This window comes from Haliotis rubra, unplaced genomic scaffold, assembly GCF_003918875.1.
Source record: "Haliotis rubra isolate DU_JTF1 unplaced genomic scaffold, ASM391887v1 Scf852, whole genome shotgun sequence".
Taxonomy (NCBI): Eukaryota; Metazoa; Mollusca; class Gastropoda; order Lepetellida; family Haliotidae; genus Haliotis; species Haliotis rubra.
The window spans coordinates 112,937-176,273 of NW_025767582.1; the positions used below are offsets into that span (position 1 = coordinate 112,937).

The 63,337-nt window shown below is 40.8% G+C and overlaps 1 protein-coding gene and 1 long non-coding RNA gene across 2 annotated transcripts; one reads left to right on the top strand and one right to left on the bottom strand.

The window, feature by feature from the left end:
• Positions 1-13,642: 13,642 nt before the first annotated feature.
• On the bottom strand, positions 13,643-60,617 carry LOC124262751. The gene is made up of 18 exons (XM_046697299.1): positions 60,521-60,617; positions 48,012-48,713; positions 46,416-46,686; positions 43,773-43,932; positions 42,615-42,970; positions 41,454-41,826; positions 39,657-39,897; positions 38,596-38,848; positions 34,443-34,583; positions 33,071-33,117; positions 30,365-30,863; positions 27,883-28,073; positions 26,430-26,890; positions 22,028-22,744; positions 21,502-21,742; positions 18,821-19,073; positions 17,467-17,607; positions 13,643-14,071 (listed from the first exon to the last, which is right to left on the bottom strand). Exons 1-18 carry the CDS (start codon positions 60,615-60,617, stop codon positions 13,918-13,920), a joined length of 5,298 nt encoding a protein of 1,765 aa, XP_046553255.1. The 3' UTR covers positions 13,643-13,917.
• On the top strand, positions 14,905-15,468 carry LOC124262749. The gene is made up of 3 exons (XR_006894679.1): positions 14,905-14,937; positions 15,266-15,268; positions 15,370-15,468. It is a non-coding gene; the product is annotated as an uncharacterized LOC124262749 (long non-coding RNA).
• Positions 60,618-63,337: the final 2,720 nt, after the last annotated feature.

Genomic DNA, 63,337 nt, shown 5'->3' on the forward strand with positions numbered 1-63,337 from the left:
TTGTAACATGGTCGTTTGACCCCTGTCCCGCTTGTGGACTTGTGACGTCATTGTGATTGACTTTTCAATTGAAATTCTCCCGACTTGTTATGGTCTCATGATCCCTCCATTAAAGTTTATATGTACCTTTGACATTGTTATCGTACTTAGTTTGACAATGCACAGTTTCTTTATGTGGCTAGTATATATAAAAGGAAAGGGATGTAACGACGGAACCACCCCCTCCTCAATCAAAGTTAGATTTCACCACGTAAACTATTTTTAAGGCCCCGTCGAGGCCTACGGATCGAACGCGAAATGATTTCCCTACAAAATGAGCTATGAATGGTGACAATCGGATCATTATTTCAAAAGTTATACGCCACGACTCTCCGAAAACAGCTACCTCCGCAATTCCAAGCCAAAATCATGGATCAGTCAAGACCGCGAAAACTCACCTTTTAAATTCGTTTATTAATTCCAGTCAAGTTGTCAGCACCTATGTAGGGCTAGATTCGATCGGTAGCGGCATTCCACGGGTCTGAAAACTTATTGCAACACCTACATATCCTTTCCTCGACAGTAAGCAGGCATTTTGTCCAAAATCATCGAAATCCTACTCACTTGTCGGCCATAGATGACCTTGACATTAAAGTGACCTGAGCAGATCCGCACAAACTGACTCGGGCCATCCGATTGGCGGAAAATAAAATATACTGGAAGACTTTTTCTGTTTGCTGATGGACGTGAAATATGAACTTTGCAATATTCCTCAATTTTAGATGATGTACGGAACAGTAGATTGGTAAGAATAAGTTCACAGGTGAAATATTTTAAAATATGATTTTTAAAAAATGAATCAATATTATATGCATTTTTATATACTTTATGCTATAGACCAACTATTCACATGTAATTTTATTTATAATTAATCTAAATTAGAAATATGATTTGTCAAATTTAATTGGCAAATAAATTGGCATGCAACAAATATTAAAGTGACCTGAGCAGATCCACACAAACTGACTCGGGCCATCCGATTGGCGGACAAGGGAGATAACTCATCGAAATAAACAAATCGAGCATGGTCGAAGACGGGTCAAGATGACACTGAACGAAAGGCAACAAGAGGCGTTGAAAATCGCTAATTCTGGCCATAATTTGGCAATTCTTGGTCAAGCTGGTGTCGGGAAAAGCTTTACCGTGAAGAAAATACAATCTTCGTTGGAAAAACACGGGATGCTTGTAGCTGTAACTTGCACGACAGGCGAATCATCGAAGCTAAGTTTCACTTACAACTTATATGAAGTTGACACTTTTAGATTTAATCGTAATTGTTCTTCTAATTGTGTGAAGTTACCATGATATTGACATGATATTGCATGTTTCCATGAAAAGTAAACTAAAATATCCCAATCTGTTGATTTTTATTAAAGATAAACAATATAACCTAATAACCTCCTATACCTGAAGTTTTTTACATGGAAGGAAAAATCACTGTCACAACTGTGTAGGCCTGCATCAGCAGAAGTGTCACTTATCAGGGTAATTGGTCAGTGAGTGAGTGAGTTTAGTTTTACGCCGCACTCAGCAATATTCCAGCTATATGGCGGCGGTCTGTAAATAATCGAGTCTGGACCAGACAATCCAGTTATCAACCGCATGAGCATCGATCTGCGCAATTGGGAACCGATGACATGTGTCAACCAAGTCAGCGAGCCTGACCACCCGATCCCGTTAGTCGCCTGTTACGACAAGCATAGTCGCCTTTTACGACATATCAAATAGGTAAATGATTTCTTCCCAGTTCTGAATAAAACATTATAAATTTAAATCATCAGAGAACAGATATCATTGCTGTTAAGATTAAATATGATACTTACAACATTAGTAAGGCCAAACAAAAAAATGTTCCGATCTTTAAAATTTAGGGTAGGTAGGTAGGAATTTTTTTTTTCTTACATTTTTTTAGAAGTGGGGTTACATCATAACATTACAGGTTAATCCTCATTTCTTCACATCATATGAACATGTAATGTATGACTGCAATTAGTACAATTTCCAAGAACTGTTTAAGTTCATCATAGCTTGGGTTATTTTTTATGCTCATGTGCAAGTCATATAGATTCTAGTCTATTGATTTGGAGTTAGTTTCACAGAAACTCAGCATCAGGTTGATTCATATTTATACATAATAACATGCACCAATGTGTAAAGTCATCTCCACATGTGCTTTGACACTTTTAAAAATTATCGAAAAAGAAAATACTTTGTTGAACTTTTTAAGGAACAAAAGTGAGTGGCAAGTTGTAATTCCTATGCTTTTGGAAAGTTGGACTGACCCAGGCATTAAATGTATTGAGTTTTTGAATACCCATTGTGTGGACATATTTGAGTTTAAAACAGTGGGTCAGATATAAACATAGGGTTTATATCTGAAAATAAAACATTACATCTGGAAACAACTTTAAGTTAGCTCAATGTGTCAATGTTAGTGTTCAAGAACCATAACTTATCATTTTCAATAAAATGTTTACTTGAACTGCCAATGGCATTGGCAAACACAAGAAGAGCAATTACTGTATTTTCAGTAAACAGAATAATGAGTGATGTATTTGAACAAAGTTATTGAAATAAGTCATGAAATGTGATCTGCTTAAATTGTCAATTTGACTACGTTTGTGTTTCTCATATCTGATATGTTATTTTTAGGAGAGTTGAAGACTTTCCATAGTGATGACTGGGGAGAGAAAAAAACACCTTGACAGACTTCAAGCTTCGAAATGTTTGAGGCTTAAAGATGGATTCCAAGTGATGCTTCTTCGTAATTTGAAGGATAATCTCGTGAATGGAAGTATTGGCAGAGTTTGTCAGATTGGAGAAGACTTTGTAGATGTGAATTTCAAGCACAGATCAACAAGAATAGAGAAACACACATTTGGAGGTAAAGTCTTGATAGTTTCACAAATCATTTTCATATTCACTAGAAGATATCAATCATTCATATCAAAATCACATCAGTTTGCACTTATGGAAATCTTTATTTGTATTCAAAGGAATACAAAGATCACATCATTCTCTTTCAGATGGTTTTATCTTCTTGTGTCTGAGCGGTCCACTTGTCCCCAAGGTAAATGGTTCAGCTGCGGTTCTCTTTCCATGGCAGTTACTTTTCTTTGACACAAGAGGTTGTCCAAGAATTATACTGTTATTGGTTTTCTGGTATGTCACATAGTTTGGGTTGGTGGTGTTGCCATTGTGTAGTCCTCTTTGCTGAGAAAAGTGGTTTTCAATAGGGTCACTATTGACGCATGATGGTTTTACACCGCATCCACTGTTCTGTGAAAGGTAATCTTTAACCATGGCATCAAATCCGTTGATGCAGGCTGTGAGGTCTTCCCTGCACTGTGAGGACATGAGTTGTTTCTTTTTCTCCAATGGAGTGCCTGTTGCATTCTTTTCCCAATACTTGAACCACCGCAACACCTGCTGATTGTCGGTCAGTCTCTTGGGTCCCTGAAGTTAGCGATGAATATACTTGTCTGCTTCAATAGCTCGATGACTCCATTCAGTTTTTCCCCCCTCTGATCCCAAGGCTGCTTTGTAGTTTAAGAACAGTTCCAACATGTTCTTGTCAAGAACTTCTTCAGCAAGATGGTTCCTCATCTTCTGAGCTGTGTCAGGGCTGATGTGGTCCTCTGTCAGTTTCCGATGGAACTGAATTGGGTTACACTTGTCCCATCTGTAGGCTTCCCGCCAGAAAGACCAGAAAACCTCATAGCCTGAAGGTAACACAAGTGTCCGCATCTTGCTGAGTTTTGGGCTTTTCATTATGTTATTCCGGATTTTCTTGACACAGTGCGAAAAATCCATGATGAAGTGGAAATCTTGGTTCATGTCGCTTTCAGATGGAGTCGAGAACACTGAACGTTCGAGGTTCACATTCATCCTCATGAAGGACCTATTTGCCCCAGCTCCATCCATTACAAACATAGAGCACTTTGAAATCCCACAGAGCTAGTTCATGAACAGCTCTGTGAAACATACAGTAAATTTCAGGTGCATTGGTTGCAGTGACAGGAAAGTGGGCATACGGAAAACGAAAACCACTAATGCCCAACAACAACATCTGAAAAACATGTGTTGCTAATACCTGTGTTGTTTTTCCGGTTTAGATGGTTCTTAGGTGATTCGATTCTGAAAGCCCTTCTACAAACTCTATCGAAGAACCTTTACGTACCATCTGTACATCAGGTTGAATTGACATCCCGTCGATGAGTATCCCTCCTGATTTTCCTGACTCTGGCAGTTTCAGTCGTTTAGCTTCGTTGTACATCCAGTGCAATATATCATCTGAGAACCCGGCTGTTTGTTCTGCTGAGTTCTTATACAGGACGAGTAGAGACTCTGAGGGCAAAGACAGCATGCCACTTTTCCTCAGGTCTCTGTAGCTCCCTGGGCTTCGAGTCCAAATACTTAGACATGTCTGGAGAACTGACTTTGGCCATCTGTTGTTTCTGGCATCTTTCCTTGATGAATTAAGTATTTGACTGGATAAGACATCAATTACAGTTTCCTTAATAATTTGTGAGTTGCAGAAATGCTTGCCCCAGGATTCTCTTTGTTCCAGTTTTCTTTTGTTTCACTGCCTTCTTTCTTGTCCTTATGAATTGATGCAATATGTCTGCATATTCGACAGTACTTTGTCGTTACCATGAATTTTATAACCATTTTGCATTTGGGTGACATAATTGATCTGCTGATAAATTGTTCGTTTCTATGTGTCCATTCGACAACATTCTGTTTACCCTTTTGCTTCAGTTTTCTCTTTTGGCCTCCCATACATAATTGGATTTTCTGCACTATGTCACACACAAGGGTTACACTTTGTGAGGAGCATGTGAAAGCATTGTTGATGAAATGGGAGCTTAAGTCCACATAGGTACTTGAAACATGCAATTGCCAGATTTTAGGTTGGAAAAGAATTTCTTTTTGCACAGCATTTCCATTGGCACAATAGTCAGAATCAATCACAATTCTGACAAACCTATTGGACACATCACTATCGCATAATCTAAAATCTGAAGGAATGTTTTTGATAATAATGTCTACATCAAAGTTCTTCTCTGCATCAAGTTTATGTATAGGGTGGGCTTTCAATGAAATGTCTTGATAGACTCTTTTGTTTGAACCAGCCCTAGGCCTTTGGCATTTCACTGTAGGAAATAGTGTCTTAAGTAGTCTAGAAAAATATGAGCATGGTTTGATGAGCATGGTTTGGCATTGTGCCCATGTGGGGATTCGAACCCTCCAAACATTCAAGGTTATACTGTTGAAACAATTTCTCTACTTCAATACTGTTCTTGCTATCAGTCTGTAACCTCTGTTGTAACCTGTTGTAAAGATGAAAATATATGCTTATGATATCATGTGTAAATTATTTCATGAATATTGAGAAGGCAATACCAGGCGCAAGAAAATACAGATGACCACAAACAACTATGAAGAAAATGGCAATTCCAAGGTTGATAGCTCCATAATGCATCTAATATAATGGATTTTGATCTTTCAGTTTAAGATCCAAGTTTGAAGACTGATGTTGCAAAGCGATTGCAGTTTCCACTTGCACTGTGTTATGCTTTGACTGTGCACAAATCTCAAGGAATGACTATTGACAGGTGAGAAACATTACTTCCTAACAACATTACAACAGTGCCGTAAACAATGATTGAAATTCATATTATTATTATCACATGTAATAAATTAAGTGTGAGTGGTTATTTTCATTTTCTTGTTTGTTTTTATTATTTCCAGCCAAATTCATGATTAACTGCTAAAGTTATAAACTAATGTACCACATGTAATTTTGATTATTACTCCTCGCCACCGACAAGGGCAGAGTAGGGAGTATATTGGATGTATTCGCTAGATGGTAACAAGTGATTACTATACTTATGATCACACGGCTCAAATGATTCATAATAGTGGCTTCAAATGCTACCCCGAATGACAAACTTGCAGTGGGTATGTGAGCTGTGCTCATGTTTGTCTTGTTTTAGATATTTTTAGTGGCAAGGATTATTGCAACCGTTTGATGTATTTTATTCAAATCAGGTAGCAAGACATTTTGATGGCTCTCAGTAACGCTTGGCAATTTTTTTGTGTTTGTGTGTGTGTTGATCGGGTGGTGGGGCGGAATACACATTAGTGCTACTGTGATATAGGAAGACCGTAAGAAATAAAAGTAGGATATAAAAAATAAGTGATATATATATGATAATAACTTATTTTGTGACTTTCATAAACTCTGTCAAGAAGCGCTTTAAAGGTTTGTGCATCCCTTTGGATATTTAGCAAATCACAAAACAAATGTTTTTCATTGACTCTTTACAGGTTGCAGATTGATTGTGAAGGGATGTTCCGAGCGGGACAGTTTGGTGTTGCTATTGGTCGAGCAAAATCCATCAAGGGGCTGCGAGTCATTAATTTTGACTAACGTGTTGTCATTCCCCAAGAGGAAATACTATTTGAATTCTATGAGAAGGACACAAGTCCACTTTTTGATGACAAAGAATTTGTCAACATGAAAGGTAAATAGTCATCCATTACATACTCATGTTATAGGGAAATTATACATGATTGTGAGTACAATATCCAAATAAGGACTGATTTCAGTTAATGTTCTATGGAAATTGTTTTCTTTGGTATTAAACAAGCAAAGGTGAGTTTGACACTTAATCTTTCATGACTTAGCTAAAAATGGTATTTCACAGGAATGAGTTATGCAGTGTATTAATTGCCAAAAAAGAGCCAAAATCCATGACAGTGTGACAACACTAACATTTCAAGTGATGCTAGGTCAAAAACCATTGTGATGACGATAGTAGCATTGTGACATCACAACTGTAACCAATTTTGGCATTTTCACATAATGTGTGCAGCAGTATTACTCTTGTGTAATATTATAGTACAACTATTACATTGTAGTATCTTCCTCTGAATTTCACACGCCTGTTTGGTTTGATTTCAGCACCAGTGAGGCAGATGAAATGTCTCCGGTTGCTGATGGACCAACAAGTGCATTTGACCCATTGGATGATTTTGATCTCAATGAGGCCTATGATGAGATTGTTGGTAGTCAGACTGATGAAGAGGACATGGAAGATGAAGAAAGTTATGGAGTCGAGGAATCCATGTTGGTCCTACAATCTGCAAAATCACTGTAAAGATTGACTGATTTGCAGAAGGATGTCTGTGCTAAAATTGAACAAGTCATGATCAGGAAAGATATTGTGGAAAAGTTTTGTGCCAAAAAACCCATGCCATTTCTAAAATGTATGCACAAACAGTTGATGTACCATCAAAACCCGAAAATATAGCCCAGTTTTACAAATTGGGCAAGGATTACCTTGCATCCTCAGCTTACAAAAGATCCGTAACTGACGTATTTGATACAACAGGTACAGGGGAGTATCACATATGTTATAAGATGTTTTTGACAATCAGGGACAAATTTCTGGAGGAGAAAAGCGAAGCGGCCATGAATTTGTTAGAAGAGGATGTCAATCCAAGAACTGCTCCAGTAATGAATGAGGCAACAAGAACAAAGGATATGTTGGAGGATATTGTTTCCTGAGGCTCCTCACATCATGTTCCAAGAAAATTAAAAGCAATGGCTTCAAAACAAGAAAATGTTCATTTGGTGTTGTGAAGTCAGAATACAGAAAGAAAAGAACTATTTGGAGGGCCATCAGAAAGCAGAAACATATCACTGAGGAGACTAAGGATGCGGCAAGTCTTAGAGAAGTAAGGCGAAAGCAAAACATCAGGGAAGGTCTTCTACATGTGTCTGACTTAGCATATGAGCTTACAATTGAACTCTGCAAAAAATGCATCGCACTTCAGACAGAGTTCAATTTACATCGCTATGGTAAGCACCTCCATGTCTTTGTGGCAACGTCTTTGAAAATAAACATGACTCTTTTTCACAAACTGGATCCAGATATTTTTGTTATCTCAAGCAACAGAGATTTCATCTCCCAGGGCTGTAAAGGACTGTATTGATGGAGCAGTCAATTTTGTTACTGACATGACGCATAGTTTCGATGAATTTGTGGAAATGTTCACAAGAATAATGACAAGACAACATTTGCGAGATACCCTGGAACATTGGGATACAAATAAGAAAGAAGCACACTGAAAAGAAATCAAGATGAGAAAGACGGACCCCACCCAGGCTCTTTCCATGAAGCAAGTCCCGAGCAATCAAGGGTTTTACTGCAAGCAAATGTTCCACATGAACCAGATGCATTGAAATCTTTTACCATCAAGCAGCGTCATGATATAGGTTCTGTATTTGGAGTATCGTTCCCATTCAAGAAAAGAAAGGCTGATATGATCCAAACTTGAAAAAGGAACTGTCCCCCTCAGACGCTCAAGGTGAATCAGGACACCCAGATGACAAACCTTCGGCTCAAGGAAATGGAGAAAAAGGGACAAAAGGCAAGTCGATGAAGGGAGAAAGGGAAAGGGAAGATGAAGAAATCACATCTCCCTGCAGAATACCCATGTGGGATTTGTGGTGAAGACTGTTACATGGACAGAGGTGCATGTGATCTTTGTGACAGATGGTTCCACGGAAACTGTCTGAAGAGTGGTTTTGTCCAAGTTGTACTGAATAGACTTCAGGTAGAATTATATTTTGAGGAATGTAAACAATACTAGATGAATTTTTTAATCTAAACTGTATGGCAAGAGCTTGTTCTAGTTAACCTGTTTTCACTAAAAGGGGCAATATAGGTGGAAACTCATTGGTTGCATACACAGTATCAGAATCTCAGTTTTGTATTTCAAACTTGTGTATCAGTGATCATGAATAACTAGGAGTGGTGTTTGATATCAACTAGACACAAGCTCAAAAAAATTTCTTTGATACATGATAAAGTTGTGCTACTTGTTCTGTTCTCTGCAAATGTTGTGTTGTATTTCATGAGATCCACTGCTGGATATGTGCTTTTTGAAATTCTGGTCATTATGCTTTTCATATTTTTAGTTTTCAATGATAACAATTTGATCTTTGCATCTCGAGAATGCTTAGTATTTAAATGTGCAACCTTTCAAAATTAATCAAGTAAAACCCTACCAAGTCAACGGTTTCCCTGACAACAGGTTAAACTTTGCACATTGAGGGAAGGGACCCTATCCCACCTGAATCTGTACTGTTAAATAGTATGTAACAAAACACTGTACTGTATGTATGTAGTCCAAACCTGTTGCCATATATTGTTCACATCTGTGAATATAATTGTCTGCTTGTTGTTGTCACCATGTACTATGTTCAAGGAGGTAACATTGGAATTCTGTACATGCAGCAACCATTGCAAATGTGCCTTTGGCTTTCTAGGAATTTTCAAAGAATTGTTTTTGTTTCCATGGAAACAAAGTGAACTTTGTAGATGTTGTACCTACGGTAGTCCTTGTTTGCGCATCAGAACTAAAAATGTTATATATGTGTGGGATGATTCTGTTTTGGCTCTTGTTTATATGAGATATAAATGTGCATCATTTCTCTTCGTGTTGGATACAGTGACAATATTTTCTTAAAGATTATGGTTAAATGGCAATGATTACACACAATAGAAATGCTGAGGCAATGTTTGTTCATTATTCTTCAAAGAGGTGACATATTAAGAAATATAGTTTGAATATTTATATTTCCATCCACATCTTTTACTTACAAAAATAAATAAAACTTTTATAATTGAAATACCTTTTGTTTTCTTTGTTTTAATTATTTTATAGTAATTTAGGACATTTTCTGTCTATTGAAGTAAATTGTATTTCATCATTTGTAGAACCAGATAGCTTCTACTTACAACCTGACAAATGTTTCTACAAGAACTTGTCCAATAATCATCAACAAGGATTATTCAGAAGAACTTAAGAGGATAAAACTGGCATTGAATGTTCCTAACAGTGAACTGAACTGGATATCAAGGTTGAATTATATAAATATATGCACATTGCACGAGCATATATTTTCATCAGCAACACATAATGACAAGTAGAAGTAATGAGGAATGGGTTGATGAATTGGTTAATTTTCTTTGAAAGTTAGTGAGAAACAAAGTTAAAGTTGTTTCGGTTTTTTATTTCATTTGGTGTAGATATTAGCAAAATATATGCATTGAAAAACAAAGAATGAAGCAAAAGGTAAATGTAGGTATAACAGTCAGCATTAGCCAACTCAAATAGTCAAGCTGATTGATTTTTATGCACACATACAATGAAACAAAATTTTAATCGCTGTATGGATATATTAGCTTTTTTATTTGCAAAATAATCGTGCATATCCTTGATATACCTGCGCCAAATATATATTATGAGGAAACAGGTACATTTCGAGCATGTAAAAGGTCAATGAAAAGTATATCATCATATAAAATTATATGATATGGAAAAGTGTCACAAATTTTAAATCAAAGTTATCTAGCCAAACAGAATGTAAGAGATATGTAGATCTGTTTGCATACACAATGAGTCATTGATATGTTCGTTTTAGATACATGAATTTATATAAAATATTTGTAAAATATTTCGTTTTTGAAATATTTGTTGCATGCCAATTTATTTGCCAATTAAATTTGACAAATCATATTTCTAATATAGATTAATTATACATAAAATTGCATGTGAATAGTTGGTCTATAGCATAAAGTATATAAAAATGCATTTAATATTGATTCATACTTATGAAATTATATTTAAAAATATTCCACCTGTAAACTTATTCTTACCAAGTTACTGTTCCGTACATCATCAAAAATTGAGGAATATTGCAAGGTTCATATTTCGCGTCCATCAGCAAACATAAAAGTCTTCCAGTATATTTTATTTTCCGCCAATCGGATGGCCCGAGTCAGTTTGTGCGGATCTGCTCAGGTCACTTTAATCTCAAGGTCATCTATGGCCGACAAGTGAGTAGGATTTCGATGACAAAATGCCTGCTTACTGTCGAGGAAAGGATATGTAGGTGTTGGGATAAGTTTACAGACCCGTGGAATGCCGCTGCCGATCGAATCTAGCCCTACATAGGTGCTGACAATGTGACTGGAATTAATAAACGAATTTAAAAAAGTGAGTTTTCGTGGTCTTGACTGATCCATGATTTTGGCTTGGAATTGCGGAGGTAGCTGTTTTCGGAGAGTCGTGGAGTATAACTTTTGAAATAATGATCTGATTGTGACCATTTATGAAGAAGCTCATTTTGTAGGAAATCATCCTGCTTTCGATCCGTAGGCCTCGACGGGGCCTTAAAATAGTTTACGTGGTGAAATCTAACTTTGATTGAGGAGGGGTGGTTCCGTCGTTACATCCTTTTCCTTTTATATAGTACTAGGGTAGGGTCTATATACCTATATGTCTTTCTAACGCTGTTTCAAAGCGTGACACGCCCTAATGGTCGCGATATAGCTGAAATGCTGCCGATGTGACCCCAAGTCCTCACTCACAGTCAAGTTGAACAATTTCATCATCCTTGCAGTTCTGAGATTTGAAGAGTAAGTGGAATGTGACATGGATGTGTGGGTGCGTTATTGGTCTACGGGCATGGCGTGTTGGTAGAATCGTTGCCCATGAGGTGGCCCATTAGTTGGTACTACACCAAAGTAGACGTTGGTGCAAGCGTTTTCTTACTTGTAATCCATCACAAGGGATAACTAGTTCAAATCACGAACCATGAAGGATCTTTTTACTAATATAAGTTCTCATTTAATAATTGCATTTTTAAAAGAATTAGATTGGTTAACTGATTTGTAAATAGATAAATATTTAATGATTGGAAGTTTGAATTAAAAACTCAGATTGTTAGTGGCTGTATCCTCAAGGGGGTTAAAGTACTGTAAAATGATTGTCCTCCTGAGAGCGTACATAAGTCCCAAAACATTGAAAGTAAATTTAAACTCTCCCTTTCTTTAATCGTAGAATATATGTTCGTTTAATTTGTGGATAGATTATCTAAAATTACTAATAGCTGAAGGGATGGTGTAAATCCAGCTAGGGTCCGTGCAGGAAGCAAATGTACTGTAAGTCCCCATGGTCCCTAGTATGGTGATCTACCTTCAGTTGTTGGCAATATATAGCCTGTTTTTACCTTGTATTGTCATCTATAGTTAAACTGTTTAAGATATAATTACTAGTTTTTAATTCGAATCTGTGATAATCTAGTTATTTTACTGTCCTTCGTTGACAGGTATTTACAATTTACCATTAATTACTATGTATAAAATTAATTGTTCTCGTCACGATATGGCTGAAATATTGCCGATGTGACGATAAATTTTAACTCACTCACTCACTCTTACTTGATAATAAACAATAATAATGGTCATTTGTTATGCGCTATAATCCACACATTATAGTCCGTTTGGCTCAAAAAGCGGACCTATGAATTGCAATCTAACTCGAAAACTAATAAACATATGATACTCAATGAAACGCTGATCATAACCAAAACATCAGACCATCTGTTATTTTTTGCTGAATTTATCTAACTTTAATACCATACATTTCCAATTTATATATAAGCCCTCCGTGCCAAACACGATCAAAAGCCTTCGAAACATCACAAAAGACCATACAATATTGGTCCTTATCATCTAGAGCTTGGCATATTTGATGATATGTTTCAATTAATTGATGGACAGGTGAACTCCCAGCTTGAAAACCAGCTTGGTATAACTTAGTCCGGAGGAAATTAGACATCTGACTAGAACCTTCCCACTTTCCTTTGCGATACTTTCTTCAGAAATGTTATTCTGAATCATATTCTGAGTTACCTGTATACGATGACAGGGTTTTATACATATTTTCGAAAAGGGTAAGCAATTGGAACTCCAGAAGCCCGTAAGAGACAGAGCATTGCAGAGACATGCTAAAAGAACATGAAGAAATGCTGTTGAACGGAACACTTGGCAATGTTTTAGCTCTGTCATAGGCAGTTTGTAATTATTTGCCGCGAGGCAAGCAAACCGGTGGTTGATAACGCAAGCAACAGTCTACAGTATTGGAGTATGATGGCACAAGATCAAGCAGGTCTCATATTGAACTTATTCGACCATGATTTACAACCACGGTGTACATAACAAGACAACACACGCTGTTTAAGTATTTAATACAAACGTTAGAAAAAAATCCCGAAGTATACAAACTATATACATATATGTATATGTACAAAGGGGACACATACCATGCTGCCTATATTACAATATATTCGTCAATTAGTAACAATGTCCACATAAGTACCGATTCTGTTTCCAGTAGACAAAATGAGTTTGATAGGGGTATATATCTATATTATTACCTATTATGTTATAACAAGAACATGCACATACACGTTTTCGCTGTGCTTGTCAGTTGGCTGTTGTCAGTATTTGCTCGGAACATACCAGCAATGGATTAGTGATTGCCTTCCGGGGAACATCCGGGTTACAGTTGGTCTTCAGTAACCCATGCTTGTCGTAAGTGGCGACAAACGGGGTCGGGTGGTCAGGCTCTCTGACTTGTATCCCAACTGCGTAGATGGGTGCTGTTGATCACTGGATTGTCTCGTCCAGACTCGATTGTTTACAGACCGTCGCCATATAGCTGGAATATTGTTGAGTGCGGCGTAAAACTAAACTCTCTCTGTAGTGACAGCCATCATGAGCCTCGATCAACGCAGTTGGGAATTGATGACATGCATCAACTTAGTTAACTAGCCTGAAAACCCGAGTTGCCTCTAACGACAAGCTTAGGTTCCTGAAGACCTCTTTAAGGTCGGATCTTAACGGTTATCTCAGTAAGTACCCCTACCAAACGTTAAGCTGTGTAAGGTGAGTTCAGTGTTTGGTCTCCGTACTTTACACACCCGAAACAATAAACACATTATTTTGTGATATATTACTCAATATATATGTATATCAAGTGAAGCATATACACGATCAGTGTTAATAGTGTACATTTTCTCCTGCTCTCTGCGCCTGATCCCGTTACTGTAATACTACCGGGTACCCTGACAGTAACCGCCCGCCCGCGTCTCTTCCCGTCAGCCGATCTGAAAACAGGCAATACACATAAAATTAATTTCAATAGTCACTTTCGCTCTCGGATAACGTTCAGAAATCGACAAGAGTGCCTCAACACACTTTCTTTTAAATATAATATAATTTGTATGCTTCTCTCGAGGGTAATACGGTCTGATGTACGCCTCTTTGATGCAGTGTTACCCGAGCCGGTAGGCGAGGGATGACACTGCTACAAAGAGGCGTACATCAGACCGTATTACCCGGGGGAGAAGCATACAACGTATTTATCTTACCGCCATGTTAAATGTACAAAATATCATTTCATTTTATTTTAAAGATCGCTACCGACTATATGACATGTAAACAAAATGGCGTGTGCCTCTCGACTGGATTTTTTAAATCAGTGAAACATATTCTGAAAAGCTTAACACTGCTATATGAATGGTTAATTATGTTAAGGTTGAGTGTGCAAACGACTTAAATCATAGAATAGTTTAAATAAAGCAGTGAAAGTCGGTAAAATAAATATGTACATAGTGAACTCAAAAACAGCTAATCGAACGGTTTTCGAACTCCATACACTGCATGCGTCTTATTATGACGTCATACGATTGTTAGCGATACAGCTTCTCGGCGGAGAGTTTGGCGGTTACCTTGGCAGCGAGTAATATTTTTTCCAGTTGTCACCCTCCTGGGAGGGGTGACACGGAAACTTGTTAAAGCGTCATTGACCAATGAAATTAAAGTATTTCACATGAAGGTAAGATAATGGTGTCTGTCAACAGCTGGCATGAACCGCTATATTCAACGTCTAATGGGTAACGTCAGTGTACTGGATAAGATCTGTATACTCATAGAAACGAATAAGGGAACAAATGAAAGTACGAGTGTTCCTGTATTTATACTTCCTTTTAAAAGTTTAGATTCACTAGTGTAAATATAGCCACTTACTTCAGGAAACTGTTCTGAACTAGATTTTGCTAAATTTTCCATACTGTTTAAAGGTACTAATTACACGTGGACTGATGTATTGTAAAACAAATTCGTAACGTTGAAAAGATTATTGTCATGAGTTCAATAAATGATAAAAATCAGTGAAAATTGTCGAATTCTTAACAAGACTTTATACCAAAACAAAGCTGTTCACATGCACGATGTTCGCACATGCTTTTCAGCAATTTGATGCATGATCCTTGCGCAATTCATCTGCATAAAGTTTGCAGTTAGTTCCCCCAAGTTAGTGGAGAAATCAATCTTCGATGTAACCATATATATATACATAACATATAGTGAGTGTTTTAAGTGAGTCTAAACTTTTGAAAGGAAGTATATTTCCAGACTTTCACTCACAGTGCAGTACATACCTTGTGAAGAAACCTGGAAAAAAATAAAGGAACACTTGTTCTTTCATGTGTTCCCTTATTCGTTTCCAGGAGTATATTTTGCAGTTAGGTTTTACATGATTCAGATCATGTACATGTCAACCAGCTTGTACTGTGGTGGTTCAGTTGATGTTGGTGGTTTGGTTTATTTTAGCATCGCACTCAGCTATGTTCCAGCTAAATGGCGGCGGTCGAGTCTGGACCATACAATCCAGTGATCAACAGCATGAGCATCGGTTTGCGTGATTCGGTGAATACGATGACATGCGTCAACCAAGTCAGTGAGCCTGACCGCCCGATCCCGTTGGTCGTCTCATACGACAAGCATGGGTTGCTGAAGACCAATTCTAACTCGGGTCATCATGTGTGTTCAATTCATGTAACCTTAGTGGATTCAAATCTACGTGTTGGCTTTTTTCGGTATTTTTCTGTTTAACTGAATGTTCAATGAGCAGTAATCCAACGTTACAACTATGGATGTAGATACTACCAATCCTAACCTGGCAAACGAGTGACTGAAGGCATGAGCGATTTACCATTCATTCGTGGCATGGTGACACTGTATCAGAATAATTTACGAGCTTGCCACTTTATCGACACATACGTCAATAATGGGCCATTTATATAGCGCTGAAATTCCAGCCGCACTTGCATTGTCTAAGCGCACACAACATAATGGACATCATTACCCCGAATACGTACTTACATATACATACATACACATACATACATACATACATACATACATACATACATACATACATACGCACGCACGCACGCACGCACGCACGCACGCAAGCACACACACACACACACATACATACATACATCCATACCCATACCCATACCCATACCCATACCCATACCCATACCCATACCCATACCCATACCCATACCCATACCCATACCCATACATTTTTATAGAAATATCATTGATTGCTTTTGTAATCTTGTATATCAGCACAATTGTACCCATCAATGTCGTACGTTGACCACATGTACTGTACCTATAACCAAGTACAAAAATGGTAAACAAAATTACCCCGAATAACCCAAGCTGTCTGTGAGTCGCGAGAAGGTTAATAGTCATATGACTTGTCCCACATAGTACCCATTTTCTGCTGGGTGAACACGGGATTTTGAATAAACTCGCCAAGGGTGAGACCACATGTCCTTCGTTGTGGATCAGAGCTATCGTTTCGTCACGATATGGCTGAGATATTGCCGATGCGACGTTAAATATTAACTCACTCACTCACCCAGAACTATCGTCCTGGAAACTCTCAGTAGTCCACCTGCCAAAAACGGTCACCCATCCAACCACTCTCCGTAACCAACGCAGCTTAACTGATTTGAGTTCTGGGCTCTGTACACAGGACCACACACCAGCACAAACATGGATCACTGGTGGTAGAGTCTAACGTCCTCTAGCACTGCAGTTCTCGTGTACTGGAGGTTGGGATAGCCTAATATTTTGGCCATTCAGTAAATTCGGAAACGTCTTCCTAATATCCCCTTGAATGCCAAAGCAGATTCCGTGAGTGAGCGAGTGAGAGAGTTTAGTTTTACGCCGCACTCAGCAATTTTCAAGCTGTATGGTGACGGTCTGTAAATAATCGAGTCTGGACCAGACCAGAATTCTCTTGCTGACATGGTTACAGAAAGACAGTGTCACAGAAATTTTGCTTTTGAAAGTGTATTGATTTCCATATGGGGTATTAAAGGTTAAAGTAAGCAACTGCATGTCATGCTATCTGAATATTCTGAAGCATAGAGTCCTGATTTAGTTATTAGAAGAGAACAAATATTATTTCACTGACATTTCATTTCAGTTCCCCACCCCACCCCCCATGACGGACAAACTAAATATTCTGAAGAGACCGTATTTTTATGCGATGACATGTGTCAACCAAGTCAGCGAGCCTGACCACCCGATCCCATTGGTCGCCTTTTACGACAAGCATTGGTTCCTGAAGACCAATTCTAACCCGGGTCTTCACGGGTCTTAGGACCTGTGACTTGTCCTGGTCAGATATACGTACTTGAGCGCCACGAGGACTGTCTCTCCCTGCTTGGCCGTTATTTCCGCTGAAGCTGTCTGCCAGCTGTTTCCGCCGTCGGTGCTTGTTTCCAAAGCGAGGCCAGGTAATGGCGACTTTAGACTTAACCGACCATTATTATTCCTGAAAAACAAGTTTAAACCTTGCAGATCGCTACCAGTTTTGAGAATATAGTTTGTCCCTCTGATTCTCTATGTATCTAACTATTAAACAGATGAAACACTTAAATTGATCTTCTTTCTAGTTCAGGTGAATAAATTCTTCAAGAGAATTTCAGTTTGACTAGTGTTGAAGATGTAACAATATGGATACTGTATTAACTTCTTGTCCAAATTTTCAAATTTAGATTTATTATTCGAATAATAAACAGATCAGCAGAGTGAGTGAGTTTAATTTTACGCCGCTTTCAGCAATATTCCAGCAATATCACGGCGGGGGACACCAGAAATGGTCTTCACACATTGTACCAATGTCGGGAATCGAACCCGGGCCTTCAGGCGCGACGAGTGAACGCTTTAACCACTAGGCTTCTGCACCGCCCAAAGATTAGCAGAGGGGGAGCACAATAATTGCCCAAGGGCTTGACTATGACAGAGTACAAAGTATTATTCCCTGATTTCATCATTTTATATATTCCTTTTCACTATCCTTGCTCAGTGAATCAAAGGAATTTGCCTTATGTTTGTCGTGTCGGTTTGAGATGTACACAAATGACAAGTCAAAAGGTGATAGTAGGTATGCAAGTTCTAGCAGATTTCTTCCTTGGTTCACACACTGGCCGGGGCGGTGGGGTAGCATAGTGGTTAAAGCGTACGCTTGTCACACCGAAGACCCGAGTTCGATTTAACACATGGGTATGTGCATAGGCGGATCCAGATGGGGGATGCAGGGGTGCGCACCCCCCCCCCCCTTTTGTCCTGAAAGTTTATTAAATGACCATTGAAACTCGGGTGAAAATGAAGTGTGCACCCTCCCTTTTCTCAATAGTGTGCACCCCCCCTTTCTCAAAAAGGTGTATCCGCCCCTGATGTGTGAGACCCATATCCGTTGTGACCCGCCGTGACATTGCGGGAATATTGCTTTAAACGGCATAAAACTAAACTCACTCACTAATACTCTGGCCTTACATGTGACAATATTTTAAATGAAACATTATGCTAAGTGTAAACCTTCTTTGATTGCGGTTTATTATAACGTTTCTTCCGTCACCGGACAACTTATAGACAATGGTTGGCAGGTACAAATATTCACAATTCACCTCGTCCAGTGAAGATAAAATATCTCTTCATTTGGAAACTCACTTACTGGAAAATATATTAACTGCTTCATTACGAACCTTGCACCAGGGGGCGGCACCCGGTATGTGATGTTCAGTTTATCAAGGGCAGGTAACTCCTGGTATCCTAACGAGTTTGCAAAATTTATCCAGTCCTTCCGCTTTTCACTGTTTCGCGTCTCCCCATCCATTATATCTTCCCATGCTGCCTTGTGCCACGCCCTTTCCGCTAGAGCAAGTATTCTGGGGAAGATCATGTAAAACAGGTTGTCCTGTGTTCGGACCGTCTCGCTCCACAAGTGGCCTTGCATTCCTTAAGAAAAATGTGATGTAAATAAATTAAATAAACAAGACCCAGGTGATTGAGATACGATGGAAACTGATGGATAAAACTATAAGGTTAGGATGGGCGTTATGGGCAGTAAGTCGATATGGCTGAAACTATGCCGATGCGAAGTTAAATCATTACTTAAATTTTTAGAACTTCAAACATTATCTACAAATTGAAACAGGACGATGGATCAAAATCCCCCCAAATGAACGATTATGTACTCTCTGTAATGCAAGGGATATTGGAGATGAATTTTACTTTTTATTTATTTGCTCTACCTTGGCCCAAGTAAGAAAAAGATATACCAAGAACTATTTCTGTAGAAACCCGAATATGCACAAGATGAACTAGCTTTATCACTTGAACAAAACAAGGAACAATTAGGAAATTAGCAATATTTTGCAAAAATAATAATGCCTCACTCTAAGCAACGCCCCTACGAAAGATAATCAGTAACACTTAAGTGTAACATTGTTCATTTAACTGGATAAATGTATGGGGGCCGGACAAAGCGAAACATGAGTCTCAATGCAATTCAGAAAATGACCTACTTTTCAGCCGATCCGAATTTTCTCGTGTCAAAGTGAAAACTGACACTACAAACAACTGTGGTTACACTAAATTCCAATTCCTTGTTTCATATCAAAATGGTATTTACAAATTGATTTTCATTTTAAAGTTCATTTTAAGAGACGCCCAATGGCTTGTTGGCGTTGATCTCTCGTTAACGTACCCACAGCAGCTGTGTTCAGAAAACAAGGGAACGATTGCCATTCAAGCCGGCAATTTATGCCTGAATGCATGCATGATGCACGTGCATCGCGGTTTCAATGTTGTGTTATTGCGAACTCTTCCCTTTCCACAAACAAATTCATTTCTAACTTCAATTTTTTACAATATTTTATTGGGCAAAACATGTTATACGACAACGATTCATGTTTTCCTCAAACGTAACTTCTGATGTATATTTAAAAGAAATAGGTTCAAATAGTCCATTGATATTTAAATGTCATTTCCAACATTACGACGTTTCTTTTGCCTTTCAGTATATTTTTAAACATACCAAACGTTTGAAGAATAGCTTAATGGACTGTAATGCTTAACTTGAACAGCAACGTGTACTGTAAGTCCCCATGGTCCCTAGTATGGCGATCTACCTTCAGTCGTTGGCAATCCATAGCCTGTTTTTGTATTGTATTGTCATTATGGTTGAAATATTTTAGATTTAATTACTAGTTTTAAATGAATATCTGTGATACACTGATAGTTTTACTGATCTTCGTCAACAGGCTTTTAATTTCTAACTCTATTTATCTTTGATATAATTATAAATTGTTCTCGTCACAATACGGCTGAAATATTGCTGATGTGACGATAAATATTAACTCACTCACTCACTTAACTTGAACATGGATTCTGTTTCTTTTCGTTCGGACTTTAAATATAGTAGTGAAATATCAAATTCTTGGCTGATGCAGTGGAAGTGCATCATCGATAATCTCCAGGGTATACGTTCCGATAAATCTCCACTATAGCCTGGATGCATCAACGGCTCGAGCCGATGATTTTATTACCTCCCTTGGTTGGCTTTTTATCCTATCAGGTGTCTACGCTGGGAAGTTGAGCGTACAAATCACAACTCACTTTCGCTTTTTAAATTATCTAACCGATTAAACTTGGCAACAGATATATATATTGTTGCAGAGGTACTCTGAAAGACTTAGAAGGTGTTGTTGAAAATATTTTTAAGACTTCAGACCTGTCAATTTGTCTGTATGTTTCCCCCAAAATCTGAGTCGCACTGCGAACAAACTCTCTGTTGACACTGGCAAGCTCGGTTGAAACGGCGGCTTTTCTGATTGGTTACTGTGGGAATGCGGAGCCAGCAAAGGGAGGTAATAAAACCATCGGCTCGAGCCGTAGATGCATCCAGGGTATAGTGGAGATTTATCGGAACGTATACCCTGGAGATTATCGAGGGTGGTGGAAGTGAGGACGCGGGCTCTGTCTCATCCTGTGGATTTAATTCACTCACCAACAGACCGCCTCCGTGATGTAGTGGTAAGAGCGTCCGCCCGGAGAGAGGAAGGTCGCGGGTTCGATCCCTGACCGCGTCATACCAAAAGACGTTAAAATATGGTACTTGTTTGTTCCTGCCTGGCGCTCGGCATTAATGGGTTCAACAAGGACTGGTCGGCTCGGAGTCAGTATAATGTGTCTGAGTGGGGTATTCATGCTTCACTGCGGCATGGTATCTCAGTGGGCTAGCACTATTAAACAAGCTTAAGACTGGGCTAGTACAAGCAGCCGCACATACACACGCATGCACGTTGTCATATGAGCGAAATATTTTCAAGCACGACAATTTCACCTCACCTCACCTCACCTCACCTCACCTCACCTCACTCACCAACAATGTTTTCCGGTTTTGTAAGAGGTGTACACTGGCTACCGTCCTTGCCGCACAGTTCCTCCTTCGTCATGGGGTCACCGCTGCGTCGGACGTCCACGTTCTCGTACACGGTGTCAGGCATGTACCCAAACGTCTTCCAGGTGTCGGCGAAACGGGTGGCCCAGTAGTACCCTCTCTCTTCTGGGTCCGGTTCATACGGGTGGTCAAAGTACAGGTGGGTTGCATGCGCCAGGACCACCTGACAACAGAGTGAGTTTAGTTTTACGCCGCTTTTAACACAATTCCAGTAATAACACCGAGGGGGACACCAGAAATGGGCTTTACACATTGAACCCATTTGGAGAATCGAAACCGGGTGTTCGGCGTGGCGAGCGAACGCTTTAACCACTAGGCTAACCACACACCCCACCCCCCCAACACACACACACACACAACAACAAAAAACACAAACCCACAAACCCACCCCATCCCCCACATGTTATATTTCCTTGGCATAAATTGATAAATATTTTGACAAACTGACCTTATATCCAGCGTTAGCCATTCTGTATGCTCGGGTTGAAACACCCCACTCCCACACGTTGTCCCATGCATACGCCAAGACGTCCTCATTAGCCAGGAGTTCCTTATTGAAGGGTTCGAACACGGACTCCATGAGACCATCTTCCCATCCTCCGAGATTCAAGTTCTGGAGACTCGTGATATTGGCGACCTTCCTTGTGAAGTGTTCCTTTAGACTGACATTAGCTCTCAACAGCGCCTGACAAGCTGGCGAGTTCTTCCAAGCGCCTTTAGCAACTTCATCACCTCCAAAATGGAAGGTTTTCAGGGGACTGATGTTTTTGTGAAAGTCAACAAACATATCAACTATGTATTTAATAAAATTGTAAGTTGAATCAATACACGGGTTGATGGCGTTGTCCTTAAACATTTGAATGGAGAGATAATCCGATGGGTCATCAACGTCGACCAGTCTGTACGTGTCGGCGTTATCAAGGTCACCGATGTCAAGAAGGCGCTGTCGTCTAGCTTGCATGGCGAATATAGCTGCATGCGCATGACCGGGACAGTCTATTTCCGGTATTACTTCAATATGGCGAGCCTTAGCGTATCGCAGAATATCTTTGTAGTCCTCGACTGTGTAGAATCCTGACCCGGAAGTTGAAGCATCTGGACCTGACCCGAGTTGGCTGATGACGCATTTCTCTTCATCAATATCATGGCATCTTTTACCTCCAACCTGAGATCAAGTTAAAGAAAAACATGACATGATCTCGTTGGTGATAGCAAATAATTATTGGGCAAGTGAGTAATCTGATTGTGTACCTTTGATATGAAATACAAGTGAAACTAAACTGTAGCCATAGGTCAGAGGCCCGAAGTACAAGTACGAACGATTTTATAGGGTCAGTTACGTACTGTCAAAACGCAAACGCACATTACCACTCACCCGTTACACTCGTTTTTACTTGTACAACGGGCCACAAGATTAGATTTCTAAATTAAACAGTGCGAAACTGTAATCTAACTGCACATGTTGGCGTCTGGATAACTATTTTTCTGATGGTTTCTGTAAAATATCTTGTCATTACGTGTCGTTAATTGTCAAAAACCTGTTAACATTTGGATTGGGCTATATTTCTGACAATTGTACCTTAAATGTAGACTGGACATACAAGTAAAGATGGCTGGATTGCTGGCTCACTCACTGGGGGACATGCCGATACCTTACATGCTGGATATATTTAGAAGTCATCCCAAGACAACGCCTGGACTGACTTGGTCGCCCCGACACATTGAATCTCCACTTTGCAGCACTCGCGTAATGCCTCCATCACTTGTACTCAATCACTCACATGTAATCTCCATCCTTTAGACCTCACACGCTCACCAGACCACTCACGGGTTTAGAATATCTACCCTTCATCTCTCATTTTCGAAATAACTTAAGGTCCAAGAGGTATCCTCGAGCCATCTGACAGTGTAATAATGACAATATCACTTAGGAGATAAACGTACTGTGTTTGGAAATTAGATGAATGTTAGACCGAATTGATAGTCTCTAAAGTTCATTTGAAGCCGAACGCGTAGCGTGAGGTTTCAAATGATTAATTTAGAGACTATCAATTCGGTCTAACATTCATCTAATATCCAAACAGTACGTTTATCTCCATTCTACCCTAACCGATTTAATATCGAACTTCCTCGCCCTGTGGAAGACAAGGCGCAATCTGGCATGAGACGAGAGGCGAAATGAACTCGTCTGTGAAGGGAGTGGTAGGTGCCGTTCGTATTTTTGTTAACATTGCAACATAAAAGATATTCTGTCCAAAGAAAACAAACTACTGTTAATTCAATGCAATAATGTAACACCTAAGAGCTTGGTTTTTATAATCATAACTCCACACGACCGAAACCAGCCTATTGTTTTGTGTGCCGTGTTACTGTACCCCACCCCACCCCACCCCACCCTATAATGGACACTATAATGGAATCGTCTGACCTGTGATTCCTTGGAACATTGTTCTCATCATTTTGGACTGGATTGTGGCCAAGATTTTCAAAGTGTACGAACATAGCAGTGACAGCCTTGCGGGGAAGGTGGCAGAGAGCGGATTTCTTGTGGTTCAATTTTTGACATTTTGAACGATGCAACGGGACAGCCTCCACCTGAGAATTTCCATGAATCATTCTATCACTGACCCACCTGAGTGAGCTCCTCCAGACCTGGAATCACCACCCTCCAGCGTACACTCACTCACCTGAGAATCTCCATCACTGACCCACCTGAGTGAGCTCCTCCAGACCTGGAATCTCCACCCTCCAGCTTACACTCACTCACCTGAGAATCTCCATCACTGACCCACCTGAGTGAGCTCCTCCAGACCTGGAATCTCCACCCTCCAGCTTACACTCACTCACCTGAGAATCTCAATCACTGACCCACCTGAGTGAGCTCCTCCAGACCTGGAATCTCCACCCTCCAGCTTACACTCACTCACCTGAGAATCTCCATGAATCATTCCATCACTGACTCCACCTGAGTGAGCTCCTCCAGACCTGAATCTCTCCACCCTCCAGCTTACACTCACTCACCTGAGAATCTCCATCACTGACCCACCTGAGTGAGCTCCTCCAGACCTGGAATCTCCATCCTCCAGCTTACACTCACTCACCTGGAGAATCTCCATCACTGACCCACCTGAGTGAGCTCCCCAGACCTGGAATCTCAACCCTCCAGCTTACACTCACTCACCTGAGAATCTCCATGAATCATTCTATCACTGACCCACCTGAGTGAGGCTCCTCCAGACCTGGAATCTCAACCCTCCAACTTACACTCACTCACCTGAGAATCTCCATCAATCATTCAATCACTGACCCACCTGAGTGAGCTCCTCCAGCCCTGGAATCTCCATCCTCCAGCTTACACTCACTCACCTGAGAATCTCCTTGAATCATTCCATCACCAACTCACCTGAGTGAGCTCCTCCAGACCTGGAATCTCTACCCTCCAGCTTACACTCACTCACCTGAGAATCTCTATCAATCATTCCTTCACTGACTCACCTGAGTGAGCTCCTCCAGTTCTGGAATTTCCATCCTCCAGCTTACACTCACTCACCTGAGAATCTCCTTGAATCATTCCATCACCAACTCACCTAAGTGAGCTCCTCCAGACCTGGAATCTCTACCCTCCAGCTTACACTCACTCACCTGAGAATCTCTATCAATCATTCCTTCACTGACCCACCTGAGTGAGCTCCTCCAGACCTGGAATCTCCACCCTCCAACTTACACTCACTCACCTGAGAATCTCCATGAATCATTCAATCACTGACTCCACTTGGAGTGAGCTCCTCCAGACCTGGAATCTCCATCCCTCCAGCTTACACTCACTCACCTGAGAATCTCCTTTGAATCATTCCATCACCAACTCACCTGAGTGAGCTCCTCCAGACCTGGAATCTCTACCCTCTAGCTTACACTCACTCACCTGAGAATCTCCATCAATCATTCCATCACTGACCCACCTGAGTGAGCTCCTCCAGACCTGATATCTCCACCCTCCAGCTTACACTCACTCACCTGAGAATCTCCATCACTGACCCACCTGAGTGAGCTCCTCCAGACCTGGAATCTCCATCCTCCAGCTTACACTCACTCACCTGAGAATCTCCATCACTGACCCACCTGGAGTGAGCTCCCCCAGACCTGGAATCTCAACCCTCCAGCTTACACTCACTCACCTGAGAATCTCCATCAATCATTCTATCACTGACTCACCTGAGTGAGCTCCTCCAGCCCTGGAATCTCCACCCTCCAGCTTACACTCACTCACCTGAGAATCTCCATGAATCATTCCTATCACTGACCCACCTGGAGTGAGCTCCTCCAGACCTGGAATCTCAACCCTCCAACTTACACTCACTCACCTGAGAATCTCCATCAATCATTCAATCACTGACCCACCTGAGTGAGCTCCTCCAGCCCTGGAATCTCCATCCTCCAGCTTACACTCACTCACCTGAGAATCCCTTGAATCATTCCATCACCAACTCACCTGAGTGAGCTCCTCCAGACCTGGAATCTCTACCCTCCAGCTTACACTCACTCACCTGAGAATCTCTATCAATCATTCCTTCACTGACTCACCTGGAGTGAGCTCCTCCAGTTCTGGAATTTCCATCCTCCAGCTTACACTCACTCACCTGAGAATCTCCTTGAATCATTCCATCACCAACTCACCTGAGTGAGCTCCTCCAGACCTGGAATCTCCATCCTCCAGCTTACACTCACTCACCACCTGAGAATCTCCTTGAATCATTCCCATCACCAACTCACCTGAGTGAGCTCCTCCAGACCTGGAATCTCCACCCTCCAGCTTACACTCACTCACCTGAGAATCTCAATCACTGACTCACCTGAGTGAGCTCCTCCAGTTCTGGAATTTCCACCCTCCAGCCTTCGTCGTCCGTCAGGTGAAAGTGGAACCTGTTTAGTTTGTACCTAGCCATGGCGTCCAGCAGTTTCATCACCGACTCCTTCCCATGGAAGTTCCTGCTCACGTCTAAATGCATCCCCCTGTATGAGAACCGAGGAGCGTCCTCAATGGTGCTCTTGTACATCCTCCCGTCAGAGCTGTACTTGAGAGCCAGGCTGAGCAGGGTCTGTATACCATAGAAGATTCCTTCAGGCGAATTAGACCAAATCTGGATGACTTCATTGACCGGATCGACTGTCAGAGAGTATGCTTCTTGGGATGAGGTAATTTTTCCGTTGATGATGACTTGTGGGTCTCTCTGAAGTAGCTGGATGTAGCCACGTTGTGGTGGCGCTGATGTGCTGACACTGATGTTAGAGTAGCCTCCCTTGGAGAGTTCGTCTGCATTTACATAAAACATTACATGGTTCATATTATCTATACCAAAGGGGCCCCTACGATGCTTGAGTATGAATTATGACCAATCTACACAAGAAACCTGATGTAAACTGACGTGAGGCTACGCCTCGCCGCACATGTAAGTAGTATATTACACGTGTTATTGAAACCGTTTGGTTTGGTGGCACGAATACTACAGTAGAAAATAACTGACTTTTCTGCAAAGTTGGATATTTAGTCATCGTTAGTGTCCATTTGTAACAGATGTACAAAATATAATGTTCCTGCAATATATCGGATACCCTGTGTCGGAAATATACTATTCACATTTTGCTAAGGATCAAATCATGGAATCAACAGAAAACTATGATGTGGAGTAAAATTTGGTTTAAATATCTTATAAGTAAGCTTATTGTAAGCATGGATCCTAGGTTTCTGTCTGTCATTTCATCTTGTGGATTCCATATCTGCCATTGACAGGTGTTGTGTACTTGTCAATGACTCGTTCCATGATTTGCAAAATGGTTGATTGGTGCCATGAAAACCATTTTTGTGGTTACTCATGTATTAAGTGCATAAGGTTAGATTAAAGTGGTCGTTTGATTAAAGAGCTCGAGGTGTTACCATATTATTATTAATCCAGTTTTTAATGAATACAATTTCAAATTATGAATCTACGTTTAATTAAAGTTGTGAATTTTTGTGATCCTTAGCAAAGTGTGAGTAGTATACATGTATATCACCAGGGCCCCGTTTCACAAAGCTCTCGTAAGCCTAAGATCTCGTAACTTTCCTCGTAGCATTCGTACCTCCTATACTGTAACATAGGAAGTACGACGCTACGAGAAAAGTTACGAGAACTTAGGCTTACGAGAGCTTTGTTAAACGGGGCCCAGGTTACCACCTGTGTCAATATCTTAATATCACTAGGAAGCGATGACCATTATCCTTAGCAAAACGCCAGTTGGCACTTCAACCTCTTGACCTGAACTTACCTTTGAGGAAATCGGCGTCACCTTGGAACAGGGGGTCAGTGGTGATGGTTTTGATCGCTGACATCATCATTTCAAGGTTTTCATCCATCACCATGGTAACTGGTGTAGGAATAACGGGGTGTGGTGATGATCCCAGATCAGTGATGTCCTGAGCCATTCCATACCTTACAGCAGGGGTGTAGGGATCGTACCTGGAGCATAGGACAGACCAGCTAGAATATTATTGATTCTAAGATGCTTCGGTGAAAGATCAAAGGAGCCGACAGTACTTTATCAGTCGATAAAACACTTTTTGCGTTACGTCACACTATATTGACGTCACTACGCTATTCTCGTCTGCCCCCGGGGCGGTTGGTTAGCCTAGTGGTTAAAGCGTTCGCTCGTCACGCCGAAGACCCGGGTTCGATTCCCCACATGGGTTCAATGTGTGAAGCCCATTTCTGGTGTCCCCTGCCATGATAGTGCTGGAATATTGCTAAACGCGGCGTAAAACCAAAACTCACCCACTCGTCTGCCCCCCTCGATATCAAACGTACCATATGCCCCTTATGGTTTACGTTAATCACGTTAATGAACCTAAAATACTTTAGAAGAGAGAATTTACGCGAATGTCAACCATCATCAAACTGTTTATCACTTGGTTTTTTTCTGGTAACCTACGTCTTTACATAGGGGGCAGACACGTCTATAGAACAGCCCGTAAGTTAGCCCTGAGCGAGGATTGTTAATTTAGATCACCGAAACTGTCCTTTTCTGTTTGTTTTCTGCCTTAGATTTATCGTGGGTAAGTATTAAATTTGGCATCTAAGAATAGAAATACAGTTCGCTCTACCACCATGTATCGTGTATTCTAAGATGCCTAGCGGTTAGAACAATCGAAAAAAACAAACATTATCAGACAATAAAGGTATAGTTTTTGGATGACGTAACAATTGAATGACGTTATCCCGTCACTGCGCCATTCTAGTGTGCCCCCCTCGTAATCGAACCATTTTACATTATGTCACAATGTAAGCGACGTCACGATGCATGTCACTTGTCATCGCCAAGTACGGCCTGCTACAGTAAACTACTCCGTTGCATCCCGTTTCTTGGTTTGCAGTTGCTTCACGCAGCTAACATAGCTGGTGGAAACATTACGTTTATGTTTTACGACGGTTAAAATGTGTCAATTCGACGCACAAGTTTTCAGCGACACGGTGACGTTCGCAATGTTTACATTCCCAGAAAGCAATCGTAGAATGTCGCTTGACTACTCAGCTTCATCTGGATGTACTGATCTAAACTTACGTTTGTAGTAGAAATGCGACGTTCATATTGCCCCATATGGTTTACGTTAATGACAGATGTAATTAAAATAATTCAGAGAAGATATTTAATCCGAAGGTAAACCGTCATCAAACTCTTATCATTTGTTTTTTTCTGGTAACGTTCGTCTTAACATAGGGGGGTGCAGACACATCAATAGAACAGCGCGCCAGTTAGCCCTGTGCGAGTATTCTTAATTAAGGTCACCGACACCGTCGTTTGTTTTCTGCCTTAAATTACTCGTAATTATCCTTAGAAAGTATTAAATTTGGCATCCCAAGCGTCCTCGTACATTAACTATAATAGTTCAGGGCGAAAGTGTGTTTTATGACACTATACATGGTGGTAGAGCGAACTGTATTTCTTAAATATAGCACACTTTCGCCCTGAACTATTATAACGTTAAAGCACTCGCACGCAAGCCTCCTCGTACCTTAACGAGCAGAGCAGCAGTGAAGCAAACACGGATTCAGTTTACCATCTGCTGGTTAAACGATTTCTTGTCTCAACAGGTTCGATCATTTACAGACCACCGCCATATAGCTGGTATGTTGCTAAGTGCGGCGTAAAACTAAACTCACTCATATCTCAAACCTGTGCTGTTTAACGAATAAACACCAATAGCAAAATGTAGAACGCTCCATTTTGTTGAAGTGTCGGTATTTATTTCATATTGTTTTCATTTTATTTTATTTTTTCATTTTATTTTTTTGTGATTAGGAACTACAGCTACAACTGCTTAGAGACTTCTGAAGCTATGACTAATATTTGTCATGGTTTTATGCTTCGGGTGGACACCCAAAAAGGTCAGTAAGATTTCCAAGGGTTAACATAATAAGCATCACTGGATGTACGGTAAATATACTGGAATTGGGAATTTTCTTTGTTTTATTGTGGGAGGTATTTTGTGAAAATCTGAAAACTTTATATTCCAAATTTGTTGTATCTCAAAATCAATGTTTCAGTTTCGACGAAGTATAAACCTTACGTTAAAATTAAGGAAATTATGTTATCAAATTAAGGAAACTATATTATCAAATTAAGGAAACTATATTATCAAATTAAGGAAAGTATATTATTAAATTAAGGAAACTATATTATCAAATTACGATAACATATCCTAAACCTCATAGCACAATAAATGCATCACATTATGCAAATAATATTCGTTTACCTGTCTTTCAGACCAGGAGTGTCATACCGCTTCCATTGGTTGACTGTAGTAAAGTCCCCCACGAACTCTAGCCCAGGTCCCTTGGTACTGGCGATAGTGCGAGCCTTGAGTCCTTCCGCCCACATATACCAGTTTGGCATCATGTCCGTCTTGGACACGGACCAGTTCTGAATCCGGAACTTAACTTTCCGCACCTCGTTCGACTTCAGTGGCTTAAAATCAATTGTTGGTTCCATCTTAAACAGGCATCCTTTAACATGTTTCATTGTCATGTGTTGCAGCTTCAGTTCTGGCTGGTCATCTGGCACCATGTAGATGCCGCAGTAATGGATGCCCCAGTTGCCCTTGACCACGTCTTCTGAACCTGTGTTCTTCAGAGTGACTTCTGCAAGATACGTTCTGGTGCCATCCTGGAAGTTGTCCAAGACTGAGTAACCGAGGGTGATGTTTTCTGCCATGTAGTCAATGACAGACTGGTCTACCATCGCCAGAGGTTCGCCTGGAGGTTGAAGAAAACATGCATGACTGGAATGCATGTCACTGGTGATCCTATACAGCTGTTTTCCTTCAAAAACTGTACATAATGTGCAACCTTTGAACAACCCTTTACCTGTATTAGACGAGGTACTATTCTCATCTTGAACAACCCTTTACCTGCATTAGACGAGGTACTATTCTCATCTTGAACAACCCTTTACCTGTATTAGACGAGGTACTATTCTCATCTTGAACAACCCTTTACCTGCATTGGACGAGGTACTATTCACATCTTGAACAACCCTTTACCTGTATTAGACGAGGTACTATTCTCATCTTGAACAACCCTTTACCTGTATTAGACGAGGTACTATTCTCATCTTGAACAACCCTTTACCTGTATTAGACGAGGTACTGTTCTCATCTTGAACAACCCTTTACCTGCATTAGACGAGGTACTATTCTCATCTTGAACAACCATTTACCTGCATTAGACGAGGTACTATTCTCATCTTGAACAACCATTTACCTGTATTAGACGAGGTACTATTCTCATCTTGAACAACCCTTTACGTGCATTAGACGAGGTACTATTCTCATCTTGAACAACCCTTTACCTGCATTAGACGAGGTACTATTCTCATCTTGAACAACCATTTACCTGTATTAGACGAGGTACTATTCTCATCTTGAACAACCATTTACCTGCATTACACGAGGTACTATTCTCATCTTGAACATGCAACAATGATCAATCCTTTAGAGTGAGTGAGTGAGTGATTATGGTTTTACGCCGCTTTTAGCAATATTCAAGCAATATCACGGCAGGGGACACCAGAAATACGCTTCACACATTGTACCCATGTGGGGAATCGAACCCGGGTCTTCGGCGTGACGAGCGAACGATTTGATCACCGCCCCCAATCCTACGGAAATCATAACAGTCATAATACGATCAAAGGCAATTATCAGTTGATATTATATAGGTATTTATATGGCGCTATAGTCCATCCCACATGCATGCTCAAAGCCCTTCTTTGTTTTTCCCTCGAACATCGGATGTCAATCTCAGCGGCACATCATATTATCAATCTCAACTCCCTGGGGATCATACAACTCTTGCAGCCACTAGGCGCACCAAGTTAATGTGTCTTTCCCATCCAAACAAGGTACCCATTCACAGCTGGTTGAATTGGACTGGGACACATAGTCACAGTACTTTGTACAAGTTTACTGCACGTTGCTGTACCCGCATCTAGGTGTTTGCACGTACTCATGTGGCCACCATCTGGTCATTTACCAACGGATGCGTGGGTTCTTGTACGTGCACAGGGTTCATTCGTAGCTACTCGTCCCTTTATTTAACCTGAAAGAAGACTCGTACCCCTCTAGTAGCCATTTTACTGAACTTGAATCTCTCTGGCATCCACGCCAAGGAAGTTACCTCAAAGGGTATGTTTAACATGCTGAAATACTTTCCTAAGCCATCATGTTATAACCAGGGGGACTATGCAATAATTAACATATACTCGAAGTGTCTGGGAAAAAGTTATGCAAGCCGAAATGAAAATTATTTCAACTAACAATTTTCACCCAATTTCTTCTCAACATTCGCGCATTCTGACTGGCTGGGGGAGTATTTCTGCCGGACATGGCTACGAGAAAGGTACGAGTCTTCTTTCAGGTTACGGAAAGGGACGAGTAGTTACGAATGGCACAGGGTTGTGTACTGTACACTATGGTTGTGACAACACTATAAGAGTCTTCCCACAAAATTGACTCGAAGCTTTTTACGCCCGGTCACAGGTGGGCTCGATCCCGGCACCTCAACCTCGCTGGATCACTAGCTTGGAGCCCTAGACATCTGGCCCACCACGCCCCCATGACACAATAGACTAAAGAAACAAACGCAGACCCATTCCTACGTTTTGATAATGTCACCAAAACTTCGCTATAAGCATGAAATCAGGTAGCAGCTCGATTCGATATATTCGATTACAAATTGATAAGCATTTCCGGTTGATGTTATGTCCGATTTGGGAAACATACGGCCATAAGATAATGCCAGCTTGGTTGACAAGAACTGCAGCTCGAAATATCCCGACATAAGCTGTAATCTGCGGTAAGAACATGTACCACGTTCATTTTATGGTTTGGAATAAGGGTGCCCGTTGGCTATTTACAACAGATGTGGATGACGTTTTCGACAGTGACACCACAAATACTCACGTCCTTGAAGCTTTACAACCCGGCTGAACCACTGTTTGTTGGTGGATCTGAAGCAGAAATTCCCAGACGTCACAGAAGGACTTTCACTTTGGGACTAACGCAGTTTAGTGACATTTCATATTCTAATGTAAGTTGTTTGTGACAAATATACTACCCATCAAAAGTTTAGACTCACTAGTGTTAATATAGCCACTGACTTCCGTCAACTGTTCTAAACTTGATTTCGCAAAATATTCTATACAGTTTAAAGGTACTGTTTGCACATGAACTGATGTATTTTAAAACAAATTCATAATGTTTAAAAAATTATTGTCATGAGTTCAGTAAATGATTAAACTCAGTGGAAATTGGCAAATTCTAAACAAAACTTTACACCAGAACGCAGCTGTTCACATGCACGATATTTGCACATGCTTTTCAGCAATTGGATGCATGATCGTTGTGCAATTCCTCTGCATAATGTTTGCAGTTGGTTCCCCCAAGGTAGTGGAGAAATTCATCTTCGATGTAACCATATATATATATATGCATAACACATAGTAAGTGCTTTAAGTGAGTCTAAACTTTTGATGGGTAGTATAGTAAATATTTTGTGTCGCTGATCCAAAGCAAGTTTTACTATATAATGTATTATATGATTGGGATAGGAGGGGCACTTCATTTTCACAAAACCTGAGGCTTTCTAATTATGTCCATCTACATTTTCTGAAATACTAAAGTCCCATCACCAAAGAATATCAATCCGATAATGTCAGACGTCAGTATGTCCAGACTTATTGTGGTAAACAATCTGGTGAGGATTGGGTTGTCGCATAAGGTAAAACAACATTGTCAAACATCTACAGGCCATAGAGACACGCAATTGTGTCTTCCTAGATTAAGCTCTATTCACCGAGTCCGGGGGGCGGTGGGGCAGCCCAGTGGTTAAAGCGTTCGCCCGTCACGCCGAAGACCCGGGTTCTATTCCCTGTAAAGGTACAATGTGTGAAGCTCATTTCTGGTGTCCCCCGCCGTGATATTGCTGGAATATTGCTAAAAGCGGCTTAAAAACAAACTCACTCACTGACTACAATAGTAGTTTGTTCAGTGAAATGATGTCTCTAGTTAGTAGTTCAAATTGCAGTCTGATAATTTGGTTGACGGTTGACGCTTGACGTTGTGTGGTTACAACCAATATAGTTTTGTTATTTTACCAAAATGTAGGCCATCCATTTTTAGATAGGTAGCATTGTGGTTAAAGAGTTCGCTGAATACATCGGTTCGATTCCAACATTGATTTAATGTGTGCGAAGAACCATGCTCTCTCCATTAGGTTTTTAAACACCTCTAAACTCACTCACTCACTCACTCACTCACTCACTCACTCACTCACCTAGTCCGGAGATGCAGAGTGTCCCAGGGTTTTACCAAGACGTTGGTGTTAGCTTTAAACCACGTATTCCCGCCGTCCTTGCTGTACTGGGCAGTCAGACCCGGGTAGGTTGTGGTCACCTTCAGAAACCCATTCTCTTCCCTGTGAATACATTCGTATGAGCACATTGAGTGTATTATGTTGGTTGGTTGGTTGGTTGGTTGTTGAACACCACACTCAGCAATATTCCAGCTATATGGCTGCAGTCTGTACATAAACGATTCTGGCCCTGCCAAACCAGTGATCAACATCATGAGCATCGATCTGCGCAATTGGGATACGATTTCATGACAATCCAGCAAGCGAGCCCGACCACCCGATCACGTTATTCGACTCTTACAAGCATGGGTTGACCAATTCTAACCTGGTCGTGTATATAGTGTCACGCCACTGAATATTACATACTACTTACGAAAAGAAAATGAAGGACCATCACAATCCTTCCATGACGACCAAGATTATATTTGCAAACTATAACAGATCAAATAGTACAATGATCAGTTCTCAGTGGTGTATATCGTAAACACGACAGAACAATACAAAGCTTCCTTCGCAGGATCGACCTCCCTCTCCACAAACGTGGGTTTCCAGCAATGTTTTTTCAGCCAGAATCCATAGTTGAATTGACTGAAATTAATATTCTCACACACCTGTGGGGGGAACCCTTGTGCAGTAACTGATCAAATGCATGTGTGATGACAGATTCTTGGGCCATGATTGGCTACTCCATGGTGATGACCTAAGGTCAGATTATGACTACGTTCCTGATTTTCATTTACTTATGATTTTCTCATGACGTAGGCGAACTCACTTAGGTATGTGTCGAAAATTCACGGTTTTAGAATGTAAATAAGGGACAAGGTATGATAAAGGCCCTTATTGGGCAAAACATTTCATGATATTCAAAGATCTACAACATGATAATTTTCGCATAAAAAATGCTAAATAAATTGTTGAAATTACCTCCATATGCTTTTTTTATGTTTTAGTGCTGTTTTTTCCTCTTTGAAGACCTCAAAGTTAACCTATTTTACAATATCTTCGAAAAACCTCCATTTCCATATTTTCAGAGTGATAAAAAAGTGTGAGCAAAAACACGACCCATCCCAATGTTTTAACCGCACATGAAGAGAGTAAATTAGAATGAACTCCTAAACAATTGTGGTGGGTCACGTTTTTTGCTCATATCAAAATGTTTTAAAAAAGTACATTTTTACTGTTATATGAAATTGCCCCATACAACATCTCAAAAATAAACATAAGTAATATATCTGAAAACTATCTGTCACATTTACACAACTATACCATGATTCATTATTTATTTTGAATGTTTTAGAGCACTAAAGTGAACTTATCAAACATGTTTATTAAAAAAATTCAAAATCGTAAGGGACTCTCAAGACTGATTTACTGAGGTAAACAAGGGTAATTTTTGGAGACCCTGTTGATCTCTGCTGGAAAAGTAAGAAGACACAGAAGAGTTTTCAAAATATGATCAGGCAGCATTTTAAAGGTGAGAATCTTTGTAATTATGCTAGAATTTTATCACATTTGTTCTATCATCTGTTTAGCAAACCCCTCTGAGTCACCTGTCACTGTCAAATATAACACTGGCATTCCACGGGATGTAACTGTGTATAAACATACACATTTTAACGAAAATAATGTCCCTTGATGTTTTCTAGGATATACATGCATTATGCTACATTACATATTGTTAGAATAAGAACATTGTATCAAGGTCTAGCAGATGATGAAAAGCCAGCAGACGCAAAGTGACACATTGTTGCAAGATGTAATATATAAGCTTAAAGTAACAAATAATGATAGTAGAATTTGTAGCCTAGTGTTACAGTGATTGCCTAGTGTTATAGTGATTGTCTGTTGTCAGACATACAGGTTCAAATCCTCATAATGCTATTTTTTCTTTTCTTTTTTTTTCAAAAGTTTGGTCAGCCAATTTACAATGTTTAACTTAACTTGTACACATGAAATCAAATTTTATATAAGAAATTCTTAAGTTTTTCTTAAGTTTGGTAATGTCAAGTTATCTTGTTTCAAACAAACTTGAATTAACACTCTATCTTAAATCTTGTTTAAGAACCTGAAGAAGGTGACTTTTCCACTCTGTCTCGTTGTAATTTGTTCCCACACAATAAAGAACCCGGAGAAGGTAAGCATTGTTTCAAATTGTTAGTATGGTAATTTCTTTCAAATATCATCTTCTAAAATGCCAATTAAGCATCAAATCTGTCCAGAGCTGTTAATTAGTGGTGTACTGATCAAACGAATAATTAGTTTATGGATTTTTGTGGGCTGCAAGTCAATTGCCGATGACCAAAACACATAATCAATTAAAGCGTTCATTATTTCTTCTTAAAAATATGTTTACAGAATCAATGACTATTGGTTTCAATTGTCATATTGAAACTGAGGACTGATTACCTTTGTTTTCATGTGCTCTAACAGTTGTTTTTATCTTATATCTATAATTGATCAAAAGGTGGCCTCAACAATTGATTATGCTTTTGGAGGTCAATTCCCTTCCTTATATCACTATACTATTGACATATTTAGCATTAGAAAAATTAGAAATCACCAATTTCTTGAACATTATGATAATTCTTTTATGATTTCAAATATTTGTTTTCAGATACGAGAAATTTGCTTGGACTGATTTCAGGAGTTTCATTTCATGAAGATGACAACTTAAAAACTTGAGGTTGAAGGTAAACATAATATGTGTGTTAAAAAATAATCAATATTATTTTTTTTCAATTTTCTGATTTAATGTGACAGAATTTCAGAAATACTGATGCCTCAGTGGTGATTAAATCTGCATAAGCCTTCAAAGCCAGACTACTGACATTTGAAAATAAATAAGTAATGTTACCCTTGCATAGATTTATAATATCAAAGTTATTAAAACAGGATTTTCTTTTGATATAAAGTCATCTGTTCTTCAGTTGAGAGAAGATCTGGGTATGGCAGACACCAAGACAATATGCCTTTTTCCAGCAACTCTAGTGATACACGGTTGAATGCTGCAGTCCTTGACAGTGATTCAGAAACTGAGATTGATGACCGTGTGGATGAAGAGTGAAAGTGGATGTTTTATATATCTTTGCAGTGAATGAGTTGTGAATAATTACTTTTTGAAGATTTTTGAATACTGACGTTTAACACTTACACTTACTTGGTGTCAAAATCAAGATGTGCCAAGAATGTAATTTCACCCGAAATGGGCCCCCTTTGAGGTCAAGACCTGTGATTTTTAGTGCAACATGATTGGTTATTCTAATAACATGTTGTGAATGAGATGTTTACTGTATATTTGCTAAAACTGGTTGTGAATACTGACTTTTAACACTTACTTGTTAAAATCAAGCTGTGCCCAAAATGTATATTAGACCCAAAATGGGCCCCTGTGATTTTTAGTGGGACATGATTGGTTATCATAAGTACATGTTGTAAAATTGACCTATAGTTTATATTTGCAAAGAAAATTGTGAATAATGAGGTTTTTTGTAATCAATTGGCAAGTAATTGAATTACTGTCCACAATGTATTGCAACCCTAATTGGGCCCCTTGAAGTTAAAACCTTGTGATTGATGTTGACATGTTTCTTCTTCATGAATACCTGTTGTAAAACTGATACTATTTGTATGTAAATAAACTGATAGTTGTATATAAGTCATTATGACACACTGATATTTCAGACTTCTTGTTATTTTTCATGGGAACTGATAAAACCCATTTTGGGCCCCTCTGCATTGAAATTATGGCCTCAGATCATTTGAAAAATAGCTTTTCTATGCAAAGCTATCTTGTCTCTAAACAAATAACATGTGTTCAGCCAATTTGTGGGCCCAAAACCACTCTTATCATACCTTGTCCTTTTGAGATCTAATGTGGTTTTCATGATAACATTCGCCTAGACAATCCACAGGCATGACCGAAATGTTTGTGTGGAGGGCAGAACAGGTCTTAAAACTGGTTCTGATCTCATACTCGCTTTCGCTCTTCAGAAACGTTCTGAAACATCCAGTAAGACAAATAGTATCTTACCGACGCTCTGTTCTTTCTATCAGATCATTATTATGGAATACTCACACAGCTCCCGGAGGGGGAAGTCGGTATTTAACTCCGTTAGTTTCTAGACGCCGAAGTTCGTAACGACCAATCAGTTTCGCGAAGGATTCCCAGTCTTCTGTCATGGCGGCCAGACCGGCCTCGGTCCCACTCTCGTCTTCCCATGGTGCTTTGTGCCACGCTCGCTCAGCCAATGAGAGCAGTCGAGGGAAAAGTCGTGAGTCAACATGTTCTTGTGTTCTGGAAGTTTCGCTCCATAAACAAGCTTGGAGCCCTAGGATCAAATGAAGTGAAAACGTGTTTAATTCGCAATCTTAATTTCACTTAATTTGATTTACTTTTTTGTTTCAAGTGAAATTCATCAGTACGTTTTCACTGCAAACAGACTATTGTTCTTGTCTATTAGAGACATGAGTTCTCGATAATGTTTCAGGACAAACATTTCGACACGGGAAGAAAAGGCAGAAACAAACAAATATTCCTTCACAGCGTGTTCGCTTAGGATATCTGACATGTCCAACAACTAGTTGTATGAGATAAAATCCAAAGCCAAATTATTCTACCAGCGTTCATAGTGTAGTCTACCTTTCTAAAAGCAATAGTCCAGAATTGTCACAGAGGTAGTCTTCACTCATAATGAGAACTAAACCTAGGTCTGCGACATGTCCAGACACTGGGAGCAGTGACCCCCGGGCCCGATTCCTCACATGGGTACAATGTGTGGAGCCCATTTATAGTGTGCCCCGCCGTGATATTGCTGTAATATTGCTAAAAGCGGCGTAAAGCCCAACTCACTCACACCAGAAGCTGATTATAGAAGAGCGAGTGAGTTAAGATTTAAAGTCATATTTTAGCCATATAGTGACGAGGATTACGAACGATGCCTAATAGGCATCTGTCCTCGAGTGTCCTAGCACCACCAACCAAATAGTCCAAGCCATGATGTCACCTTTAATGTACTGTTACCAATAGTGCAGATGTACAATTGCGTTTGAGAATATTTGCACCCTGTCTATTTATGAATTACTGTTTAAAATATATGTTAGTTGTATTTTATTAGTTTAAAGTACTGTAGCTTTTACCGGCAATATTTTCTGGTCTCTTCAAAGGGGGACAACTCTCGTCATTCACTCCACACGCTTCCTCCCTCTTCAGGGCTACTCCAGACCGTCTCACTTTAATCAAGGAGTAGAGGTTTTCGGGAGTAAAGCTGAAAGATTTCTTAGCGTCAGTGTATCTTGTTGCCCAGTAATAGCCTCTTTCCTCTGGGTCGGGCTCGTAAGGATGGTCGAAGTAGAGGTGGGAGGCGTGAGCCATTACGACCTTCAAGAAAAACCAATGAGCAAGCAATGTCAAAAATCCACGGAACACAAGAATTGTTAGCCTAGTCGTTAACGCGTAAACCCGGGTTCAACGTATTGAAACCCATTTCTAGTTGCCCTGCCTCTATCTTGCCTGAATATTGCACTCACTCCTGATAGAGCAGAATCTATCCAAATCCCAATATTCACTATTGTAGCTGCGTGGTTCCGGGGCGTGGGGTAGCCTAGTGGTTAAAGCGTTCGCTCGTCACGCCGAAGACCGGGGTTCGATTCCCCACATGGGTACAATGTGTGAAGGCCATTTCTGGTGTCCCCCGCCGTGACATTGCTGAAATATTGCTAAAAGCGATTTAAAACTAAACTCACTCACTCACTCCCTGAAGTTCACACGATGATAAAGGAATATTTTTTTTACCACCATCCAAATCGTTATAAATATTGTACATTAATGCCAACTGGTTGTAACAATATTTTAGATACTATTTGCCTATGTACATAATCCCAGCAATGTATGGTTTGAAATGTAAGAAAGCAACGAATCTGTAACATATCCCAGATAATCTGCATTAGGCCTATGGACATTATTATGAATAAAGAATACGGATGTTGACTGTTATGGACACATTGGAATATGTTACTGGTAATTGTGATGACGCATAACTGGAGAACAATCGCAAAAACGCAGCAAATTGTCCACGGATGCAACTGTTGTGGTGGTTCTGTGGACTTTAATTAGCCCTGGACAGTGGATCCCATCCTGATCCCAACAGAATACTAATTGGGACTAACTATATGGGATTAACTAACTGGGGTATACTATATTTGGGATTACACTTTCGAGGGTGCGGGTTCGAATCCCGGATGGGACTCAACCCAAAAAAGTACTAAAATCTGTACTTTACTAAGAAAGTGTAATCCCAAATATAACATATGTTACATCTGACCACTTTCTATAATGACATTGTGTATTTAATAGCTTTCGGCCGTTGGAGCTGTGCCAATTCACACTTATCAGAGGGATACACAAAGTCCGCATTCTAGACTACCATGTTTTTGGAAGCCGCGCTGGCTGAGCGGTCTAGACGTCTGACTTTTTGTGCTGGCGAATAGGTGCCTGACTCTGAGAGTGTGGGTTCGAATCCCGGATGGGACTCAACCCCAAAAATACTAGAATCTGTACTTTACTAAGAAGGTGTAATCCCAGATATAACATATGTTACTCATCGAGTTTGTTTGCGACGGAAGGGCGGTGGGGTAGCCTAGTGGTTAAAGCGTTCGCTCGTCACGCCGAAGACCCGGGTTCGATTCCCCACATTGGCACAATGTGTTAAGCCCATTTCTGGTGTCCCCCGCCGTGATATTGCTGGAATATTGCTAAAAACGGCGTAAAACTAAAGTCACTCAGTCAGTGTTTGCGACGGGTTCGCACCTCTGTCGCGTTATATTCGCGCCTCTGTCATGATATGTTCGCGACGGGTTCGCGCTTCTGTCGCGATATGTTCGTGCTTCTGCCGCAAGTCCAATTTAACATTGAAAAATCTCAATCGATTTTATTACCTTGTAGCCCTTGTTGGCCATTTCGTACGCCCTCCCTCCGTTCAGGTTCTCCCATATGTTGTCCCAGGCGTAGCTGTACACGTCTTCGTTCTCAGCCAGGTTCCTGTCAAAAATGTCATTTTTCTGTTTCACGATACCATCTTCCCATACTGCCAAATTTAGACCTCTCGCAACCGTCAGATTGGCCAAACGTGTGAAGAAGTATTCCTTGACCTGCCCAGTGGACACTGTGTCCGAGCCAAGCAGGGTCTTGCAGGCTGTGGAGTTGACCCACGCCCCTCTACCAACCTCATCACCTCCGTAGTGATAGATAGTCAGAGGTTGAATGTCTTGATGTAATGCCACAATCTCTCGAAGCACATGGTCCATGAACCTGAACAGAAAGCATGTGAGGCCTTTGTTGTATTAATCGTATCATTTATCGACTGACATCAAATGTGAAATATTCCGTTATATTATGTAATAAATCGGCTGTGGGGTTGGCTCCTGGAAAAAGCGGTCGCTGAAGACCCGGATTTGATTCTCCACATTCTCCACAGTGCATCCAACCATTGTCTTAACAACCATAATCTAAGTCTAACCAACCATAGTCTTACCATAGTCAACCAGATCAAACCAACCATAGTCTTCAAACCAAACCATAATCTAATCAACCATAGTCTTACCAAAACCAACCATAGTCAAATACCAACCATAGTCTTACAAACCAACAACATAGTCACCATACCAACCATAGTAGTCAAAGCAACCATTATTGTCCAACTAATCCATAGTCTAACGAATAATAATCTATCCAACGATAGTCCAACCAACCATATTGCCAACCAGTCTTATCAATCATAGTCAAAGCAATTATTGTCCAACTAATCATAGTCTAACGAATAATAATCTATCCAACGATAGTCCAACCAACTATTGCCTTATCAATCATAGTCTAACCAACCATTGTCTTACCAACCATAGTCTAACCAAGCGGGCATAGCCTACTGGTTAAAGCGTCCGCTCGTCACGCCGAAGACACGGGTTCGATTCCCCATATGGGTACAATGGGTGAATCCCATCTCTGGTGTCCCCCGACGTGATATTGCTGGAATATTGCTAAAAGGGGCGTAAAACCCAACTCACTCACTCACTCACTCACTCACTCACTCACTCACTTACGTGTAGGTAGACTCAAGACAGGGATTTATTGAGTTGTCCGTAAACATCTGTGCAGTGATGTATCTTGAGGTGTCTCCTTCTTCAACCAAGAGGTACTTCCGGCCTTCCTCCTCCCGGCCTTGACCTTGGAGAATCTTAAACCTCGCTTCCATTGATTTCACAGCGGCGCGGGAATGCCCCGGCATGTCAAATTCCGGTATGACTTGAATGTGCAGTCTGTTTGCTTCTCGTAGAATTTCCCTGTAGTCGTCTGTTGTGTAAAACCCGGAACCGGAAGTGGAATCTGTCGGACCGGAACCAAGTTGTGGATATAGGCACGTCATTTCTGTGAGATCGAAGCACCTCCTGGAACCTATCTGAAAATATCGCATTAATGCTTTACATGAGTGAGTTTAGTTTTACGCCGCTCTCAGCAATATTCTAGCGATATGGCGGCGGTCTATAAATAATCGTGTCTGGACCAGACAATCCAGTGATCAACATTTATTGTTGATGAATGCTTCTATGTAAGTTTAAACATAAAAGGTATTGGTATCTAGAATCATTTTATTGTATTCGAACGTCTTGATTACAGGCCGCCATTACATGTATTATTATTTTTAATTATGCGGAGTGCAACGCCAAAACGCACACACTTACATGAACGAACGTAATTTTCAAGTGTTCCCAAAACATTAAACCAGATTCAGATTTTACTCATTAATTTGTGGGTTACAGGGAAAGATAGTGGCTGCTGGTTTCATCGCTAATTTGGGAGGCACTGAAACTTGAGAGGATATTTACCAGTTCTTGTAGTGAGTGAGTGAGTTTAGTTTTACGCCGCTTTTAGTAAGATTCCAGCAATATCACGGCGGGGGAAATCAGAAATGGGCTTCACATATTGTACCCATGTGGGGAATCGAGTCCGGGTCTTCAGCGTGACGAAAATGTTGAAGACAAATCCGGAAGTATAAAGATGTTTCCCTTAATATAGGCGAGTATTTCTAATCTTTTTACACAAATCAGTTTAGGACGCCCAGTATTCCAAGCAATCAATTCAAATGTGTTAGCATATCCTGAGACTTCACTATATTGTTCCTTTATTTTCAAATTAATGTAATTCTACTACAAAAATATACTCTAAACGAAATTCACTACTCGCTAGAGGTTCCTTTCTACCTGGGTGAGTTCCTCCAGCCCTGGAATCTGCAATCTCCAGCCCTCGTCTTCAGACAGGTGAAGGTGGAGCTTGTTCAGTTTGTACATGACCATATTACCCAGCAGCCTTAGCACTTCCGATTTAGGATGGAAGTTCCGTCCAACGTCAAAATGGAGGCCCCTGAAGATCAGTTACAACATCTCGTCATTTGTCAAGATCACATCTACAAGTGCACTCACAAAACTGAATGACTGGAGTATATGCTATATCATGTGACGGCGCCCTGTTTGTAATCGAGTAATCAGTAAGATGTGAAGGCGCCCTGTTTGTAATCGAGTAATCAGTAAGATGTGAAGGCGCCCTGTTTGTAATCGAGTAATCAGTAAGATGTGAAGGCGCCCTGTTTGTAATCGAGTAATCAGTAAGATGTGAAGGCGCCCTGTTTGTAATCGAGTAATCAGTAAGATGTGAAGGCGCCCTGTTTGTAATCGAGTAATCAGTAAGATGTGAAGGCGCCCTGTTTGTAATCGAGTAATCAGTAAGATGTGAAGGCGCACTGTTTGCGCCCGACGCCCTGTTTGTAATCGAGTAATCAGTAAGATGTGAAGGCGCCCTGTTTGTAATCGAGTAATCAGTAAGATGTGAAGGCGCCCTGTTTGTAATCGAGTAATCAGTAAGATGTGAAGGCGCCCTGTTTGTAATCGAGTAATCAGTAAGATGTGAAGGCGCCCTGTTTGTAATCGAGTAATCAGGAAGAACACTGCTCAGGACAGGAATCTCACATAACTATCGTCCGATCAGACAGAGTTTAGAATTTTTGTGAAATGTACATAAACACTTGCAATTATAGTGGGTGAGTGACTGAGTGAGCTTTGATTTACATGGCGTCGGTTCATTACATAATTGAGTCAGGACAAAAAAATCCAGTGATCAACAGCATGAGCATCAATCTACGCAATTGGGATACGATGACATGTGTCAACAAAGTCAGCAAGTCTGACCACCCGATCCCGTCAGTTGACTCTTACGACCAGCATGGGTTACTGCAGACCAATTCTAACCCAGTCATCACGTGTTTGCGGATACAGGAATGTGGCAGTAATACCTATCTCTACAGTGTTAATCTGTTTGTTTGTTACTCTTCCAGCTTTATTACGACCGTCTGTAAATATCCCGAATATTCATGCTCGCTGATGCACGTATCCCAGTTGAGTATATCGATGTTCATGATATCAGTCACGGTATTGTCTGGTCCCGATCCCGATATCGCTGGATTTGCCGTCAAACAAAAGAGAATCACGATGTCAATCACTGCATTGTCTGACCGAGACTCCATTATGTACAGGCCGTCAAGATATACCAGGAATATAGTGCGGCGCTGAAGAAATCCAATGTGGTTTCACCACAATGCGTAGCGATTCAATATGGCGTGGTCTTACTGCTAGTCCAGATACCTGGGCAGGCAAAGATTTTTAAGGTACACTCGCGTAACTTTGATTCGTGGATATAAGGGAAGTGCGGCGGAATTCATATTTTAAATGCATGATTTCATTTTGTATACGCACTGATAATTTTATTCATTGATTCAGCAAATTGATAATGCCTAATATTCCACTCGTGAATGAAACGTTTGTTTACGGAAGCCATTTGCAATCATCACCCATTCATGTGCCCACAAAATGTGACGTCACCTTGTTTCGTGGATTACGTACTCGGTTACTTTATACCACTGTGTACGACATCCCACTGTAGTAAGTATTGACACCAAGGAAAGCAGACAACGAGAAGTGAGAAGGTTGGAGCTAACGCTATCTCTACTTGACATTTTGTAAAAATAAATTTGGCAAAGGTGGTATTAGTGATCTGGGGATATTTATTTCAATGCTGGACAATTACATTTAGTGTACTTGCGTGTAATCCAGAGATTCGGAACTGTTTTTGTCAGCGAGGCGTGGCATTGTATGTACATCAAAAGTACCGCTTTGTGACGTCAGTCGAGACTTAATTTACGAGCTAGCATAATAATTTCCGCGATCCACGAATCAAGGTTATCCACGAATTTAGGTTACGGTTCTGTATATCAACGGAAACGTTTTCTGATGCGACTTTTCGTTATAGATTTTTATACCGTTGTCAAGCAAGAGTATCAATAGTGCTTGACAATTGCAAAGGTATAAGAATCTATTTCAAAACGGGTCTCTACTGTGGTGATCTACCTTCAGCTGTTGGCGATCTACAACCCGTGTTTTATATCGTATTGTCTGTCTTTTTTAATTAGAATGTTTTATATTCACATACTAGTTTTATATTCATGTCTGTGATACTCTACTAGTTTTACTGTCCATCGTTGGCATGTTTACCCATCAGAATGTTTTCATCTTGACAGCATTCTGACAACGGTACAAGAATCTGTATCGAAGTGTCGCACTCTCGTAATAAAGAAGTTTGTTTTTTTTTTTTTTTTTTTTTTTTTTTTATTTATTTATTTATTTATTTATAAATTTGTTTTATTCATTCGTAATAAAGAAGTTGTTATCCATAAAGTTTGTCAATTTTGTACTTCCCAGCTTCTAAAATGGCACTCAAAGAAGTTTCTATCTATACATCAATGTCTAAAATGTCAATCAATCACATCGAGAGTGTTTTCATATAAGATGTATCACCTGTATGCGTATCTCGGCGAGTCAGTGATGTCCATCTTGTAAATCATATTTCCCCTCTGAGACATGAGGCTGAGCAAGGTCTGAGCTCCGTACATCACCCCCGAGGCTCCTTGTCCCGTGATTTCAATCACTCGGTTGCCGACATCTACTGTCAGTCTGTACGCGTCGGGGCTGTTCGGGATCCCTCCCTCGGGAACATCAACGTTGCCAATGCGCATGCGTATGACGTCATTTCCTATGTTTGCTCCACCGAGGTCAATATTTGACATCTCTGAAAAGGTTGGTTTAACAAAACGTAAACACATATAACAAAACATAAATCGTCAAAATCAGAGAATAACCACTCTCGATTGTACGATAATATGATTTTACGGAGTGTGAGTGAATGAGTAAATATGGTTTACGCCGCGTTTATAGTCCGTTTGGCTCAAAAGCGGACCGATGAATTGCAACTCGAAAACTAATAAACATAAAATACTCAGTGAAACGCTGATCATAATCAAAACATCATACCCACTCTGTGAGGTTTTTGCTGAATTTTTGTCCTAAAAATATAAAAGTTGTCTAACAATCTATCATTAAAATATTGACACAGTTCACTATTTGTTACGAGGGAGGAGTTCAGAGAAAGGGACAGCCAGGTGTTCGAGAAGCACGTTCACAGACAAAGTTATTTATTCATTTTGTCCCTTTTTTGTTCCTATCCTTTCTTTCTTTTGTTGGTGTGACTCGGGACGAAACTTCCCTGATACGATGCTGTATTCACAACAGGAGGCAGTATCGTGAGCTGAATGCCAACACGTTTCCAGATAAAACACTCGGACACTTTTCAGCTTTCGCGTGAGTGAGTTTTGTTTTACGCCGTTTTAGCATTAGTCCAGCAATGTTACGACGGGGGACACCAGAAGTAGACTTCAGACTTGGTACCCATGTGTGGAATCGAACCCGGTCTTCGGCGTGACGAGCGAACGCTTAAACCGATTTGGTAGTCCACCGCCTCTCAAACTTTGAGTATGAACTCACTTGTATCTTTCATATTGGGTAGACTTAGGTTTCTTTCGTTACTAACTTCATTTACTTTCCTTGGGTCATTATATATTTTTACATCTATAGTAACCAATTATCAAAATATCTTTTGCTTAACATACAGAATCAGCAAACGATGTCTGCATTGTTTGCTGCAGATTGGATCCTTAATGAAATTCAACACTTGCCAATGAGCAATCAATGGCTGTGTGGTTATACGATTGCGTTTTGCATGACCATAGGCGGATCCAAAGGGGGCAATTAGTTGAAAGGCGCACACACACACACACCACACCCCACACACCCACACACCCACCCTGAAAGTTTATTAAATAACCATTGAAACTCTGGTGAAAATGAAGTGTGCACCCTCCCTTTTCTCAATAGTGTGCACCCCCCTTTCTCAAAAAGCTGTATCCGCCCCTGATGACTGTTTGTATATACATCGGCCTCATGCTACTAGGTCGGTAATCTTGACCTTTGGATGGGGTGGTTAGTACAACTGGAAATAATATTCCACTGGGTACAGAAATAACAAGCACATTTTGTCTCCGTAAAGTCTATACTTACGTTTGAAGTATTCGGCTTCGTTAGATAAGCCGTCCAGAGCATACAGCCTCCATGTGCCGTTATTGATGGTCAAGCTCTGGTCCTTGACCACCGTCATATTCAGGGGCTTGGGGATGACCCTCACTTCTCCGTTGTCAGCGGGATGGGTCAGGTGGTTCCGTCTGTATCTCTCCTGGGGGGTGAAGGGGGCATATTTGTCCGCCCCGTATCGTTTCACCTGCTGCGGTTTTATGAAGTCATCAACGAAAGATAAATCTTCCCCAACAGTGCTTTCTATCACCTTGGGTGACAACCCCGGTGCCATCAGGTACCAGTTCGGCATAATGCTTGTTTTAGCAACTTCCCAGTACTGCACATAAAACTTTATTTTCCTGCTTGTATTAGGCGGAAGGTCAAGGAACTCGTCCGTTGGTTCAAGTCGAAAATGGGAACCTTGCAAATGGGTGACCTTGACCCCTTGACCCTCTAGGACAACCCCTTCTGGTCGGGGTAAGACATCGGGTTCTATCATTCGGATGCAGTCGAGGTATATATTCCATTGGCCGGTTTTACTCAGAGTGTATGACCCGTTGTTTGTCAAGGTCACTTCCGCGAAGTATTTGTTGTCGAATTCTATATTGTCCTTGACCTTCCATCTGACCTGCAGAGTCTGGGCGAAGTTGTCAAGCTGGTCTTGTGTCCACACCTGGCAGCTGACCAGTGCTGGAAGACAGAGCAACAATAAGCGGTTTCATCATAAAAAAAGCAATCATAACCCTCGGTCATCGAAAAAACCCACATGGTTTATAAACTCTGTCTCGAGGACACATATAGCGCACATATCCACGCACTAGTGCATGCTCAAGGCGCTGGTATTTTTTTCCCTCGATCATTGGATGTCAATTTCAACGGCACATTGTATTATCAATCTCAACTCCCCAGGAATCATACATCTCTTTCAGCCACTAAGCGCACCGAGTTATTGCGGCTTTCTCATCCTTACGAGGTACCCATTCACAGTTGGGTGGACTGGGACACATAGTCACAGTACTTTGTACACGTTTACTGCACGTTTCTGTACCCGCAACTAGTTGTTTGCACGTATTCATGTGGCCACCATCTTCATTTACCAACGGATTCGTGGGTTCTTTGAAGTGCACAGGGTTGTGTACTGTACACTAGGGGTTGTGACGACACTGAAAGAGTCTGCACACAAAGCTGACTCCACATTTTTACACCCGGTCACAGGTGGACTCGATTCCGACACCTCAAGCTCGCTGGATTACTAGCCTGGCGCATTAGCCAGCTCGCCCCTCAGCAAGCTCGCATGCGTCAACAAATAATCGAACCTCGAACATGTGGTTGATATCATCAGCGTTATAAACACCACCATATTCGGCGTTTTTGATCTCGTTTCCATCATGGTTGGATTTAAACACAGGGCTATCGCGTCGGTACACTAAAAGTGTTCAACTAATTGTTTCTGTCAAAATTAGCTCTGGATATTGCCCTGATTCTCATATTGCGATATATTGCAATAATTTAAGAGATATTGCAATACGTATTGTGATATATTGACTGGAAGTTTCTGCCTAAGTGCGTACATCATAAAATCATAATATATAGATTTCTGTGTGTGACATCATCTTCTTAGTTGCTGTTACACCATACTTTCAGGCTCCCTGCCCCCATTTTGTATGGCTGTATGCCAATGGTTTACCGATAAATAAATGAGTGAGTTTTGTTTTACGCCGCTTTTACCAATATTCCAGCAATATCACGGCGGGGGACACCAGAAATGGGCTTCACACACTTTACCCATTTGGGGTTTCGAACCCGGGTCTTCGACTTGACGAGCGGACGCTTTAACCACTAGGCTACCCCACCGCCCCTACAGATAAATGAACTGATATAGAGCCTTAATGTGGAATGAAGTATTGCAAAACAATTTTGCGAACATAATGATAAATATAATAGTATAGTATGATGTTCGTGGTCATTGTTGTTTCCTTCAACAGAATGGACTTCAATGCTGTATGTAATTATTGTTACTGTATTTCAAGTGATTCATCTCCTATATAAACATGTGTTAACATGACAAGTCAAAACATTGATTCAACTACAGTCTCGTTTCCTGTTGAGTGGGTTCCGTCCTATCGCGCAACTAATTACAATAACAGTCCTGAATTTTGAGACCAATTCATTTAACTAGAAACATAAATATTGATCAGTTTTATTTGATACATCTAAGCACTTGTATATTGCAACACTACGCTCCTTATAATCCTTGCAAACATGTCTTGCAGCGTGCACTGTCGTATAGCGAGCACTGACAAACAGAAGCCTGGAAATCGTGGAAATCTCAAAACGAGGCTCTGCCGCTAGAAATGTTTGGTGGTCTGGTACGGACTTGATATTATATCAATCACATTGTGCATTACAGAACTACACTGCAAAAAACACATAGCAGGTGTAACCAGTGAGCCAGATGCATTGTGAATTATGTTACGACCTCATCAAACTAGGGCAGTCTGTGACGTCTTAGTTAATGTCATGCTGCCTACACCTCGCCATAAAATATAGAAATACGATGTTATTAAAGTTTAAAATTGAAATTCATTTGTAAATACCACTTTCTTATGAAACAAGGAACTGGAATTTCAGTGTAACCATAGTTGTTTGTGATGTCTATTTTCACTTCCACACGAGAAAATTCGGATCGGCTGAAAAGTAGGTCATTGTCTGAATAAATAAGACTCATGTTTCGGTTTGACTGCAAAATGAAACAAAAACATGATTTACGTGAACTACTTGATCTTAAAATCTTATGTGACCTCCATTAACTAAGATCCTTGACTAGAATGTCATTATACAGTCCTACAAATGTATAAACCCGTGAAGGTCCGGGTTAGAATATTGATCTTCAGTAATCCATGCTTGTCGTACGAGGCGACTAACGGGATCAGGTGGTCAGCCTCGCTGACTTGGTTGACACATGTCATTGGTTCCCAGTTGCGTAGATCGATGCTCATGCTGTTGATCACTGGATTGTCTGGTCCAGACTCGATTATTTACAGACCGCCGCCATATAGTTGGAATATTGCTGAGTGCGGCGGAAAATTAAACTCAGTCCCTCACTACAAATGTATAAGACTTAGGCCGTTATGATAAATTCATAACATATTTCCCAAAATGAAACAAACACTAACAAAATAATGTGAATTGTGAAATGGTCACTCAGAGCCAGAGGCTTTACTATTACTAAGTCTAAATAGAAAAATGGTCATTTTGAGGCCACTTAATTCTAAAAATGTCACATATGAAACCATTCAATCCCACAAAACTTAAAGGAATTTGGAAGAATATTTGGCACACCACTTATAAATATACCACTTGTAAAATATTACATTAAACCAACAGAAGTAAAAGTATATCTGGCACTTTTAGAGCATATTCTGTTGTTTAATGGTCTCTAGACTGACCATCCTTGATAATTTGGTATAGGTTTCGATACATCTCCTATACCCCGGATGCATCTACGGCTCTGCCCCTTGATTTTAATACCTCCCATGACTGGCTTTTATAAATACGCTGGGAAGTTTTACCATCACAACCACTTGTATCTAACCGTTTAAACTTGGCAACATAATTGCAGAAGTACTCTGAAGAGGTAGAAAGAGTGGAAAGGTTTCAGAGACCTGTCAATGATTTCCCCCAAAATCTGAGATTTCCCCAAAATATCTGCGACCGCTATCTTTGATTTAGAGCTTGGTTGCAAACCTTCGCGGCTCTTAGTTGTTTATTGGCTACTGTGAGAATGCAGTGCCAGCAAAGGGAAGTAATAAAAATATCGGGGGCCATAGGTGCATCCAGGGTACTAGTGGAGATTTATTGGAACATGAAACCCCGGAGATTAACGAGGATGGACTCTGACTAGAATCTTGAAAAGTATAACATTTTGTAAGATATGATAAAGTATATGGAAACTTAAAACTTGTTAAAACTAAGGCGCATCTGCCACAGTAATTTCTGTCAAACTGTACACAATAAACCGTCAACTTTATCCACATAAGTGGAAATGCACCGATTACCACAAAATAAACCGTTAAACTAAACTTCAGTTGCACATTTTATTTTGTAATAACAATGTTTCTCAAACAAACTGTCACTTCATGTTTTTCTTCAGGAACAGAAGAATGTCAAGATTATCAATCCGTGAAGATCCGGGCTAGAATTGATCTTCATTAACCCATGCTTGTCGTACGAGGCGACTAACGGGATCGGGTGGTCAGGCTCGCTGAATTGGTTGACACATGTCATAGCTTCCCAATTGCGCAGATCGATGCTCATGCTGTTGATCACTGGAATTGTCTGGTCCAGACTGAATTATTTACAGACCGCCGCCATATAGCTGGAATATTGCTGAGTGCGGCGTAAAACTAAACTCCCTCACACAAGATTATCAGGTTTCAGTGAAGCTCTGTTGGGCAGATAATTTAAAGGGAGCTAACTCTGGATGACCCAATATATTGCAGAATCTGAACCATATCGTGATTTTCGTATCGCGAGATACTATACCGGTTTATCGGTAATAATGCACAGTCCTAGTTAAAAAGGTTCACGCACATGGTAAAATACGCTAAATTGTCCGGGAACTAATTTCTTTCACTCGGCATCTGTGTCCACACAGGTCCGGAATATGTCCGAATTTTCACCGAGTCAGCAAAACAAGGACCAGAACATCCAAACGAACTGAGTTACTTCCCTTTGCTCGAAAATGATCACGGCACACACAATCGCCCCGGGGTTTTGAAGGAAAACCTAAATCAACTGATAGAGAGAGGCCTTTATTCAACGCTTTAGTAATTTATCCTGTGATGTCGACGCGGGTTTTGAGTGGACTTGCCAACTCTGTTTTCCTAGATAGTTCAAGGATTTCTTAAGCACACAGCTGATGTAGACATAAGGGCGGGTATTGGCTTAATATCAACCCGAGCTTGCGTCGTCAAATGTCCAGGGTTGATCTAAAGCAAACGGTGTAGGTGAGGTTAATTGGGGTAATATACGTTTTAAAGTAAATTTATATGAGTGAGTGAGTTTAGTTTTACGCCGCTTTTACCAATATTCCAGCAACATCACGGCGGGAGACACCAGAAATGGGCTTCACACATTGTGCCCATATGGGGAATCAAACCTGGGTCTTCGGCGTGACGAGCGGACACCTTAACCACTAAGCTACCCCACTGCCCCTAAAGTAAAATGATTATCGTATCTAATGCAGATTGGTATCGGTTTGATATATCCCTTGACCTGGGCCTCCGCTGATTACCCGTGAAATCCTGTGGTGGTGGTGGTGGAATTGGGTTTGACGTCGCGCTCGAGAATATGTCGCTCATATGACGACGTGCATGCGTGTATATGTGTGTGTGCGGCTGCTTGTACTAGCCCACTGAGATACCATGCCGCGGTGAAGCATGAATACCCCACTCAGACACATTATACTGACTCCGAGCCGACCAGTCCTTGTTGTACCCATTAATGCCGAGCGCCAGGCAGGGACCAACAAGTACCATATTTTAACGTCTTTTGGTATGACGCTGTCCGCACTCTAACCACTACACCACGGAGGCGTGAAATCCGGGTTAGAATTGGTCTTCTGCAACTCACGCTTGTCGTAAGAGGAGACTAACGGGATCGGGTGCTCAGGTTCACTGACTTGGTTGACACATGTCATCAAATTCCAATTGCGTAGATCGATACTCATGCTGTCGATCACTAGGTTCTCTGGTCAGACCGTCGCCACATCGCCATGATATTGTTAAGTGCGCCGTTAAACAACAAACACTTCACTACATACATGACACTGAACTTCTGTAAGCCGTGGCATGACAAGCGCTCTGTACTGGTTGAAATTAAAGTGTTTTCCAATACATTTAGAGACTGGAGAAAAATCAACCGTTCTTCAATTTTCAACATCAGGTGTTCGAACTTCAGCTGTCAAAATTCATGCAAAAAGTTAATAAGTTCATAATGCACAAAGTGCACGTGCCACGCGCACGTGACATCAAAAAACTGCTTTGCTACATGTTTATTAAGGGTTATTTTTATAACTTTTCAAATAACTTTTATTTTATGCAATTTTATGTTGTGCGCAGTTACTTTCTTCCGTGTGTATATATGTATGTGTTCGTTACATATTTTACCCGCAGAGGTCCCAGTCGTAATTGACCTTCAGGAACCCCTACTTGATACAATGGGGCCGTGTAGGTGGAAATATCTGAGGGGAAAATATGTGAGGTAGCACGAACTCCTTTGTAGATCGAGGCTGGTGTGTGGCTACCCATGGTACACAAAGTTCGACGGGTCTCGTGTTACTAGTTCAGACGCCGGGCTATTTGGGGTTAAACAAACGATAACCAGGGAGCGAGTTTACATCACCCGCTTTATTCCCTTCATGTAAATATACTGTGTTTGGACATTAAATCAAGTCGTATGATCGGTCATGCTTATCATAAGGGGCCATTGTCACCTGGCCTTTGAATGGTCACACATAGGCACTCCCTTGCTATATTGTATACTATTTCACCCCCTTTGCCATGCTAATGTATCTGGCTTGCGTTCCAAACTATGAGTCCATCCAGGTAGCAAAAGTACTTTAAGTCACCATGATTCCTAGTAGGGGTGACTATCGAGGGGGATACAACTATTGCATAGTTTTTTCTCCTTGAATTGTCTCATTTGAAGTCATTTCCGAAATGAATGTATAGTTTATATTAAATAAAAACAAGCTGAAGTAGTTTCAGTCTCTTTAAATAACTGGCAACAAACTTGTAACCCAGATCAAGTTTGTTCAAAAGGTAACAGGGGCGGATAACTCAAAATCAAAGTGAACGAATCTGGTACTTCCTGTATTTTGCGCTGCGCATTTATAATAATTGCAATCCATCGATAGTTCGATGCATCGTTACCGCACTAGTCCCTTGTATGGTGATCTACCTTCAGTTGCTGGCGATCTATAGCATGTTATATACACTTCAAAAAGAAGTAGGGGAACCTGATATTTCAAGTTGGATAGGAAGTGTAAGCGTTAACAAACTTGTCAAAGACAGACATCTTATGAACGAACTACCATTTCTCTTTATCGCCACCCCTATAGTCCGTTTGGCTCAAACGCGGACCGATGAATTGCAATCTATGTCGAAAACTAATAAACATAAAATACTCAATGAAACACTGATCATAATCAAAACATCAGACCAACTCTGTGATTTGCTTGCAGAATTTATCGCCTGAAACTAAAAAAAGTTGTTCAACAAACTATCATTAAAATATTGACACAGTTCACTATTTGTTACGAGGGAGGAGATTTCACGTCATACACCAATCATCTTTCAAGTGCGATTAAGCCGGGTTTCCATGTGCGCGCAGTGCGTGATGCGTAATGCGTATACAACACTTTGTACTAAAATAGTAATAACGGTTTCCGTGCACGCGCAGTGCGTGATGCGTATACAACACTTTATACTAAAATAGTTACGCAGCTATACGGAGGCCGGAAGCAGGGATTCCCATGGAGTTTTCCCAATGTCACGTGCTTTTAATTGCACACACAAGTTGCAAAATGCAAAGAAATTTGGTATCCGAGTTACTTCTTGTACAATTAATTGAACTCGTTAGATGCAATCCAGCTCTTTACCAGGAAGGACCACATGGATATTACGAAGATCACCAATATTTGGAACGCAGTTACCAGAAAAGTTCAGGAAAACGAAGACCAAGAAAGGACTGGGATTTTGAGAACTAAGGTGGCATTGTAGACAGCAATTGTGATCAGTACGATCTCCAGGAAAGGCCTCGTCACGATATACCTAAAATATAGCTCTCTCGCTCACTCACTCACGTAGACTCAGGCAGTAATGGTCCTGCGGGCGCTTCGTGGTACGCGGTAAAATATGAATTAAGAAGAAAGTGAGGAGAGAAACACATGCTAGTTGTCGGTCTTTCATCCACGTCAGACTTTTTTCCTACGTATATTTCACATTTGTCCGTAACGTTTACGTTTGACATTTCAAGGGCCCACAAATGTCTTTATTCACCTCGTCCTTCGAGTTTGATCCCAGCAACAGTTATAAAGAAATACCTTTATTCCTCTCATGTCAACCCCCAAATACCTAAAACATTGGCTGTTTGTTGTTTAACGCCACACTCCAGCTGTATGGCGGCGGTCTGTAAATAATCGTGTCTGGACCAAACAATCATGTGATCGACAGCATGAGCATCGATCTACGCAGTCGTTATACGATGATATGTGTCAGCGAGTCTGACCACCCGATCCCGTTAGCCACCTTTTACAACAAGCATGGGTTGCTGAAGATCAATTCTAACCCGGATCTCCACAGATCAACAAGCGCTGTCATGTCGAGGTTGAGTGAGTGGGTGAGTGAGTTTAGTTTTACGCCGCACACAGCAATATTGCAGCTATATGGCGGCGGTCTGTAAATAATCGAGTCTGGACCAGACAACCCAGTGATCAACAGCATGAGCATCGATATACGCAATTGTTATACGATGACATGTGTCAGCGAGCCTGACCACCCGATCCCGTTAGCCGCCTCTTCCGACAAGCAAGCTGAAGACCCATTATAATTAACCCGTATCTTCACGGGTCAACAAACGTTGTAATGCGGTAATATGGACAGTAGCACAATACAACTAAGCATCGTTTTGTCTACACCATCGACACATCGATCATATAAAAAAATAAATGTATGTGGAAGAAATCGTTATATATCGAGTAAAGCATGCTTTTAATCCCTTTTGCGGATTTGCAAAAATCAGGAACACCATACGTTAATTATAAGTATGTAAAATATCGAAGCATTGATTTTAGAAATTTTCAAAAATCTCGTGTCGCACTTTAAATAACACATCTGAAGCGATAGAAACAGCTGATAAATGTTTTGACGATGTGCGCAAATCAACCTTTTTGGCGGGGGCATTGAATGTGAACCCCTGGACGCGTCACAAAATTCAAGGGACGTAACTCTAAACCTGATGGTATTCCGAATTCCACCACAGATTGACCCGTTCCTGTTTTTGGTTAGTTTCTTCGTATAGACGTTTACGACAGCGCCATGTAACCGAAATTTAAGTTTGTGGGAATCTTTGTTTATACACACAGTGTTTATTTGGTCTCAATCTCTCAGTAAACAATGTTCAGATTGGCTTTCGAACCTCCATGCTGCCATGTGTCCCAGTGTTACAACCACGGAGTCACGTGATGCTCGTTTGATGGTCAGGTTGAAACAGAATCCTATGTAATCCTACTGGAAAACACTGAAATGTGGAACAAATATTTTCCGATTTCAGAGGCATGCGTTAGTGAGAAATGTCTTCGTTTCTGTGTCATCACAGCTTCTGTTTATGAGTGAGTGAGTGAGGTTTCATGCAGCTTTTAGCAATACTCCAACAATATCACTGCGGGAGACACCAGAAATGGGCTTCACACATTGTACACATGTGGGAATCGAACCCGGGTCTTCGGCGTGACTAACCTAGTTCTTTTTTTATGACACCAACTTTCTGTTTGAAATTTATATTTATATAACAAATAACATCAATATTCGGTAAATTCGTTTTTTATGCTACGGTTCTCTGCTACATATCAGATCAAACCTTTATCTTCTTGAGATATCGGTGTTCATGACATTAATCACTAGTTTTGTCTGCTCTAGACTCGAAGGGCCTTTGGGATAAGGCTCGAATGTTCCTGAGAGTGACATTCAACAGCAATCAACCGTTGCCGATACATTGTTTTCAAGTCTTCCTAAAAATGCAGACCGCCTCCGTGGTGTAGTGGTTCGAGAGTCGGCCCGGAGAGCGGAAGTTCGGCCCTGACCGCGCCATACCAAAAGTCGTTAAAACATGGTACTTGTTGGTCCCTGCCTGGCATTAATGGGTACAGCAATGACTGATCGGCTCGTAGTCAGTATAATGTGTCTGAGTGGGGTATTCATGCTTCACTGCGGCATGGTATCTCAGTGGACTACCACTATAAAACCAGCTTCAGTCTGGGTTAGTACAAGCAGCCGCACATACACATACACACGCATGCACGTCGTCATATGACCGACATATTCTCAAGCGCGACGTTAAACCCAATTTCACCTCACCTAAAAATGCAAGTCACAAAGGCCTCGCCCAGGAATCACGTCTACGGCAACATGTGTAATTGTTTTACTCACTCACTCTGTCACAATAGAGACGTGACCTGCGCCGTGTCGGGTCATAGGGAAAACATGGGAAATCACGCGCAAAGAAACGTTGAGGAGAAAAGGACCAAAGTGTGATTATGTTTTGGACAAAAAACGCCAAAGATTTGTACACCTGTGGCTCTCTTTTTCTAAACATTTACAAATTAGAACGTTAAAACGTCACCGAATGATCCTCTCGCCCAAGAGGGAGGTTGGATAGCCAAGTGGTTAAATTGTTCGCTAGTCACATCGAGTTCGAATCCTCACATTGGTACAGCTTATGAAGCCCATTGATAGTGTCCCCAGCCGTGATATTGCTGGAATATTGCTAAAAGCGGCGTGAAACCCAACTCACTCACTCTCGCTCGAGAGGGAGGCTGGGTAGCCTAGTGGTTAAACCGTTCGTTCGCCACACCGAAAATCAAAGTTCGAATCCTCACATTTGTACAACTTGTGAAGCCCATTGATAGTGACCCTAGCCGTGATAATGCTGAAATATCAATATTGTTTAGAGCGGCGTCAAACCTTATTCATCCACCCGTCTCGCTCAAAATCTGTAGCAAGTGTTACACCACACCTGCAGGTGCTTGGTCACTGGGTCACCTGAAGTATAGTTATGTACAGATACTGTCCTCCAACGAGTGTACTTTGTGGCTCGAAATACCTGAACCTTGGGATTTACACGGACGCGCTGGAAGCTGGTGCTTTGGCCTTCAAGTAGAGTGCAGTTTGCGTGAGCCGTTCGCTTTTGCGCTATTCATGACACAACAATATTTGGCTTTGCACTCAGTGAGTGAGTTTGGTTTTACGCCGCTTTTAGCAATATTCCAACAATATCACGGCGGGGACACAAGAAATGGGCTTCACACATTGTACCCACGTGGGAATCAAACCCGTGTCTTTGGCGTGACTAGCGAACGTTTTAACCACTAGGCTACCGCTCCACTTTGCACTAACACTGACAGGGTGGGTAGCTGTTGTTCGACGCCGCAGTTAGCACTATGCTTATCTTTATCAAAGCAGTTTGTAAATAATTAAGTCTGCACCAGATGAACCAGTGTTTGAAAAACGTCGTTGAGGTACGATGACAACAAAGTGGTCAAGCCTGCCCATCCAAAAAATTTGGGAAACTTATACGAAGTGCTAAATTGATTTTTGGAGACAAAACACGGATTCATAATTGATAGTATGATCTAACCGCCTCCGTCAGACACATAGGCGGATCCAATGGGGGTGAGGTGCGCACCCCCCACCTTCCACCCACACACACACACCTTTTGTCCTGAAAGTTTATTAAATGTCCATTGAAATTCCCGTGAAAACGGGTCAAAGTGAAGTGTGCCCACACCCATCCCCCTTTCTAAAAAGTGTGCGACCACCCACCGACCCTTTCTCAAACACACATCATTCGTTGGAGGGTATAGAACTAGTTTTGATGTAATCCTTCATCCACTGATGCATCAGCTATATCATTGCTGTTATACTGATTTGTGACAAGTAATCGAGTATTGTTTAATAAAAATAATTGTGACATTCATCGGGTAGGATAAAAGCCTATCATTACCGAGTATCAACTCGAATCTGTTCGTAGCCCTGACTTGTTACAATTGACACCACAGTGTCCCCACCCCGATCCCGAACCGATGGTACAACACCAACAACGGGATATATTCAAAACTCACTGAACTGTACATTTACTTTACTTCAGAGACTGACCAAAGCACTGAACAGTTCGTCCACTCTATCCCAACGCTTGACCAAAATACTGAACAGTTCGCTCACTCTACCTCACAATTGATTAGATCAACGATCTGTAAATGATCGAGTCTGGACCAGACTTTCCTGTGATCAACATCATGAGCATCGATCTACGCAATTGGGATACGATGACATGTGTCAACCAAGTCAACCGGCCTGACCACCCGATCCCGTTAGTCGCCTCTTACCAAACATGGTTTACTGAAGATGCTAATCCGGATCTTCACGGGTCTGACCACACACTGAACAGTTCGTTCACTCTACCCCCAGCAGCTGACGAAAGCACTGAACAGTTCGTTCACTCTACCCCCAGCAGCTGACGAAAGCACTGAACAGTTGGTTCAATTTACGCCAACGCTTGACCAAAGCACTGAACAGTTCGTCCACTCTACCTCCAGCAGCTGACGAAAGCACAGAACAGTTCGCCCACTCCACCTCGTTTTTCATCGTAGAACTGAACAGTTCTTTCATTCTACCCCTAGCAGCTGACGAAAGCACTGAACAGTTCGTTCACTCTACCCCAGCAGCTGACGAAAGCACTGAACAGTTCGTCCACTCTACCTCCAGCAGCTGACGAAAGCACAGAACAGTTCGCCCACTCCACCTCGTTTTTCATCGTAGAACTGAACAGTTCTTTCATTCTGCCTCTCTTTTTCAATAACGCACCAAACATTTCGTTCACGTTATCCAGCAACTGACGAAAACACTGAAACGTTCGTTCACTCTTCCCCTACGACTGACTTAGTAAATTCAATATTTCGAATACATGCTGATAATTTTGAAGTAGACACTTACGTCTTTGTAACTCACGCCCAATTTCCACGCCTTCTGCCCCCGGGTAATGATATGCATACACAATTTCCCTTGTCAAACCCGTGGCAGTAGTTGATTGACGGTGATAAAAGACATACACAGTAAAACCTGGTTAGCTGAATAACCACCGAGATATGTCAAACTGACGTTTTGTGTCTCTGCTGTTTCGCGTAATTATCCCATTTCACATATCTACGAACGCTCCACAAATAAAATATTAAATTACTAAAACTAGATACCGGTTGCTTAACTTAATATCGACATTTTCATTTACGATGCATTCCAACAAAACTACACGAAATTCAGACACGAAATTTAATCAATTAGCATTAATTTAATTATCGATGTCAGTCTGTGGAATGTTGTGTTTTCTTTAATTTTAAATTTAATTTTAATTAAAAACAAATCAATATGCAAATGATTTAAGATTATATATCAAAAAGACATTTCAGTATACATAATATGTAATCGTCAGCGTGATCAGCTTACCTGGAAGAAGAGGCAACAGAATTCGCCACATCACTGCTTCGTCCAACATCCAAATGCAACACGAACTCTCACAACAGAAACATATCTCTTGCTTAACTCGAATAACGGTTACTCAAAGGACGATAACCGCTACCTGCACTAAAATGTTTTATTTTTTCTCCATTAGACCGGTCGTCATTTAATTAAATATTTAGGACCAGAATGTGGATATTAATATTTTCATGGCGTCGAAAGCATATTGCTAGAATATTTTGAAGCTGTTATTAAAATCTCGATATTTTATTTTCTTGTTCTCTTAATACACAAAGGGAGGTAACTGGTAAGCGTTTGAATCTTTTGAGGACACGGAAAGCTTAATTTGAGTTTTGTCATTCTCAACATTGTCTCGGCCGAGGGGTCAAATGTGTACACAGCGCGCGATAGCCTTTGTCATGTTAGAAGCGGCCCACTAACACGGCCGTATTTCTGATAAGACGTTTGTTGACCTGTTGGAGAGAGCCGTTGGCTAGTGGCTCAACTTTCTTTGGTCCCTGGATATCTTGAGCAGGGGTTCGGATTGGGAGGGTCAGTGGGGCTCAGCGTAGATTTACCGATGGGAGTGGGGGTCGGGGTTGGGGGTGGGGTGGTGGTGTTGTCTGTATATAATCGAGTCTGGACCGCACAGTCCAGTCATCAACATCATGAGCATCGATCTATACTCATGCCAATAATGGTTGTCACCCCCTCCCCGCCCCTACCCCCACCCCACACACCTCAAACCCCCACCCCCCCCTCTCCAATTAAAAAAATTGAAGGGGGTGACAACCATTATTGGCATGAGTATACGTATGTGGGGTACGATGACGTGTGTTGACCAAGTCAGCGAGCCTGACCACCCGATCCTGTTAGTCGCCTTTTACGACAAGCACGGGTTCCTGAAGACCAATTCTCATCCAGATCTTCACGGGTGCTGCCTGTGAAGAAGGCACGACCCCTCAGACTAGCAGTCCGCAGAATCCTGATGTTGCTGGAGGAATGCCGATCCACCACTCATTGCCTGCACACTTCTTGGGCATGGGACATGGGGTATATATTTCCCATTATGCTTGGTACCTTAACAGCTCCCCGCCTACCACGCCCATATTAATCGATCTGCATTATCAGCACAATCGTTAGAATTGTCGTGATGATTATTATTATTATTGTCACTATTATTGTATCTATATATTTGTTTGTTTTCAAAATCATCTAGTAAATCAACCTATATAAATTATTTTGGTCATGATAACATAGACGTCAGCAATGTTTAAGAGGGGGCTGTGTCACCTGTGTGTTTTAAAGCGCTTTACGTGTCTGTCAGTAATGCCCGAGGCAGTTGTGCGTCAAGAAGTAATGACTCCAGCTGAAGCGCTGGCCTGACCTAGACAAATGTGTATGAAAGATATCAGAGTTGCATATGTCTCTTGCGGTGCGGCGCGCCATCGCAACGGCCTTGCCGTTATAAGTTCACAATGTGAATGGGCGATGGGGTAGCAAAATATTCCATACTGTTGAAAGGTACTGTTGACAAATGAACTGATGTATTGTAAAACAAATTTGCACAGTTGAACAGATTATTGTCATGAGTTCAAGAAATGATAAAACTAAAAAATTGGCGAATTCTCAAACAAAACTTTACACCAAAACGCAGCTGTTCACATGCATGATATTTGCACATACATTTCGACAATTTGATGAATGATCCTCGTGCAGTTCATCTGCATAAGGTTTGCATTTGGTTCCCCCAAGTTAGTGGAGAAATCGATCTTCGATGTAACCATCTATCTATCTATCTATCTATCTATCTATCTATCTATCTATCTATCTATCTATCTATCTATCTATCTATCTATCTATCTATCTATATATATTTATATATATATATATATATATATATATATATATACATAACATATATTAAGTGTTTTAAGTAAGTGTAAACGTTTGATGGGAAGTTTATATGATCTTAGTTTATGATTTTATCGGTTGTTCACGTTCTAATATAAACCCACTTGG

Coding starts and splice junctions, on each gene's coding strand:
- LOC124262751 (XM_046697299.1), bottom strand. CDS start 60,617: ATGAAAAACGAGGTGGAGTGGGCGAACTGTTCTGTGCTTTCGTCAGCT. Junction 26,891..27,882: donor TGACGCCGATTTCCTCAAAG/GTAAGTTCAGGT, acceptor ATGTAAATGCAG/ACGAACTCTCCAAGGGAGGC. Junction 21,743..22,027: donor TGGCTAACGCTGGATATAAG/GTCAGTTTGTCA, acceptor CTCTGTTGTCAG/GTGGTCCTGGCGCATGCAAC.